We start from the raw sequence: 72089 nt of genomic DNA on the forward strand, positions 1-72089 counted from the left end.
TTCACGAATCGAATGAGAACTCCGAGTCATAAACTAGTACCTAAAAACAAGAAAACAAAACAAGGTCAGAATCTGGAATTCATTAAAACAAACTGAAATAAAACAATCCAAGGGATTAGCAATGTTGCTAATCCCCGGCAACGGCGCCAAAAATTTGATGCGAAATATATAAGCACACAAATTAAACCCTTTTTTTATCAATTGTAGCAAAGTACGTAAGTAGGGATCGTTCTAGGCCGGGGATTAGGAGGGATTGCCAAATCACTTGAAACTGACTCAAAACGTAAAAACAAAGTTTAAAACACTAAACTAGACTCAAAGAATGCAAAACTAAACTATAAAACACCAAAACAAACCAAAAGACTCAAAACTGCCTTAAAAACACTTTCTGGGCAGTTTTGAACACCTAACACTAAATTGGACGAAATTGGGTTATGACTTGACTCAAGACACTTAAAAACACAAACTAAATTGATTTCTAACTAATCTAACACTTCAAAATAAATGGGGATTGAGTTTTGACGAAAATTGAAAACAAGAACAAACTTTGTAAATTGAACAGATTCTAAAACGAATTTGATAAAAGTGAATGGATGGAAAGCTAGCTAAGGGGTTCTTCTCCACACATGTCACATTTGCATACAAAACGATTTCCAATTGCTTCTCAATAAACCATGAATTCCCAACGCCCCAAATTAACCGTGAATTGCACTAATTAACCCTCAGATTTTCATAAAGTTATCGAATTGGATGATTTGCATACGACAACCCAAAGCATTCCTCACAAGTTCCCTGCATGAATTGCATAACAAAGATACAAGCAAAGATCATTAAGGTCTATGAAAATCATAAGCATTGGTGAGGCACTCGTTACTATGAATTGCACGAAACTTCTGCCAAGAATTTACTTAACACGATTGTGATCAACAACCTTTACTACTTTTGAATATAAGTTCATAATGATTAGGTGAAATTCCCTTATATCCTAGCATCAAACTTATGCATGAAAATTAAGCGTGCACTCTCAACCAACACACACAAATCAGTTTTAATTCATGTAGATAAGTAAATTGAATTCACAACTTATGAAACGCAATTGAAAGTAATCAAATCATATAGCAAGCATAAACATGGTTTCGAATCCCCCCCTAGCCAAGGGGGGGTTTAGTTCCTTATACGTACAAAAGAAAGAGTATAGAATTTAAACATTGAAATCAAAAGAAAGAAAACACCTAAACGCTCCAACGATCCTAACTTGAATGGCATGCACGTCCAAGGCTTCTCCTCCTTCCTCTTTGCTGCAGCACAAGGTTTTGGGGACAGGTTTGGATGGTATTTGTATGGAGGAATGGATGGGAAATGGTATGGTGGTGTTTAGGATGGATGGGGGGGGTGTGGCAAAAGAGAGAAAGATGGCTGAAAATGTGTTTGTGACGTAGTGTATGAATGTGTAGATGGGTTTGGCTAAAAGAATGGATGGAGAATGGGTGGTGTGGCTGATTGTGTTTTTGATGTAGTGTCCTCTGTAGTGTTCTTCCCTTCACTCCCTATTTATAGAAGCTCCAAAGCAAAGAATCATTCAAGTGGCTTCAATAAACAATACAAACAAAGACCAAAATGATGCAAAAATAGCTAGTTTACATGCTCTTTTATCATTGTGTCTTGCCTTTAACAAAAGGCAATCATTCCTCTTTTGCTAATTCAACTCCTTTGTAGCTGTCCATGTGCCTTCATTCTTCAATTTCTGATGCATTTGCCTTGTATTCCATCCCTTTTCCCCATGTATTAGCTGTTAGACAACTTTCACACACATGTTTTGCATCATTTCATCTTGCAAACATCAACTTTCGGCCACTTTATACCTCTACACACATGCTATGCATCATTTCAGCTTGCAATTATGTTTGTAGTTGCTGAAAATGTGAATACATCTTGTAAAGCAATCCAACAAATGGCATCTTTCACTTCTTTTCTTTTCAAATTGTTCCTTAAGTGTATGTATCTGCACACTTCCACACTTCAACTTCATTATTCAGATTTTTGCATGTGTTGAAACCCTTTTTAAAACACCAAAAAACGTCCATCCCACTTGCTCCATATGCATGCAATCCATTTTGGCCCAAAATTGCTCCAAATTGCACCAAAATGCACTTTCTTTCCAACTTTGTTATTAGGACCTACAAACACACGAAAATAGCTTAAAACACTCTTATAAGCAATAACTAACTAAGTAAATGCAAGAAAACATGTTAACTAAGTCGCATAAATATGCTCCTATCAATCCCCGGCCTAGAACGATCCCTACTTACATCTTTACTACAATTGTCAATAAGAGGGTTTAATTTGAGTGCTGTTTTATTCCACATCATGTGCCTCTATTACGTGGCACAATCTCATTCTCTTGGTCACTTAGTGATTAAAGATTCATAATCATCTGACTTTGAATTTAATTAAATTTGATATCAAAGATCGAGATCAAAACCTTAAAAAAGCACATCTATTTAACCTCCACTCTTGATATCAAATCCAAAAATAAGTGACTATTCAATTTTTGATGTTCAGGTGACAGAAGAACATTTATATTATGTGGCATGCCTCATCGCTACAAGGTCTTACCTCTAATTTTATTCAACGTTGTAAAATGATTCACGTCAACTCGACTACCATCTAGTTTTGGCTTGGAAATAAGACTCTAATTCAATTACAATGTATATCAAACTTACAATACTAGCTTCTAACATGCTGGCACACTCTGACCTGGAATGTTCATAAGACTCCGAATCAAGCTATGTTGGCCGACACCTAGAAGGTGACGAAGCCATAAAGTGTGATGGTGTGGAAAATTGTGAATAATTTTAAACCTAAGAGTGCCTAAATACCAGAGTGCACCGGTGAGCGGGAATGGACCCACTTCACAAGTGATGTTAGAGCATAAGCAAGTACAGAAAAAAAAAATTTATATAAGAATCGTACCCTCGAAATAGTCTCCGATACTAAGAATCACCGCGAGTCTTTGGTGATAATAAAACTCAACTAATAATACCTGGAGGGTGAAAACAAGACAAGGGTGAGTGGCCATGTAAGTAAAATACTAATAAACATATAACACATGTAATCCCTCGTTACAACACCTGTATAATTTCCAGAGAAATCATAATGCAACACAACACAGCATCTCATCAATAATATCAAATAATCATACGATTAATAACTCATAATAGTACGCAAGTCATAGTCACCTCTAGTGACCTATACGACATAATCATATGTCATCACATATCTCATCAATCATGGCTAGCATATAAGTCAGAGTCACCTCTAGTGACCTATACGACATAATCATATCTCATCAATCATGACTAGCATATAAGTCGGAGTCACCTCTAGTGACCTATACGACATATTCATATCTCATCACATATCTCATCAATCATGGCTAACATATAAGTCAGACTCACCTGTAGTGACCCATACAACATATTCATATCTCATCAATCATGGCTAGCATATAAGTCGGAGTCACCTCTAGTGACCTATACGACATAATCATATCTCATCACATATCTCATCAATCATGGCTAGCATATAAGTCGGAGTCACCTCTAGTGACCTATACGACATAATCATATCTCATCAATCATGGCTAGCATATAAGTCGGAGTCACCTCTAGTGACATATACGACATATTCATATCTCATCACATATCTCATCAATCATGGCTAGCATATAAGTCGAAGTCACCTCTAGTGACCTATACGACATATTCATATCTCATCACATATCTCATCAATCATCTAATACCATATACTTGCTTGAATTTACTTAAACTTACCTGAACTTACCTGAATGTCCTACGTTCACCTTCGCACTTCAGAGCGCTCACAGCAACACAATTATATATAATACATCATATACCAATTCATATACGAATTATAAACTTATATGCATGGCATTCAAGGCATAATCTCATTTAAATATATTTCTGGGAAAATACCAAGTATATAAATATATACTGAAAACCAAAAGCCCACACACATTGCTCAATTCCTTAAACAAGGCTATGGTCTCGATTATTTAATCTTATTTCTTATATGGCTGCATCTAACGTCTCGTTAGACTGCCTAAGTACCCTAAACAGGGATCAAGTCATTCGTAGTTCGCAAAGATCATTTATAGTGATACGCATATGGATAGATCACGATGAAATCTAACTCAACCATTTCATAGTATTTTATAACATATAAATATATATGTCATGGCATAAATTTCTTAGTTTTATTTAAAAACATTATAGAATTATCAATCATGAAACATATGATGAGCAAGAAAGAATCCACTCACTTGGAGTCCGTGCTACAACTTCCTAGCACAACCATCGGGGAGTCTCGAGTGATCGACGCCTGCGGCCAATTATTAACCATATCTTAGAATCCTCATCAATAGAATACGTAATTCACATAAAACACATCCTCAAGGACATTCTAAAATAGTTTGAGACACATTGACCATAAGTCAATCGTTGATCAAAGATGGATGGTAGGGTCTACAACCCTGTATAACTCGATCTGGAAGATCCGCATATTATATTTTCAATCCGCAACTTCCTAAGATACACATTATGCTTTTAGAATAACATACTAAAATTTCATTGCGATCCAACGGTCGGATCTCCGCCAATTGCCAAAACCAAGTGGCGGTTAACATTTATTTTATAAACTTACACGTCCAATTCGGGAAGATCCGTACGTTGGATTAATGATCTGTAAGTTTCTATAGTCCTCAAATATTATGTACTATAATGTATTAAATTTTGGTGACGATCCAATGGTCGGATTGTCGATTACTATTCTAATCAAATGGTGGACTTAATGGGACTTTCCCTGAAATCTGCAGATTTTGCAGATTTCCTGAACGATCTTTGGAACTCCATATCTCACTTGTTTTTCAACCAAATTCAACCTATAATATACCAAATCGAAGCTAGAGAAATGTAGAACAAAATTATACCATCTTGGAGTCCAAATGATGGCCGGAGGTTGTCGGAAAATGGTTTGAAAGACGGCTGTCCGCGAGAAAACTGGTAACTCGCCGGAATTTCTGGGCAACCTTTCAATGTCCATAATAACTTTGTCAATACTCAACGAAAACAAGTGATTCAAAAACGAAAATCATATTTCTTGACGAGACGAAGAAATTGGTACCTTACAAGATGGCTATCTCGCCGTGCTTTGGCCGAAAAATGCCACGAAAGTGGCGGATGTTGCCAGAAACTGGGCAAACTTTAAATCGTTATAACTTTCTCATTTCTCCACCAAATCACACGATCCAAACATGAAAATTCATCTACACAACATGAGGAATCGATTTATACCTGTGACTAAGGCCAAATAGGCCGGGAAGAGCTCAAATTTCACTCAAACCCGCCGGAACCCTAAGATGGGTGTTCTTCGATTCGACTTCCTCAATGTTCCAACGACCCTACAACTGATTGGGTCTTGTTCTTAGGTTCAGGGGGAGTTGATTAAGGGTGGTGGTGGGTGAAACTCGCCGGAATTTGCTCGTGTGGGTGTGCGGGTGTACAGACGGGAGGGGAGGTTTGTTTCCTCCTTTTCTTTTCCTCTTCTTAATTGGTTGCTTTTTCCCTCCCTTTAAAAATCTGATTGGCCCTCTTTTTAATAAACTAACTTAACATTTAACTCGTATGTGGGAATTAAATAATTTCCACAATCTATAGTTCACAACATATAATGTCCATATCTATACCGTTATAATTCGGATTTGCAAACGGTTTTTGACTATGCGTTCGTACTAACGAATATTACACAATTACGCTAAAAGAAAAAGTCATAAGTTCCTCTAGACGATGGTCGACAGAATTCAAAATCCTCGCCTTTAGAGCATATTTGTAATTTCACATTTTAAAATTTATAAAATAATAAAATTTAGGACGGGTTGTTGATGTGAATTTTAACTTGACACACAAATTAAACCCTATGGATGACAATTGTAGTATATGAGCAAATAGGGATCGTTCTAAACCGGGGATTAACTAGGGATGCTAATCAATGTGAAACTGACTCAATAACATAAAAACATAATGTATAACACTAAATTAGACTCAATTAATACAAAACTAGAGTTTAAAACACTTAAACCAACCAAAAACTCAAAACAGCAACTAAAAGACTCAAAACTGCCTTAAAACCACTTTCTGGGAAGTTTTGAGTACCTAACACTAATTTGGACGAAATTGGACTAAAACTTGACTCAAGACACTTAAAAACACAAACTAAATTGATTTCTAACTAATCTAACACTTTAAAATAAATGGGGGATTGATTTTGACGAAATTAAAACTTTGAAAACAAACTTAAAGCAAAACAGATTGTGATGAAATAGAATGATGAGAAACTAGTTAGAGGGTTCCTTATCCACACATGAACATATGCATAAAATTTGATTCCCAGTTATGACTTCAACAAACAATGAATGACAATGCTTCAAGTTAATTAGGTTCGCTTAAATTAACTTTCAGATTTCCCTAGATTCATTGGATTGAATGGGATACGCATTACAACCAAACTATTCCTCATCAAAGCCCCTAACTATGGAATACGCATGATAGAGACATTCAACAAAGATCATTAAGTTCAACGGAAATCATAAACATCGACTAGGCATTCATAACTATGGAATACGCATGTTAATCCAACCTAGGGTTTACTTAAACACAATCGTGACTAGCGATCTTTACTACTCATGAATATAAGTTCATAACGATTAGGTGAAATTCCCTTATATCCTAGCATCAAGTTTAGGCATGCAAATTAAGTGTCGACCCTCAACCCACATACATAAACAAGTTCTTAATCAAAACAGAAAAGTAAACCACATCTAAAGTTCATGAATTCATAACTGGAGTAAATCAAATCATAACCAACATATGTCCATGGCTTCAAATTCGCCTCTAACTAAAAAGAAATTAGTTCCACATGTTTAACATAATTGAAAAGCAAGTTAAATTAAACATGAAAACAGAAACAAGAGAAGAAAGAACTCCAAACACTCCACTAATGGCAGATTGCATGTGCAAGGTTTCTCCCTCCTTTGGACTACACGGCACTACTTCTTTCTCCTTCAATGGTGGCTGCACGAGGTGGTGATGGTGGTGGAAAGGTGCGGCTAGGGTTGTAGAAGTCTGAAATATGGGAGTTTGGGGGTGGAAGGCTGCGGCAAGAACTTAGAACTAGGGAGAATGATGTTGGTGGTTGCGGCAAAGGGCTTAGGGTAAATTTCTGGAGTGAATGGATGATATGGGAGGTGGTGGTTCGGCCAAAAGGGTTTTAAGGAGTATATATAGGCACTTCAAACCCTAGCAATCAGATTAGGGTTTCTAGAAACCCAAATCCACCAGAAAACAGGTTAAAACAATGAGAATTTTTAGTGGGAAAAGGCCTAGGGTGCGGCTGGTTTGTTAGGGTTAGAGATGGGCCTTCTAGAATGCCTTGCAAGGCAAGGAAATCAGGTATTTAAAACCCTAGGTGCGGCATAGGATTAGGGAGATCAGATTTGGAAATGGGCTAGGGTTTAGGTGCGGCATAGGGTGAATATCCACAAAGAATTAGGGCTTAGGTCCACTTAGTTTTAGACAGGGATTTGTATAACCCAAATCCACAACTAAAGGCCCTAATAAGTGATAGGGGCATATTTATGCGCCTTAGTTAGCTAGTTCTTATGCATCTTTGTTATGTTTTCTTCGTTAAAGTAGTCTTTTAAGCTACTTTCTTGTGTTTTCAGGTTTAGCGGATGTATTACATGAAAGGATGCAATTTGGAGCTTTTGGAACAAAAAGTGAGCTTGAATTGAAAAGGACATGCTTGGAACGCAAGGTTGGGATGGAAGTGAAGAGTTGATGATTTGAGGTTTCCTACTTGAAGTAGGAAAGCTAAGCCTAAAAGTTTCCATTTTGGGTCGATCTTTCCTAAATCGGAATTGGCAACCAAAGTTTCTAAAAGTTGGAAGTTTCTATTCTTGGAGGTTTCCATTTTCGAGAGTTTCTATTCTTGGCGTTGGGCTTTTAGATGACCTAAACCCAAATTTCCTTGTGGACCTTCAACCCATGCCGAACCCTAGGGCCTAATCATCTAAAATCTGCCATGTTAAACCCTAGTCCATTTCTCCTAAACCCAAGCCGCACATTTCCTTCCTAGAAGCCTATTTTACAAACCCTAGCCCATGTTCACTTAAGTGCCGCACAAACCCTAGCCCATTGTTGTCTAATCTGATTTCATTAGGGTTTTAGGCGCTTATATATTTGTGTTTTTACCACCTTGCCGTGGATCTTCTCCCCTCTCCATAAAATCAGAAAATCATCTCCCCCTTTCCCCACCTTGCCGCAGCCACCATCACCAAAACCACATCTTGCCGCAGCCTTTGATCCATTCCAGCCACCATCCTCCACCTTTAGACACCATTCCACACATCCATACATCATTCTCCACCTCCATAAACCATTCCCACACCTTGCCGCACCACCATACTATCCTATCTACCTTTCAAAAACCCAAAAACACATCCAGAAAACTCCATTCACGCCAGAACCTGTCCCTCACCTTTGCCGAGCCCAACCTTCACCCAACTCCATATTTTCTGACCCCAAACCTTCCTAGCCGTGCCCTAAACCCAGCCTAGACATTTTTCCACCATTCTTCCTCGTCCAAAATCATCCAAAACTACCCAAAAATCCCCTAAACCCTCTCTGCCGCAGAAAGGAGAAGAAGAAAGAGGAGCTTGATGTGCAGAATTCAAAGTGGAATTCTTTGGCATTTTAGGTGTAATCTTTCTTATGTCTTCGATGTTTCAATTCAATAAACTTTGTGTTATGAGTATGAGGAACTAAACCCCCTTAGTTGGGGGGTGATTCGAAACCATGTACATGCTTGCAATTTGATTCGATTACATTCAGTTGTTATTTCATGAGTTATGGATTCAATTCGTTCATCTATTTGATTGATAACTTATTTGTGTATGTTGATTGAGAGTGCACGCTTAGTTTTCATGCATGAATATGATGCTAGATTATGAGGGAGTTTCACCTAATAGTTACAATCTTATAATCACAAGTACTGAAGATCGCTTGAAAACGATCGCGTTGAATGAATTCTTAGCATAAGTTTCATGCAATTCATAGTAACAAATGCTTTGTCAATGCTTATGTTTTTCATAGAACGTAATGATTCTTGCTTGTATCTCTATTATGCAATTCATGTAGGGAACTTGTAGGGAATGTTTTGGGTTGTCGTATGCAATCATCCAACTTAATAACTTGTGGAAAAACTGAGGGTTAATTAGTGCAATTCACGGTTAATCTGGGGCGTTGAGTATTTATAATTTATTGGAAGAACAACTGAAAATCGTTTTGTTTGCAAGTGTGACATGTGTGGAGAAGAACCTCCTAACTAGCCTTTTATCCATCTATTTCACCAAAATCGTTTTTACAATCTGTTTAGTTTCAAGTTTCTGTTTTGTGTTAAATTTTCGTCCAAAACAAATCCCCCTTTTATTTGAAGTCTTAGATTAGTTAGAAAGTGTTTTGATTTGTGTTTCTAAGTATTTTGATTCAAGATTTCATCAAATTTCGTCCAAATTAGTGTAGGTGCTCAAAACTTCCCAGAAAGTGGTTTTTAGGCAGTTTTGAGCCTTCTAGTTGCTGTTTTGAGTTTTAGGTTTGTTTAAGTGTTTTAACCTTTACTTTTGCATTCTTTGAGTCTAGTTTAGTGTTTTAAACTTTGTTTTTGAGTTTTAAGTCAGTTTTCCAAGTGTTTAGCAATCCCTCCTAATCCCCGGTCTAGAACGATCCCTACTTACATCTTTGCTACAATTTGACAAAAAGAGGGTTTAATTTGTGTGCTTATCTATTTCGCATCAAATTTTTGGCGCCGTTGCTAATCCCTTGGATTGTTTTTGTTTCTTTTATTTCACTTTGTTTCTGACTTTGTTTCAGTTTCTGACCTAATTTTGTTTCTTGTTTCTTAGGTACTAATGTATGACTAGAAGCTCTCAACCGATTCGTACAAACATCTTGGATTTTGACGACGATTTTGAGAGGAAGTTAAGAAGAGCTAGAAACCAGCAAGAACACCATCCACCCAGTTCCGAATCTGACCTTGAAGAAAACGTACAAGAAGAGGAGGAGGAAGCCACGGCAGGGATATTTGAAGAAGTCCAAGGCATGGCCATGGACAATCGTACACTCAAGGAGCTTTCCGCCTCGGGTTTGGATAATGCCGCACCCTTGTGCATCGAATACCCCGTGGCTGCCCAAGGTAAGACGGATGAGTTTGAATTAAAGTCAAGTTTGCTTCATCATATTCCTAAATACCATGGCTTGTCCATGGAAGATCCTAACAAACATTTGAAAGAATTTGAAGTAGTTTGCTCTAGTATGACTCCCGTCAATGTTGACGGAAATATCTTGAAGATGAAGGCTTTTCCATTCTCTTTGATGGATAAAGCCAAGGATTGGTTATACGAGTTAGCTCCCGGCACTGTCACTTCTTGGGAGAGTATGAAGAGAGCGTTCTTGGAGAAGTTCTTTCCAACTTCTCGCATCATCCTCCTACGCAAAAAGATAAGCGGAATTCAGCAAGAAGAAGGTGAGACTTTTCCTACATATTATGAACGATTTAAATCACTTGTTGCTTCTTGTCCACAGCATCAGATGAAGGAGGAATTGCTCTTGCAATATTTCTACGAGGGCCTCCTACCTCTAGAACGTCAAATGCTTGATGCTTCGGCGGGGGGAGCATTGGTGGATAAAACACCCATGGCTGCCAAGGTCTTGATTGCTAATAGAGCGTTGAACGCTCAACAGTACGAGGGTGTAGGCCAAAGGGGACCCCCACGGCACCAAGTACATGAGGTAAGTACAACTTCCGATCTTCACTCACAATTGGCTAATCTTACTTCTCTTGTGTCTCAGATGGCCGAGGGCATGAAGATGCAAGGACCAATTGTATGTGGCGTATGTTCCATCCAAGGACATGTCTCTGAAAAATGTCCACAGTTGATTGAAAATGGTGGATGGGAAAGCGCCCATGCAATTGGGTTTCAAGGGCAAAACCAACCAAGGAACGATCCATATTCAAACACATATAATCCGGGGTGGCGAGACCACCCAAATTTCAAGTGGAGGGATCCCCAACAACCTCAAAACCAAGGAGGCTTTAGGCAACAACCCCCGGGGTTCTTTCCCAAAACCTACGGCCCACCACAAAATCAAGCCCAATCCGGCCCAAGTGCCTCAGGTACGTCTCTTGACAATGATGCACTTCTTAAGATACTAACTAAGTTGTCTAATGGGCAGGAAGATCAAGCTAGAGCTATGCAAAACCAAGACAAAAGGGTGGATCAACTTGAGAAACAAATTGGGCAGATTGCCGAGTTTGTAGGTAAGTTTCGAGATCCCGGACAACTCCCTAGTTCCACCATTCCAAATCCGAAGGGAGGTTTCGAAAGCGCAAATGCAATCATGCTAAGGAGTGGAAAAGAGATTGGGGCAGGTTCTACACAAACAGGTCCCCAAAGTGATGTAAATGTGCAAATTGAAGAGGAGGAATCAAGCATGCCCACGGCAAAGGAGGTTCCATCTTTGCCGCAAGCTTCTAATGTCCCCAATTTGTCCAAATCAGCCAATAAAGGTAAGAATGTGTCAAATTCGGTTCCTACTAATGTTTTTCCTTTGAATGTCCCCTTTCCTAGCAGATTTTTGCAATCAAAGAACGAAGAGGAGGAAAAAGATGTTCTAGAGACATTTAGAAAGGTGCATGTCAACATTCCCCTCCTTGATGCCATAAAGCAAATCCCGAAGTATGCCAAGTTCTTGAAGAAGCTTTGTACAACGAGGAAGCGGATTCGGGAGAAGGAGGTGGTACATGTAAGCGAGAATGTCTCTGCAATGTTGCAAAGGAAGCTACCACCTAAATGTAAAGATCCAGGTAGTTTCACAATCCCTTGTGTAATTGGTAATACAAGATTTGAACATGCTATGCTAGATCTAGGTGCATCAATTAATGTCATGCCATATTCTGTTTATGCATCTATGAATCTAGGAAAACTTAAAAATGATGGCGTTATAATTCAATTAGCCGATCGATCTAATGCATATCCCAAGGGAGTGTTGGAAGATGTTTTGGTGCAGGTAGACCATTTGATTTTTCCTGCAGATTTCTATGTGCTTGATATGGAGGACTCAACCCACTATCCACCATCACCACTCTTGCTTGGACGACCATTCATGAAAACGGCTCAAACCAAGATTGATGTGGCCAAGGGAGCCATAACTATGGCCTTTGGTGGTGATATGATTAACTTTAAGATTCCTGAATCAATTGAGAATACTAATGATGTTCGTTCTTGTTGTGCCATTAATGTAATTGAAAATATAGGGCAGGAATGTTCAACACTAGTCAAGAAAAATGCACCTCGAACTACCATCGAGGAGGGAATTGGAGTGAGCAACAAAGAATGCACGGCCTCAACCTTGAAATCACCAAATTTGGCCGAGTGCAACCTTTGTGCATCTGTCCATTGTACTCCCACTCCTATGCCGCACCTAGGTAAGCCACCTGATCCAATTTCAATTCCCATTTCAACTAATCGGTTGTTACCTTGTATGGTGCAGGTACCTAATCAAAGTCAATATGGTGGGAGAGTTCGTGTTAATTTAGAGAAGCACAACACGACACTACGAAAGGATCATTATCCCATTCCATTCAAGGACCCAATGCATGAAGTGGTTCGAAGGACAAGGTGTAGAGGAAACACCCCTCCATGCCGTGGGGTTCAATAACCTTCAAAGGAGCATTGTCCGGCTGCAAGACGTTAAAGAAAGCGCTACTTGGGAGGCAACCCATGCAATTCAACAAAGGAAGACCAAGGAATTACTCCAATTCCAGATTTGCGTTCCTAAACTCTTCCCTTTGTTATTTATTTCGAATCTGCCTATTTAGTTGTTTTAGTTGCTGTTTGTGTGTTTCTTTTTGTTTAGTGTGATTTTATGCTTGAAACATTGAGGACAATGTTTGATTTAAGTGTGGGGGGGTAACTAAGTGTTTTAGATGCAAATTCGTGGGATTTTATCACCCTAAACTTGAAGACTTGTTCCTTGCTGTTTTTAAGTGTTTTTGAGCAGTTTTGATGTGTTTTAGTGTGTTTTGAAGTAAAAATCCGAAAATTACATAAAAATTTGAAAAATTTGTTTTAAAAACCCAAAAAGAGTTGTTTTTGTGTGTTTGTTTGTGTCTTAGGGTACCTTCCAACACAATGATGAGGATTCGGTTTGTAATTACATGGCTGTTAAAGAGAGTGATTAACATGGATGAAAGTTTGATTTACTCTTTGTTATGCTTAGTTGTGGTTATAACTTATGAATTCACATGCAATCATAAAAGAAAAAATCAGTTTTTGTAACATGCTTGAAGGAAGGAACTCAAACTAACGCTACAACCTTGTGAGACTTGAGCCTAAACGTTTATGTGGAGAGTTAAAATCTGTGCATTCTTTGTTTTCTAAGTCGTTGCATGATCTCATTATTCCTTGCTTGGTTGCTACTTAGATGGCGTTTCATCATTTAGTTCCAAATGCTAGAACTCATGCCCATTTCATTCAAAGCATGTTATTGATTTGCATAACACATATTCAAGATGAAGTTGTGTAGTGACCACCACCTTAGCCAAAAAGCCGTGTGCCCTATGTCATTGTGATTTGTAGGTTTTAACCCCATTGAGCCTTGTTAGCCTTCGTTATTTGTTAACCCATGTTTTCCTCACCTAGCCTAGTTTAGGACCATCCAAACCCTTGTTCTTAAAGCATAGTAAAGCATGATTCAAATTGAATTCCTTTTGATTTATGTTGGCAGAAAACTAGTGTGGGGGAAGTATTTCTTTTGTGATTTTGTGTGCCATAGGCACGTGTGGAAAGAAAAGAAAAAAAAAAAAAAAAAAGAAAAAAATTCGTGGAAAAAGAAAAAATGAAGAAAAAAATATGAAAAGTGTGAAAAAGAGTTGAAAAGTTGAGAAAAAGAGTTCCAAAGTATTGTTTGTTGAAGTAAGGGTCCAAAACAATGAATTCGGCCCTAAGGAGTTGTTTAAATCTTTCCCTTTTGTTTTAAAGTTAATTTCTGCACTCTAAGTGAATTCTAAGTCTCAATTTCATTGCTTTGCTTACTATTGCTTGAAGAACATTTGTTTTCCTTATCCTTTCCTTGTTAACCAACACCCCAAGCCCCATTACAACCCTTAACTTCTATCTTGAGTGTTATGTGTTTCAATTTGTGGAGTTTGAATTTGGTATGAGCATATGGTGTCACTGGTTCTCGCATCTAAGTAGTAGCATTCCATTCATGAGATCATATCTAAACATGCTTCTTAACTCTAGAAATTGCGTTCTTTGTGATACATATATGTGAGCATTCGTTTTCATTTCTACATCAATCTTCTCACATATGACTAGTGTAGGGTGTGGAGTTAGAAAATCTGAGTGAAAGTAGAGTGTATATCTTGTAAGGAATTGAGGGAATTCTCTAAGGCATGTTACTACATTCAAAGCATTGTTTTGATTGATTACTTGTGAATTAGTAAGTGGTGGCTTTAATTAAGTATGTGCTTGTGTAAAGATGACTCAAATCTGTGGGGATAACAATCTTTAACATGTCATGTGCATTGGAAATCCCTGAGGCAAACGTTGGAAGATTTAGGTTTTGTTTTGGTTAGTTGGTTTCGTTCTGTTTCCTTTCTTTTGTTTGTTTTGCTCGAGGACTAGCAAAAGCTAAGTGTGGGGGAATTTGATAGGGGCATATTTATGCGCCTTAGTTAGCTAGTTCTTATGCATCTTTGTTATGTTTTCTTCGTTAAAGTAGTCTTTTAAGCTACTTTCTTGTGTTTTCAGGTTTAGCGGATGTATTACATGAAAGGATGCAATTTGGAGCTTTTGGAACAAAAAGTGAGCTTGAATTGAAAAGGACATGCTTGGAACGCAAGGTTGGGATGGAAGTGAAGAGTTGATGATTTGAGGTTTCCTACTTGAAGTAGGAAAGCTAAGCCTAAAAGTTTCCATTTTGGGTCGATCTTTCCTAAATCGGAATTGGCAACCAAAGTTTCTAAAAGTTGGAAGTTTCTATTCTTGGAGGTTTCCATTTTCGAGAGTTTCTATTCTTGGCGTTGGGCTTTTAGATGACCTAAACCCAAATTTCCTTGTGGACCTTCAACCCATGCCGAACCCTAGGGCCTAATCATCTAAAATCTGCCATGTTAAACCCTAGTCCATTTCTCCTAAACCCAAGCCGCACATTTCCTTCCTAGAAGCCTATTTTACAAACCCTAGCCCATGTTCACTTAAGTGCCGCACAAACCCTAGCCCATTGTTGTCTAATCTGATTTCATTAGGGTTTTAGGCGCTTATATATTTGTGTTTTTACCACCTTGCCGTGGATCTTCTCCCCTCTCCATAAAATCAGAAAATCATCTCCCCCTTTCCCCACCTTGCCGCAGCCACCATCACCAAAACCACATCTTGCCGCAGCCTTTGATCCATTCCAGCCACCATCCTCCACCTTTAGACACCATTCCACACATCCATACATCATTCTCCACCTCCATAAACCATTCCCACACCTTGCCGCACCACCATACTATCCTATCTACCTTTCAAAAACCCAAAAACACATCCAGAAAACTCCATTCACGCCAGAACCTGTCCCTCACCTTTGCCGAGCCCAACCTTCACCCAACTCCATATTTTCTGACCCCAAACCTTCCTAGCCGTGCCCTAAACCCAGCCTAGACATTTTTCCACCATTCTTCCTCGTCCAAAATCATCCAAAACTACCCAAAAATCCCCTAAACCCTCTCTGCCGCAGCAAGGAGAAGAAGAAAGAGGAGCTTGATGTGCAGAATTCAAAGTGGAATTCTTTGGCATTTTAGGTGTAATCTTTCTTATGTCTTCGATGTTTCAATTCAATAAACTTTGTGTTGTGAGTATGAGGAACTAAACCCCCTTAGTTGGGGGGTGATTCGAAACCATGTACATGCTTGCAATTTGATTCGATTACATTCAGTTGTTATTTCATGAGTTATGGATTCAATTCGTTCATCTATTTGATTGATAACTTATTTGTGTATGTTGATTGAGAGTGCACGCTTAGTTTTCATGCATGAATATGATGCTAGATTATGAGGGAGTTTCACCTAATAGTTACAATCTTATAATCACAAGTACTGAAGATCGCTTGAAAACGATCGCGTTGAATGAATTCTTAGCATAAGTTTCATGCAATTCATAGTAACAAATGCTTTGTCAATGCTTATGTTTTTCATAGAACGTAATGATTCTTGCTTGTATCTCTATTATGCAATTCATGTAGGGAACTTGTAGGGAATGTTTTGGGTTGTCGTATGCAATCATCCAACTTAATAACTTGTGGAAAAACTGAGGTTTAATTAGTGCAATTCACGGTTAATCTGGGGCGTTGAGTATTTATAATTTATTGGAAGAACAACTGAAAATCGTTTTGTTTGCAAGTGTGACATGTGTGGAGAAGAACCTCCTAACTAGCCTTTTATCCATCTATTTCACCAAAATCGTTTTTACAATCTGTTTAGTTTCAAGTTTCTGTTTTGTGTTAAATTTTCGTCCAAAACAAATCCCCCTTTTATTTGAAGTCTTAGATTAGTTAGAAAGTGTTTTGATTTGTGTTTCTAAGTATTTTGATTCAAGATTTCATCAAATTTCGTCCAAATTAGTGTAGGTGCTCAAAACTGCCCAGAAAGTGGTTTTTAGGCAGTTTTGAGCCTTCTAGTTGCTGTTTTGAGTTTTAGGTTTGTTTAAGTGTTTTAACCTTTACTTTTGCATTCTTTGAGTCTAGTTTAGTGTTTTAAACTTTGTTTTTGAGTTTTAAGTCAGTTTTCCAAGTGTTTAGCAATCCCTCCTAATCCCCGGTCTAGAACGATCCCTACTTACATCTTTGCTACAATTTGACAAAAAGAGGGTTTAATTTGTGTGCTTATCTATTTCGCATCAATAAGTCAGAATTTAAGAGAGAATGGGCTAGGAAGTGCGGCTCAAGTCCAAGAGGTAAGGATAGGTTATCCAAAAGCCCAACGCCAAGAATAGAAACTCACAAAAACGGAAACCTCCAAGAATAGAAACTTCCAACATTAGAAACTTTGGTTTCCAATTCCGAATTCTTTGTTCTTCACTTTCATTTCTTCATTTCTTAAGCTTCTTTGACCTTCAAACTCGTCCATTTCTTGTGCTCCATTAGCATACACAACATTCCAGCTCAGTTTTGCTCTAAAATGCACCAAAATGCACTTTCTTGCTTCAATTGCCATATGAACCTACAAACACACGAAACTAGCTTAAATCACTATAATAAACAATAACTAACAACGTAAATGCAAGAAAACAAGATAACAAAGTCGCATAAATATGCTCCTATCAAATTCCCCCACACTTAGCTTTTGCTAGTCCTCGAGCAAAACAAAGAAACAAAACAAATCCTAAACCTTCCAACATTTGCCTCAGGGATTTCCAATGAACATGACATATTAAAAATCATCATTCCCACAGATTTTAGCCATCTTTACACTTAAGCACATACTTAATTATAGTCACCACGTACTATAGTAACATGCTTTTGAGAATTTGCTCAATTCCTCACTAGATATGCACTCAATTTTCACTCAGATTTTCTGACTACACACCCTATACTAGTTATATGTGAGAAGATTGATGTAAATATGAAAACGAATGCTCACATATGTTATAACAAGGAAAGCTTTTTCTGAATTTAATAAGCATGTATATGATCTCATGAAAGGAATGCTACTACTTAGACGCGAGAACCAGTGACACCATATGCTCGTACCAATCCCAAACTCCACAAATTGAAATACACAACACTCAAGATAGAAGTTAAGCGTTGTAACGGGGCTTGGGGTATTGGCTAACAAAGAAAGGTGAAGGGTAAACAAACGTTCTTAAAACAATAGTAAGCAAAGCAATGAAATTGACACTTAGAATTCACTTTTGAATGCAAAAATCAACTTTTAAACTCAAAGGGGAAATTCATGCAACACTTAGGGTCAAATTCACTGTTTTGGACCCCTTCTTCAACAACCAACACCTTAGAGCTCATTTTCATGCTCTTTCAACTCTTTTTCACACTTTTCACATTTTTTTTTCTTTTTTTTTTCTTCTTTTTTCTACGAATTTTTTTCTTTTCTTTTTCTTTTCTACCCCATGCCTCATTTAAGACTTTGGCACACAATACACAAGGCTCACTTTCCCCCACACTTGTTTTCTGCACACCCTTGATCAAAAGGAATTCATTTTAAATCATGCTTACTATGCTTTAAGAACAAGGGTATGAATGGTCCTAATCTAGGCTAGGTAAGGATAATGTGGGTTAACAAACAATATAGGCGAAATAAGGCGCAACGGGGTTAAACCTACAAAAACAAATGTATGGAATGAAGGTTTTTTGGATATGGTGGCAACTACTAAACAACTTCTCCTTGAATATGTGTTATGAAATTCAATAACATGTTTTGAATGAAATTGGCATGAGTTCTAGCATTTGGAACTAAAGTGATAAAACGCATTCTAAGTAACAACCACGCAAAGAATAATGAGATCATGCAACGACTTTAGACAACAAGACTGCACAGATTAATAACTCTCCAAATAAAGTTTAGGCTCAAGTCTCTCAGGGATGTAGCGTTAGTTTGAGTTCCTTTCTTCAAGCATGTTACAAAAACTGATTTTTTTCCTTTTTGATTACATGTGAATTCATAAGTTATAACCACAACCAAGCATAACCCAAAGAGTAAATCAAACTTTCATCCATGTTTATAACGTTCTTTAACAGTCATGCAATTAAAAACCGAATCCTCATCATTGTGTTGGAAGGTACCCTAAGACACAAACACACACACAAAAACAACTTAAAAACGACTCTTTTTGGGCTTTTTTAAAACAAATTTTCAAGTTTTTATGGAATTTTCGGATTTTTGAATCAAAACACATTAAAACACACCGAAACAGCCTAAAAACACCTAAAAACAGCAAGAAACAACATTGGGAAGTATGAGTGAGAAAACCCTACGAATTTGCATCAAAACACTTTGGTTACCCCCCCACACTTAAATCAAACATTGTCCTCAATGTTTCAAAGCATAAACTAACACAAAAACACATAAACAAACAAACAAACACTAACAAACTAAACATGGCAGAAACTAAATAAGTAACAAAGAGAAGGGTTTAGGAACGCAAATCTGGAATTGGAATGCTCTCTAGGTCTTCCTTTGTCGAATGCATGGGTTGCCTCCCACGAAGCGCTTGCTTTAACGTCTTCCAGCCGGACGGTACCTCCGTTTAAGCTTGACTAGGTGCCACGGCATGGAGGGGTACCTCCTCCACGACATGTTCCTCAAACATCTCATAATAAGGCTTCAATCGATGCCCATTCACTTTGAATTCTTGTTGCGTCCTTGCACTCTTGATTTGCACTGCACCATGAGGGAAAACATTAGTGACAATAAAAGGACCAACCCATTTGGAACGCAACTTACCCGGAAACAATCGTAGGCGAGAATTGAACAACAACACTTTCTGCCCCATATAGAACGTCTTGGCACGAATCATCTTGTCATGGAATGCCTTCGTTTTCTCCTTGTAAATCCGGGCATTCTCATATGCTTCATGTCGGATTTCCTCAAGCTCACACAATTGAAGCTTCCTATGTAAACCTGGGGCATCAAGATCCATATTAAACGTTTTGACGGCCCAATGTGCACAATGCTCTAACTCGACGGGAAGATGGCATGGCTTCCCATAGATGAGCCGAAAAGGTGACATCCCAATGGGGGTTTTGTAGGCAGTGCGATACGCCCACAATGCATCGTTTAAGCGCAAACTCCAATCCTTCCTTGTAGGCCCCACGGTCTTCTCAAGAATCTGCTTGATTTCCCTATTCGAAACCTCGGCTTGCCCGCTCGTTTGAGGATGATAAGGTGTGGCCACCTTATGCGTGACATTGTATTTCTTGAGCAACGCCTCGATGGTTCGATTACAAAAATGGGAACCTCCATCACTGATTAGCACTCGTGGCATTCCAAACCTTGCAAAAGTGTTAGTTTTCACAAAATCTGCAACCACTCGAGAATCATTAGTTCGGGTGGATTTTGCTTCCACCCATTTCGACACATAATCCACAGCAAGCAATATATAAAGAAACCCATGTGACGAAGGAAAGGGACCCATAAAATCAATACCCCAAACATCAAAGATTTCAACACTAAAAATGGGGGTTTGCGGCATTTGTTGTTTAGGACCAATATTGCCCGTTCTTTGGCATCTATCACAAGACATGCATAATGTTCTAGCATCCCTAAAGATGGTAGGCCAATAGAAACCACATTCTAACACCTTAAGTGCTGTTCTTTGAGTGCCAAAGTGTCCCCCACAAGCATAAGTGTGACAAAAGGTTAGAATAGCATTAAACTCAGAATCGTGCACACACCTACGTATAACTTGGTCAGGGCAATATTTCCATAAATACGGGTCATCCCACACATAAAACCGTGCCTCTTTCTTCAATTTATCACATTGGTGTTTAAGTAATTCACTAGGAACATGTTTAGACACCAAATAATTCACCAAATCAGCATACCACGGTTCACTTACCTTGACGGACATCAGTTGCTCATCTGGGAATGTCTCTATGATAGGCACAGCATCCTCCTCATGCACCATACGGCTCAAGTGGTCAGCCACCACGTTTTCACTTCCCTTCTTGTCCCGGATTTCGATATCGAACTCTTGGAGAAGAAGCATCCAACGAATGAGTAGTGGTTTGGCCTCCTTCTTGGTGAACAAGTACTTCAATGCTGCATGGTCAGTATAAATAATAACTTTAGTACCAAGCAAATAAGAACGGAATTTATCTAAAGCAAATACAACAGCAAGAAGTTCTTTTTCAGTGGTAGAATAATTCAATTGTGCATCATTTAAAGTCCGAGAGGCATAATAGATAACATGCGGCCTCTTGTCCTTCCTTTGCCCCAAAACAGCTCCTAATGCATAATCGGAAGCATCGCACATAAGCTCAAAAGGAAGGCTCCAATCCGGTGGAACTATGATAGGGGCCGAAGTTAGCATGTCCTTGAGATGATTGAACGCCTTCTCACACTCCTCGTTGAAGTCAAATGCCACATCTTTCTGGAGGAGACGGCAAAGAGGGTTTGAGATCTTGGAGAAGTCCTTGATAAATCGCCTATAAAATCCTGCATGACCAAGAAACGAACGAACCTCTCGAACCAAAGTAGGAGAGGGTAAGTAGCGTACAAGATCTATTTTCGATTTATCCACTTCAATTCCTCTTTCTGAAACAATATGACCTAGAACTATGCCTTGTCTAACCATAAAGTGACATTTTTCCCAATTAAGCACAAGGTTAGTTTCTACACATCGTTTCAGAATTATTGTGAGATTTTCCAAACACACTGAAATCATCCATAAATACCTCAATAATCTTTTCCACAAAATCTGAAAAGATACTTACCATACACCTTTGAAATGTGGCCGGAGCATTGCATAACCCAAAAGGCATGCGACGATAAGCAAAGGTACCAAAGGGGCATGTGAAAGTTGTCTTTTCTTGGTCATCCGGCGCTATGACAATCTGATTATATCCAGAATAACCATCAAGGAAACAATAAAAAGAATGACCGGCTAACCTTTCAAGCATTTGATCAATGAACGACAAAGGGAAGTGGTCCTTCCTTGTGGTAGCATTGAGCTTCCTGTAATCAATGCACACGCGCCAACCTGTTTGGATGCGGGTTGGCACAAGTTCATTCTCGGCATTCTTCACCACGGTCACTCCGGACTTCTTTGGAACACATTGCACCGGTGACACCCAACGACTATCAGAGATCGGATAAATCACTCCACAATCAAGAAGTTTGATAATCTCCTTTTTCACAACTTCCATCATTGGAGGGTTGAGACGGCGCTGAGCCTCTCGAGTTGGTTTAGCCCCCTCCTCTAGAAGTATGCGATGCATGCACGTAGTCGGGCTAATTCCCCTAATATCGGCCAAAGTCCACCCAATGGCCGTCTTGTGCTCTTTCAACACTCGGATCAACTTCTCCTCCTCTAGGGCCGTGAGTGATGAGGAGACAATGACGGGCAATGTCTCGTTGTCTCCCAGAAAGACGTACTTTAAATGATCGGGCAACGGTTTAAGCTCAAGTACAGGTGCCTGAATCACTGAGGGTAACAACTTATTAGTGGAAACTGGAATTGAAATTGGGTTAGAAGGCTTACCATGGTGTTGAGGTAGTGACTCAAGGGCAGCCACTATCTCGGCCTCCTCCTCACTTCTAGGCACGGCAAAACCAGATGTTTGCCCAATTCCTTGTGCAATTGTCGTTTCAAGTGTATCCCTCTCCAAACAATCGAGGAAATCCTGCGCCAAATCATCAATTATATCAATAGAAAAGCAAGAATGATCGTCCTTAGGAAATTTAATACTTTCAGAAAGATTAAAATCAATGACTTCCCCATCAAATTCCATCGTTAAAGTTCCTTTAAACACATCTATCTTGGTGCGGGCTGTTTTCATGAAGGGCCTCCCTAATAGAATCGGCAATGGGGTGGAATGGGGTGAATCCTCCATGTCAACCACGTAGAAATCCGCTGGAAAAATCAAGTTACCAACCTGCACCAAAACATCTTCCAAAACACCCTTTGGATATGCATTAGAACGATCGGCTAATTGAATTATCACACCATCATTTTTAAGCTCACCTAAGTTCATAGATGCATAAATAGAGTATGGCATAACATTAATCGAAGCCCCTAAGTCTAACATGCATTGTTCAAACTTAGTATTACCAATAACGCATGGAATTGTAAAACTACCCGGATCTTTGCATTTAGGGGGTAATTTCCTTTGTAACACAGCAGAGACATTTTCACTTACTTGAACCACCTCTTTGTTCGAAATCCTTCTCCTTGTTGTACAAAGTTCTTTTAAAAACTTAGCATACCTCGGAACTTGCTTAATCGCATCAAGGAGCGGGATATTGACTTGAACTTTCCGAAAGGTCTCTAGAATGTCCTTCTCGGCTTCTTCCTTCTTTGATTGCCTAAACCTGCCAGGAAAGGGCACATTTAGTGGAATAGAACTAGAAAAAGTCGAATTGGGACTTACCTTGGTGGTTGGGGACGGTTTAGGAGGACTAGGTGGTGGCGGCAAGGTTTGGTCCTCCTTGGCCGTGGGCTTTGCTCCCTGTGCTTCCTCTTTCAGCAACTTGTCCTCCTCGTCTTGACTTGATTTGGATGTATTTGAGTCCGCTCCAACCTGTTTACCACTTCTCAACATGATGGCCTTAGCGGTTTCAAATCCTCCCTTCGGGTTTACAACTGTTGAGCTAGGCAATCTGCCTTGTTCTCTAATTTGCCCCATGAATTCGGCAATTTGACCCATTTGCTTCTCCAAATTATCCACCCGTTTGTCTTGGATTTGTCTCTCCTTATTTTGAGTTTGTACTTCCTGCGTTAAAGTAGTAAGTAACTTAACAACTTGATCATTATCCAAAGACATACCTGAGTTTGTTGGGGCAGATTGCACTTGGTTTTGATTGGCAATGAATGGCTTTGTATAAAAACCCGGTGGTTGCTGCCTAAATCCTCCTTGTTGTTGGGGTTGTTGAGGATCCCGCCATTTGAAATTTGGATGGTCCCTCCACCCCGGATTGTAGGAATTAGAGTATGGATCGTGGCGTGGTTGATTTTGGTTCCCAAAACCCACGGCATTGGCAGATTCCCAACCCCCATTCTCAATCAACTGAGGGCATTGATCGTTGGCATGTCCTTGCATAGAGCACACGCCACACACACTTGGTCCATGAATCTTCATTCCCTCGGCCAACTGAGAAACAATAGAAGTAAGGTTAGCTAATTGGGATTGAATTTCGGGCATAGAACTTACCTCATTCACTTGTGGCCGTGGGGAGTCTCTTTGTCCAACACCTTCGTATTGTTGTGCATTATGTGCTCGGTTGGCAATTAGAACTTTTGCAGCCCCCGGAGTTTTATCCACCAACGCACCTCCCGCCGAGGCATCAAGCATTTGGCATTCCATGGGAAGGAGTCCTTCATAGAAGTATTGAATGAGCAGCTCCTCCTTCATTTGATGCTGTGGACAAGAAGCAACAAGTGATTTAAAACGTTCATAATAAGAAGGAAACGATTCACCTTGATTTTGTTGGATGCCACTAATCCGTTTCCTCAAGAGAATGACTCTTGAAGTTGGGAAAAACTTCTCCAAGAAAGCTCTTTTCATACTATCCCAAGATGTAACCGTTCCGGGTGCTAACTCGTAAAGCCAATCCTTCGCCTTTTCCACAAGTGAGAATGGAAAAGCCTTCATCATCAGAATGTTCCCGTCGACATTTATGGGTGTCATGCTCGAACAAACAACCTCGAACTCCTTGAGATGCTTGTTGGGATCTTCCATGGAAAGCCCATGGTATTTTGGAATGTGGTGCAACAAGCTTGACTTCAACTCAAATTCATCGGTCTTGCCTTGGGCAGCCGCGGGGTATTGAATGCATAATGGTGCGGCATTGGTCAACCCTGAGGCCGAAAGCTCTTTAATGGTCCGATTGTCCGCTGCCATAACTTCTTCTTCCACTTCTTCAAACTCAGATTCGGCCTCTGAACTTGAACTAGGTTCACTAGGTTCGGGATGCCTCCTCTGTCTTCTCAAATCACGTTCAAAATCGTCGTTAAAGTCCAAGATATTTGCATGCACAGTTTGAGAACTCCGCGTCATGCACTAGTACCTAAACCAAGAAAACAAAACAACATCAGAAAACTAAGTAAATTATACTAAAACACACGGCAAAAACACAAGGGATTAGCAATTTTGCTAATCCCCGGCAACGGCGCCAAAATTTGATGTGAATTTTAACTTGACACACAAATTAAACCCTATGGATGACAATTGTAGTATATGAGCAAATAGGGATCGTTCTAAACCGGGGATTAACTAGGGATGCTAATGATGTGAAAATTATGTTGACACTCAAATTAACCCTCTTTTTATCAATTGTAGCAAAGTATGTAAGTAGGGATCGTTCTAAACCGGGGATTAGGAGGGATTGCAAAATCACTTGAAAACAGACTCAAATACGTAAAAACAAGTTTAAAACACTAAACTAAACTCAAAGAATGCAAAACTAAACTTTAAAACACCAAAACAAACCAAAAGACTCAAAACAGCCCAAAAACACTCAAAACTGCCTTAAAACCACAATCTGGGCAGTTTTGAACACTAGACTCAATCTTGGACGAAAATTGGTTTTATCTTGACCTAAGACACTTAAAAACATAAACTAAAGTGATTTCTAACTACTATGACTCAACTAAGTAAATGGGGATTGATTTTGGACGAATTTAACTTTTAAAACAAAAACTTTAAAAACAAACTTTAATGAAAACGATTTTGATGAAATAGAATGGGGAAAGGCTAGTTAGAAGGTTCCTTCTCCACACATGAAACATATGCATACGACTCGATCTCCAATTACTCTTTCAACGAACCATGAATGACAATGCCCCAAATTAACTAGATTGACCAATTAACTCTCAGATTTCCCTAGATTCATTGAATTGAATGGGATACGCATTACAACCAAATTATTCTTATCAAGGACCCTAACTATGGAATACGCATGATAGAGACACATATCAAAGATCATTAAGTTCAATGGAAATCATAAGCATTGACGAGGCATTCATAACTATGGGATACGCATGTTACTCTTGCCTAGGATTTACTTAACACAATCGTGACTAGCGACTTTTACTACTTATGAATATAAGTTAATAACGATTAGGTGAAATTCCCTTATACTCTAGCATCAAATTCATGCATGCAACCTAAGTGTCGACCCTCAATTAACGTACATAAACATGTTATCAAACAAATAGATAAGTAAACCACATTCGCGATTCATGAAATCATAATTGGAAGAAATCAAGTCATATAAAACATATGATCATGGCTTTGAATTCCCCTCTAACTATAAAGAAATTAGTTCCTCATGTTCGCAAATACACAAAGACAAATAAATTTAAACATTGACATAAAGATAGAAAACACCTAGAAACGCTCCACAATCCAAGCTCCTTGAATGGCATGCACGGCTCTAAGTTGTCTTCCTTCTTCTCCTTGCAAACTCACGGCACAAGAGGTATGAATGGTGAATGGTGTAGTGAAAATCTGGTAGAGGGTGGTGAATGAATAGGTGCGGCAAGGCCTTGTATTTATAGGCTGAAAATTCACATTCCTAGGTAGCAAAGGACAAGGTTTTAAAGGCCTAAATTGCATAGGATAATAACATCCAATCCTATAAGGAAAACAAGTCAAAAACCCAAAGGGATTGGGAGATAATGTGCAGCAGAAAGAGTGTGAAAAGATAAGGCTTCTAGAAACCAAAAATCCCAAGGGAAATAGGAATTAGGTGCGGCAAGGATCTAGGGTTCTAGAAGGATAATGCAAGGCAGATTTTTAGGCTTCTAGAAAGGTTCTTAGGTGTCATCTTGATAGGATAAGATAAGGTCATCTAGAAATCCCATTTTAAGCATCCTAATCTAATTAGAAACCCTCCTAAGTGGCTGGAATGTGGATAGTTTAGGATAAGGATAAGATAGGATAGGATAAGGTTTGATTGGATAAGATAAGCTAAGATAAGGTTATGGATGAGGTTTTGGATAATACTCCTTATCTTGAGCTGATTCTTTGACTTTAATTCTTCTTCTTCATGTAGGAAACCTTGCTTGAGTAGGAAACTTCATATATCTAGGAATCCATCTTCAATTAGGACTCCTTTAGTGATTAGGAATCCCAATTCATTTAGGAATCCTTCATTCAAGTCATTTCCTTCTTCAACTAAGAAACTTTGTATCTTCAATTCTTCAACTTTGAAACGCCTTCCTAGCTTCACCAATTCCTCAAATTCGTCCATCCCTTGTGCTTCATGTGCATGAACTCCATTTTAGCCCAATTTTTGCTCCAAAATGCTCCAAATTGCATCCTTTTGCTCACTTTGTCTCTAAAACCTGAAAACACATGAAAATAGCTTAAAAGACTAACTTAACTAAGAAAACACAACATAAATGCATAAGAACTAACTAACTAAGGCGCATAAATATGCTCCTATCAGCTAATCAATGTGAAACTGACTCAATAACATAAAAACATAATGTATAACACTAAATTAGACTCAATTAATACAAAACTAGAGTTTAAAACACTTAAACCAACCAAAAACTCAAAACAGCAACTAAAAGACTCAAAACTGCCTTAAAACCACTTTCTGTGAAGTTTTGAGTACCTAACACTAATTTGGACGAAATTGGACTAAAACTTGACTCAAGACACTTAAAAACACAAACTAAATTGATTTCTAACTAATCTAACACTTTAAAATAAATGGGGGATTGATTTTGACGAAATTAAAACTTTGAAAACAAACTTAAAGCAAAACAGATTGTGATGAAATAGAATGATGAGAAACTAGTTAGAGGGTTCCTTATCCACACATGAACATATGCATAAAATTTGATTCCCAGTTATGACTTCAACAAACAATGAATGACAATGCTTCAAGTTAATTAGGTTCGCTTAAATTAACTTTCAGATTTCCCTAGATTCATTGGATTGAATGGGATACGCATTACAACCAAATTATTCCTCATCAAAGCCCCTAACTATGGAATACGCATGATAGAGACATTCAACAAAGATCATTAAGTTCAACGGAAATCATAAACATCGACTAGGCATTCATAACTATGGAATACGCATGTTAATCCAACCTAGGGTTTACTTAAACACAATCGTGACTAGCGATCTTTACTACTCATGAATATAAGTTCATAACGATTAGGTGAAATTCCCTTATATCCTAGCATCAAGTTTAGGCATGCAAATTAAGTGTCGACCCTCAACCCACATACATAAACAAGTTCTTAATCAAAACAGAAAAGTAAACCACATCTAAAGTTCATGAATTCATAACTGGAGTAAATCAAATCATAACCAACATATGTCCATGGCTTCAAATTCGCCTCTAACTAAAAAGAAATTAGTTCCACATGTTTAACATAATTGAAAAGCAAGTTAAATTAAACATGAAAACAGAAACAAGAGAAGAAAGAACTCCAAACACTCCACTAATGGCAGATTGCATGTGCAAGGTTTCTCCCTCCTTTGGACTGCACGGCACTACTTCTTTCTCCTTCAATGGTGGCTGCACGAGGTGGTGATGGTGGTGGAAAGGTGCGGCTAGGGTTGTAGAAGTCTGAAATATGGGAGTTTGGGGGTGGAAGGCTGCGGCAAGAACTTAGAACTAGGGAGAATGATGTTGGTGGTTGTGGCAAAGGGCTTAGGGTAAATTTCTGGAGTGAATGGATGATATGGGAGGTGGTGGTTCGACCAAAAGGGTTTTAAGGAGTATATATAGGCACTTCAAACCCTAGCAATCAGATTAGGGTTTCTAGAAACCCAAATCCACCAGAAAACAGGTTAAAACAATGAGAATTTTTAGTGGGAAAAGGCCTAGGGTGCGGCTGGTTTGTTAGGGTTAGAGATGGGCCTTCTAGAATGCCTTGCAAGGCAAGGAAATCAGGTATTTAAAACCCTAGGTGCGGCATAGGATTAGGGAGATCAGATTTGGAAATGGGCTAGGGTATAGGTGCGGCATAGGGTGAATATCCACAAAGAATTAGGGCTTAGGTCCACTTAGTTTTAGACAGGGATTTGTATAACCCAAATCCACAACTAAAGGCCCTAATAAGTCAGAATTTAAGAGAGAATGGGCTAGGAAGTGCGGCTCAAGTCCAAGAGGTAAGGATAGGTTATCCAAAAGCCCAACGCCAAGAATAGAAACTCACAAAAACGGAAACCTCCAAGAATAGAAACTTCCAACATTAGAAACTTTGGTTTCCAATTCCGAATTCTTTGTTCTTCACTTTCATTTCTTCATTTCTTAAGCTTCTTTGACCTTCAAACTCGTCCATTTCTTGTGCTCCATTAGCATACACAACATTCCAGCTCAGTTTTGCTCTAAAATGCACCAAAATGCACTTTCTTGCTTCAATTGCCATATGAACCTACAAACACACGAAACTAGCTTAAATCACTATAATAAACAATAACTAACAACGTAAATGCAAGAAAACAAGATAACAAAGTCGCATAAATATGCTCCTATCAGTTGTCACACATGCTCTCGTATTTTATAGTAAAACAAAAAAGGAAAGTCGAATTTTGGGCCTCCAACTTTTGTTTCCATAAAACAAATTGTGAGCCAATAATAGTAAAAATGATCCGAATAATGCCGAGTACCAAGTCTAGCAAGAGCATTTCACAACAATAGAATCGAAATCCTCAAATATTATATATGGTGAATTGCCGATTTAGTCCCTGTATTATCTCAATGAAAATTAGGTATTTGAATTATTTTTCGGTAAAATAAGTCCTTAAATTCATTAGAAATTTCTAATTTCATTTTAGAGGATATTGCCATCATTTTCTTACCTATAAGCCCTTAATAGTGCATATAGGTCACACATCTAACGTTTAATTTATCTTTCAAAGTTAATTCCATACACTATTTCTTCAAAGAAAATAAGTCCTTAAACTATGAAAGGCTACCAATATACTCTCTAAAGTGTATCACATGTAAGTCACGTGATTTAAATTGACGAAAAATTGAATAGAATAACTTCAAATCTAATATTAGGTATGTAATTGTCAGATTTTATTAGTTTGATTATTTATGAAATTACAGCATTAGTTTGACGCCCTAAGTGTACATAGTAGCATTAGTCATGAAAACTTTACCTTTTTCTACATCCTTATAATTTTTCCGAAAAAAAAAATATAATTTAAAAACCTAATTTTCACTTGGATAAATCGACATTTCACCCTATTCTATAAACCAATAGTTTAGTTTTACATGCAATTGTAACAATGTGCTCATTTTTCTTCCATCAATAACCTGTAAGGTAATGTTACAGTGAAATTCCAAACACCGACCTCTAGACAACGAAAACAAAATATTGTAACAAAAGAATTACAGAGACACTACAAGCCCTAACTAAAATGATACAAAAGGCTAATATAACATAAAGTACAGTTACCATGAATTTCGATAGCAACCAAAACAAAAAAAGAATGTGCAACTATTATATTCTCAGCAATGCCAGCAGCCACTTCCGGCCACCACGCTTAAGCGATAGCATACTGGAGTGTCTCCGACTCTTTGGGCCGCCAGATGGACTTCTTCACACAGAGCAATCCCTCCTTGTCCTTTGAATAGGTCATGCGAACCTCCCACTGCATCGACCTCACCATGTTCTCCAGCTCATTAATAGTCCCAACCTCGTCTCGCACGATAAGGGTTCCCTCAGGTCGAAGAATTCGATCAACCTCCGCAACTACAGCCACTAAATTGCACCTGCCATTCACAAGCCATTCCAAAGTCAGACGGTGTAAAAAATTGGTGTATCATATAATGAATGCTTTGCAGTGGAGAAAACAAGAAATGGAATAGTGTGCACCTCTTTTTAAGCTTGGAAAACAGATGGTCGGAATGGATAAGATCATAAGACCTTGGATACGTGCTAAATGATTCGCACCAATCATGATACATACCATATAAACCACGCTCGTAAATTATGGGTAGTGTATCTGGAGAGTCTACTGTGACCACATTCATGACCCAAATTTTCAAATCTTTCACAGCGGCAGCAAATCTGCAAGCACAACCAGAAGTCAGAAATAGAGCAATGTCAAGAACAATAACAAAGATAAACAACAAAGCACAATTATAATTGATAGGAGCATATTTATGCGCCTTAGTTAGCTAGTTCTTATGCATTTTCGTTATGTTTTCTTAGTTAAAGTAGTCTTTTGAGCTACTTTCATGTGTTTTCAGGTTCAAAGGGCATATGACATAAAAGATGGCAAAATGGAGCATTTTAGAGCAAAAGTGAGCTTGGATTGAAAAGCACATGCTTGGAACAAGGAATGGATGAGTTTGAAGGTCTAGGGAGCTTAAGAAATGAAGAAATGAAAGTAAAGAACAAAGAAGTCGGAATTGGCAACTAAAGTTTCTAAAGTTGGAAGTTTCTATTCTTGGAGGTTTCCATTTTCGAGAGTTTCTATTCTTGGCTTTGGGCTTTTGGATGGCCCATCTTTGCCTCTTGGACCTATGCCGCACCTAACCCTAACCCTAGCCCACTTAATCAGCCGCACCTAGGCCTTGTTCACATGAAAAAAATCTGATTACTTACCCTAAGCCCATGCCGCACCTAATGTTCTAGAAACCCTAGTTTTTGGTGGATTTCTTAACCCTAGCCGCACCTAAACCCTAGCCCATTTGTCTAACCTGATTTCTTTAGGGTTTGGCTGCCTATATATATGTGTTTTACCTCCCTTGGCCGAAGAACACCCTCTCCATATTCAGAAATTCGTCCAAAACCCTATTTCCCACCTTGCCGCAGCCTTCCATCCCCAAACTCCCAACTTTCTGCCCAAATTCAACCTTGCCGCACCATCCTCTTCCCCAAACCATTCCTACATCCTTCCATAACCATTCATCCACCTTGTGCAGCCACTAAAGGAGGAGAAAGAAGGAGTGCCGTGCAGTCCAAAGGAAGGAGAAGCCTTGCACATGCAATCTGCCATTAGTGGAGTGTTTGGAGTTCTTTCTTTCTTTGTTTCTGTTTTCATGTTTAATTTAAATTGTTGTTCAATTATGTTAGACATGTGGAACTAATTTCTTTTTAGTTAGAGGTGAATTTGAAGCCATGGACATATGTTTTATATGATTTGATTTCTTCCAATTATGATTTCAGAAATTGTGAATGTGATTTACTTATCTATTTGATTGATAACTTGTTTATGTATGTGGGTTGAGGGTCGACACTTAATTTGCATGCTTAAACTTGATGCTAGGGTACAAGGGAATTTCACCTAATCGTTATTAACTTATATTCATAAGTAGTGAAAGTCGCTAGTCACGATTGTGTTAAGTAAATCCTAGGCAAGAGTAACATGCGTATCCCATAGTTATGAATGCCTCGTCAATGCTTATGATGTCCATTGAACTTAATGATCTTTGATATGTGTCTCTATCATGCGTATTCCATAGTTAGGGTCCTTGATAAGAATAATTTGGTTGTAATGCGTATTCCATTCAATTCAATGAATCTAGGTAAATCTGAGAATTAATTGGTGCAATCTAGTTAATTTGGGGCATTGTCATTCATGATTTGTTGAAAGAGTAATTGGAGATTGAGTTGTATGCATATGTTCATGTGTGGATAAGGAACCCTCTAACTAGCTTCTCACCATTCTATTTAATCACAATCTGTTTTGCTTTACATTTGTTTTTAAAGTTTGAGTTTTAAAGTTTTAATTTCGTCAAAATCATTCCCCCATCTATTTTAAAGTGTTAGATTAGTTAGAAATCCATTTAGTTGTGTTTCTAAGTGTTTTGAGTCAAGTCATAGTCCAAATTCGTCCAAAGTAGTGTAGGTGCTCAAAACTGCCCAGAAAGTGGTTTTTAGGCAGTTTTGAGCCTTCTAGTTGCTGTTTTGAGTTTTTAGTTTGTTTAGGTGTTTTAAACCCTAGTTTTGCATTAATTGAGTCTAGTTTAGTGTTCTACATTATATTTTTATGTTCTTGAGTCAGTTTTACATTGATTAGCATCCCTAGTTAATCCCCGGTTAGAACGATCCCTATTTGCTCATATACTACAATTGTCATCCATAGGGTTTAATTTGTGTGTCAAGTTAATTTTCACATCAATAATGAAGATGGTCGATTTTTCCATGCATCAAAAGAATCCATCAAAACACACTATTCAAGATAACCAAGGAACGATTTTTCTTACCCTCCGTACACAGCTCTCATGTCCATAACATTCCGAACAGATGTCCAGTTAATCCCCATTCCATTCAGGTATGACTTTGTCACCACATGTTTCCAGTGCTCATTGTCTGCAGTGAAATCCTCAGGAGCAGGTTTTCCATAAACACCAACTTGGGAACTTAACAACCAGTAAGGTGGCTTGTCCAACCTCAACGGCCATTGTTCAGGCCATTCAGACCCACGTTCTGTTGCATCTACAGGCACTTTGTGCATGCATGCTTGTAATGGCACATTCCTGTACACACAAAATTAAGATTAGGGTAGCTATAGAGCTTAGATTATAGTTATCTCAGGGTTCGCATCAGACAAATTTTGGCAAGAGTAACACCATTGCCAATTGTGAGGAGGTTTAGTTTTGCTTTTCCAAAGCATCATAATTTTTTTTTTCCATGTGGTTTTAGAACTACAGTCTACAGAGAATATCCATTTTCCTCCAAGTTCAGCAATCTCATTAAGCCAGAAACAGAACCTAGTAATTCAACCATGAATGCTTAGGCAACTATATCAAAAGTCTGGATAAAAATGTGTTTCCCTGAAAACATTAAATTAAAGATGAAGGAAAAGGATCGGCTGAATATAATGTGTACCAGGCAGCATTTGGCTCATCAGACGTAGCGCAGATAGGAGGCTCATTCTGTGATCTTTTCTCATAACACTCATTCGAAGTAGGCTTTTTGTATATAGCAATACCAACTCCATTTATTGTATCCTTACTAATTGACACCAGTTCCCAGCATATTGCTTTTGTTAGTTCCTTCATGGCTGCAGACGATTCCCACAAATTTTAGACTTGTTAGTAAGTAGTAAACAACCAACTCCAATTCAAAAGTTCCAAATATACAAGGTTAAAACTTATGTACCTTTCCATATTTCAACATCTTCAGCCAGCTTCTGATATATTGGAGTAGCAGACCACACAAAGAAACCACCAGGTCTCAACACACGATTCAGCTCCAATAGAAGCTTACCACCTGCACCATGTTTATTGGTGAAAGTCCAAATGAAAAGAAATAACCAAATAAGTCTCCTATGTCAGAAAAAACTGACTCAAACATCTAGGGCTTCTTTGATGTGTCAGTTCAGAAACAGCGTTCTATCATACAAATCCTGAAAAGCAGTGCAAAATTTTCAGCACAATTTGAAACTGCTCAAGGAAATAAACAATCTTGAAAACGAAATGCATCATAAATTAAAAATCTGTTTCCAGTTATCAACTTAGAAGTTACAAAATAGAAAACTGAAAATTATTGTTTTCAAGTTATTAACCTAAACCCTAAACTAGGTGTGACAGTTATCGAAAACTCAGCCAAACAACCCCGGATTTCACACATTGGAAACTGCATTTTTAAACAACAATCTAAGCTTGATCTCATGTCACACTGTAAATCAATTCACAAGAACTACCTTCTATATGCCAAGGAACCCTGCAGCGGGCACAGTGAACAACATCAAAAACTTTGCCTGGGAAGGGAAGTCTCTTTGTGCCCATCACAGCAGATATGGCTGGAATTCCTCTTTCAAGTGCAAACTGAACTTGAGCTTCATGCTCATCTTTTGGGGCCAATGACATTGCAAGGACATCTCTGTCAAAGAGAAAGCCTCCAAAGCTTGCAACTCCACATCCAACATCTAATACAACACGTGAGCGTTTTCCCCAGGCAATATCAGGAACAGACTACAACAGAAGAGAACCAAGGTTAGCATAATTTTGATGAGCAGTAACACGAAAGATATATCTTATCTAGTTGTTTTCTACTGATAAATCACATCCAAAACTCTTGAAATTCATAGGTTGCCAAGACATGTCACTCTAGAGATGAAATTCCTGCTCTTAAAAACATATTCCTTAGGACTCTGCATATCCAACCAGAGCGTCAATTAAACTGTAACAAGAATCACAGAAATGCATATACTACATCATAAATGCATAGGCACTAATACGATATAGACGTAGCAAAGACTGGCATATTCTCCAAAGCATGAGCTGATTAAAAATATTAGGGAGGGGGAGAAGACAAGGATTGAATGCACACATTGAGACATCTGAAGAAATGTACGTACATATTTACAGAGAGAATAAACCAGCATGTAAAGTCATACAAGTGGAATGTATTTGAAAAATAACAAATGCATAAAAGTTTCACCTCTTGTATGAAATCTATATAATGAAGAGCACCACGCTTGAATTGTGTTCCACCGCCCGGAAAAGTAAGGTATTCACCAGTAACCTTGACCCAATTCTGATGCCCCTTAACTTGAGCAAGCTTGGCATGGGGAACATTGTAGTACCATATCTACAAAAATGCACCTTATCAACAAAGGAAAGAGGACAATGTGGAAAAAAATGTATACATTGATTCAGTTATATACCTTTTCCCTGCTTGTTGGCCACTCAATTGAGCGTCTATATCCTTCTGGGAGAGGAAGAAGGCAGGTGGGAGCCTCTTCTGGACAGTGCCTCTCCCGGTGCTCGTAATGCTTGGTACTTCGAAGACTATTGATGGCTTGCAAATTGTCAAGGCAGGGGATGAAATCAGGCCCAGCAGTGGAATTGCAGACTTTCCAGTTGTAACTGGCCTTCTGATTAGAAGTACGCTGAGCCTCCTTCTCATTCTTTGACTCTGCCAATTGAGTTGACCACGAACCATTTTGAGTTGTAGTCTCGTTCAACAGCTCTGACTGAGCAATAGAAGGGAATACCTCATTTGAACTCTCGTTTTTGGCCTGCTCATTTTCCTTTTTCTCCCCATCTGCCTCCTTGGTATCAGTTACCTCCAGTTTCTCCTCTATCTGACCATTAACCTTTTCTGTATCGTTTATTTCTTCAGAGCTGCCTAATTTTTTATCACTGTCATCATCCGACTTCTTATCATTATCACTGGAATCAGAATTCTTCTCGCTCTCACCACCATCGCTCTTTTTTCCTGCATCTTCAGAATTCAATTCTCCATTTTCCGCCTTAGAGTCACCGTCTTCAGTTTTCTCCTCACTCTTGTCTTCAGTCTTCTCCACAATCTTGTCAGTCTTCTCCTCAATCTTGTCTTCAGTCTTGTCCTCAATCTTGTCTTCAGTCTTGTCCTCAATCTTGTCTTCAGTCTTCTCCTCAGGCGTCTCCTGAGTCTTTTCCACAAATCTCTCCGCAGTAGAGTCTTCAGACTTCTCTTCTACCTTGTCTTCGCCCTGAGCAGCACCATCACTGTCTCCTTTGGTTGCATCGTCAGGTAAGTCACCCGGGTTATCTTCAAATTGCCTGTCATTGGTGTCACTCACTTGTTCCTTGACACCAACGTCATTGCTGTCCTGCTCGTTGAGGTCACTCTTATTCTCCTGGGGCACATCAACATTTTGAACGGGAACTACAGAGGAGGAGGTCATCATCCAAACAGCGGCCAAGCACAAGGCCACAAACACCACAATGGTGACGGTGGAGCAGTAGCCATTGGAGGAGGGCCTCCTACTATCTACTCTAGTATATTTACCTAAGGCCATGTTTGACCCAGCACCTGAAAATTGAAACAAGATGAAAAGCGAATTACTAGGAGGAAATGAAGTAATGATGGTAGCCCAGATCTGTAGCAATTAACATATCCGGCAATGTGTCTCTAGATCCCTAGCAAGTACCAGGAAAGGAAATGGATATAAAGCAATGAAGGTCTGAAAAATGGAAAATATGGGAAACAGATTACTAAAAACAGCAGCAGGAATCCCAATTGACGCAACAAAAATAACCTAATCTTGGTTAAGAATAACAAACAAACTAACACGGACGGAACTGTAAATTCAAATAAATTGGAGAGCAGATCAAATCTTTTGGAAGGGAGGTAAGTAAGTACCTTGTTTGTTTGATTGTGTGTTTGGGAAGATCTGATATGTGGTGCTGTTGAGGGTTATTCCTCCATTATCCGACCTTCAATAATCTCCAATCAGCAATCTCCAATGAGAAAACGAAAGAAAAGAAAAGAAAAAGAAAAGCATAAGGATTTGGCAGAGGATGGAGGACGCGGAAGAGATTTAATAGCAAACAACTCCACTCCACGAGAGAGAGAAAGAATGAGAGAGGAGAGAGGACTCCCTTTCTAAATTCGAAAAATTCCTGGCCCAATTATTTTTATTTTTATTTTATGAATTACAGTGGGAAGTTGACACACCCCGACCCTAAAATCAGGACGTGCTGGCCGTCACGTAGGCGTGATATAACTAAAAGTGCGACGCGGAAGCAAAAAGGTAAAAGAAATACGAAGGAATAAAAACCAACTACTAGCAATAATATCCAACTAACATGCTAGAGTGAGTTTAAGTGTGAAACACACATAATCAGAACATAAGTACTAGGTGCAGTCAAGTAGGACCATTACTAAATTACAACACCTGAAGGTGAGTCCTACATGTAAGTAGTCTGTCAGAACGCCATGGGAATCCTCGTGAGCCACCAACACTGCTAACTAGAACTAGGAGGGGCGCAAAACAAGATTGAGTGGGTGATGTGAAAAATATAAGCACACAAATTAAACCCTCTTTTTATCAATTGTAGTATGGAATGTAAGTAGGGATCGTTCTAGGCCGGGGATTAGGAGGGATTGCTAAATCACTTAAAACTGACTCAAAAACATAAAAACAAAGTTTAAAACACTAAACTAGACTCAAAGAATGCAAAACTAAACTCTAAAACATCAAAATAAACCAAAAGACTCAAAACAGCAAATAAACACTCCAAACTGCCTTAAAAATACTTACTGGCAGTTTTGAGCACCTAACACTAATTTGGACGAAATTAGACTATAACTTGACTCAAGACACTTAAAAACACAAACTAAATTGATTTCTAACTAATCTAACACTTTAAAATAAATGGGGAATTGATTTTGACGAAAATTAAGACAAAACAGAAACTAAGCAAACCAAACAGATTGTAAAACGAAATTAATAAAACTGAATGGATGGAAAGCTAGCTAAGGGGTTCTTCTCCACACATGTTATACTTGCATACAAAACGATTTTCAATTGCTTTTCAATAACCCACGAACACTCAATACTCCAAGTTAATTAGGTCCACTTAAATTAACTCTCAGATTTCCCTTGTGTCATTGAATTGAATGGAAATAGCGCATCACAACCAAATTATTCTTCAAAGGTTCTTTACATGAAAGCGCATGATAAAGATACAATCAAAGATCATTACGTTCAATGGAAATCATAAGTATTGACGAGGCACTCGTAACTATGAAAGCGCATGAAACTTATGCCAAGAATTTACTTAACACAGTTGTGATCAACAACCTTTACTACTTGTGAATATAAGTTCATAACGATTAGGTGAAATTCCCTTATATCCTAGCATCAAACTTATGCATGAAAATTAAGCGTGCACTCTCAATCAACATACACAAATCAGTTTTAATTCTTGTAGATAAGCAAACTGAATTCACAACTTATGAAACGCAAATAGAAGTAATCAAATCATATAGCAAGCATAAACATGGTTTCGAATCCCCCCTAGCCAAGTGGTGCGAAAATTAACTTAACACACAAATTAAACCCTCTTTTTATCAAATGTAGTAAAGTATGTAAGTAGGGATCGTTCTGAACCGGGGATTAGGAGGGATTGCTAAACACTTGAAAACTGACTTAGAAACGTAAAAACAAAGTTTAAAACACTAAACTAGACTCAAAGAATGCAAAACTAAAATTTAAAACACTAAAACAATGCAAAAGACTCAAAACAGCAACCAAAAGACTCAAAACTGCCTTAAAAACACTTTCTAGGCAGTTTAGAGCACAAACACAAATTTGGACGAAATTGGGTTACAACTTGAATCAAAACACTTAAAAACACAAACTAAATGGATTTCTAACTAATCTAACACTTTAAAATAAAGGGGGATTTGGTTTTGACGAAATTGAAAACAAGACAAAACTTTGTAATTAAAACAGATTGTAGAACGAATTTGAATGAAACTTATGGATGGAAGGCTAACTAGGAGGTTCTTCTCCACACATGTCACACTTGCATACAAAACGATCTCCAATTGCTTTTTGATAAACTATGAATACTAAACACCCTAGATTAACCGTGAATTGCACTAATTAAACCTCAGTTTTTTTTCACAAGTTATTGAGTTGGATGATTGCATACGACAACCCAAAACATTCCCTACAAGTTCCCTACATGAATTGCATAATAGAGATACAAGCAAGAATCATTAAGTTCTATGAAAAACATAAGCATTGACGAGGCACTCGTTACTATGAATTGCATGAAACTTATGCCAAGAATTTACTTAACGCGATTGTGACTAGCAACCTTCACTACTTGCAAATATAAGTTCATAACAATTAGGTGAAACTCCCTTATATTCTAGCATCAAATTCATGCATGAAAATTAAGCGTGCACTCTCAACCAACATACACAAATCAGTTTTTATACGAACGGATAAGTAAATTGAATTCATAGCTTATGAAACGCAATTAGAAGTAATCAAATCATATTGCAAGCATAAACATGGTTTCGAATTCCCCCCTAGCTAAGGGGGGTTTAGTTTCTCATACTCACAAAGCAAAGATAAACAAATTTAGACATTGAAAACAAAAGAAAGAAAACACCTAGACGCTCCAATGATCCACTTTGAACAACAAGCACGCCTATGGACTGTCCTCCTTCCTCTTTGCTGCGGCACAAGACTTGGGGACAGGTTTTGGGTGATATTTTTATGGAGGAATGGATATGAGATGGTATGGTAGTGTTTAGGATAGGTGGAGGGTGCGGCAAAGGTAAGGAATTATGGATGTATGGTGATTTGGGAGTGTAGAATGGTGTGGAATGTGGCTGGACGAATTTCTGAGATGAAAGGGGGTATTTTTCATGTCTCTAGTGTTCTTCCCTTCACTCCCTATTTATAGAAGCTCCAAAGCAAAGAATCACTCAAGTGGCTTCAATAAACAATACAAACAAAGACCAAAATGATGCAAAAACAGCTAGTTTACATGCTCTTTTATCATTGTGTCTTGCCTTTAACAAAAGGCAATCATTCCTCTCTTGCTAATTCAACTCCTTTGTAGCTGTCCATGTGCCTTCATTCTTCAATTTCTGATGCATTTGCCTTGTATTCCATCCCTTTTCCACATGTACTAGCTGTTACACAACTTTCACACACATGTTTTGCATCATTTCATCTTGCAAACATCAACTTTTGGCCACTTTACACCTCTACACACATGCTATTGATAGGAGCATATTTATGCGCCTTAGTTAGTTAGTTCTTATGCATTTATGTTGTGTTTTCTTAGTTAAAGTTAGTCTTTTAAGCTATTTTCATGTGTTTTCAGGTTTTAGAGACAAAGTGAGCAAAAGGATGCAATTTGGAGCATTTTGGAGCAAAATTGGGCTAAAATGGAGTTCATGCACATGAAGCACAAGGGATGGACGAATTTGAGGAATTGGTGAAGCTAGGAAGGCGTTTCAAAGTTGAAGAATTGAAGATACAAAGTTTCCTAGTTGAAGAAGGAAATGACTTGAATGAAGGATTCCTAAATGAATTGTGATTCCTAATCACTAAAGGAGTCCTAATTGAAGATGGATTCCTAGATATATGAAGTTTCCTACTCAAGCAAGATTTCCTACATGAAGAAGAAGAATTAAAGCCAAAGAATCAGCTCAAGATAAGGAGTATTATCCAAAACCTCATCCATAACCTTATCTTAGCTTATCTTATCCAATCAAACCTTATCCTATCCTATCTTATCCTTATCCTAAACTATCCACATTCCAGCCACTTAGGAGGGTTTCTAATTAGATTAGGATGCTTAAAATGGGATTTCTAGAAGACCTTATCTTATCCTACCAAGATGACACCTAGGAACCTTTCTAGAAGCCTAAAAATCTGCCTTGCATTATCTTCTAGAACCCTACATCCTTGCCGCACCTAATACCTATTTCCCTTGGGATTTTTGGTTTCTAGAAGTCTTATCTTTTCACACTCTTTCTGCTGCACATTATCTCCCAATCCCTTTGGGTTTTTGACTTGTTTTCCTTATAGGATTGGATGTTATTATCCTATGCAATTTAGGCCTTTAAAACCTTGTCCTTTGCTACCTAGGAGATGGGATTTTCAGCCTATAAATACAAGGCCTTGCCACACATATCACTCACCACCCTCTACCAGATTTTCACTACACCATTCACCATTCATACCTCTTGTGCCGTGAGTTTGCAAGGAGAAGAAGGAAGACAACTTGGAGCCGTGCATGCCATTCAAGGAGCTTGGATTGTGGAGCGTTTCTAGGTGTTTTCTATCTTTATGTCAATGTTTAAATTTATTTGTCTTTGTGTATTTGCGAACATGAGGAACTAATTTCTTTATAGTTAGAGGGGAATTCAAAGCCATGATCATATGTTTTATATGACTTGATTTCTTCCAATTATGATTTCATGAATCGCGAATGTGGTTTACTTATCTATTTGATTGATAACATGTTTATGTATGTTGATTGAGGGTCGAAGGTTTTTTGGGTTGAAGGTTTTTAATCGTACAAAACCCTATTAAGTTGACACACAAATTAAACCCTATTTATGACAATTGTAGTAATGATGCAAGTAGGGATCGTTCTAGACCGGGGATTAGGAGGGATTGCAAAATCACTTTAAAACTGACTCAAATACGTAAAAACAAGTTTAAAACACTAAACTAGACTCAAAGAATGCAAAACTAAACTTTAAAACACCAAAACAAACCAAAAGACTCAAAACAGCCCAAAAACACTCAAAACTGCCTTAAAACCACAATCTGGGCAGTTTTGAACACTAGACACAAACTTGGACGAAAATTGGTTTTAACTTGACCTAAGACACTTAAAAACACAAACTAAAGTGATTTCTAACTACTATGACTCAACTAAGTAAAGGTGGATTGATTTTGGACGAATTTAACTTTGAAAACAGAAACTTTGAAAACAAACTTTGACAAAAACGTTTTGATGAAAATTAAGATGGTGAAAGGCTAGTTAGAAGGTTCCTTCTCCACACATGAAACATATGCATACGACTTGATTTCCAATTACTCTTTCAATAAACCATGAATGACAATGCCCCAAATTAACTAGATTGACCAATTAATTTTCAGATTTCCCTAGATTCATTCAATTGAATGGGATACGCATTACAACCAAATTATTCTTATCAAGGACCCTAACTATGGAATACGCATGATAGAGACACATATCAAAGATCATTAAGTTCAATGGAAATCATAAGCATTGACGAAGCATTCATACCTATGGGATACGCATGTTACTTTTGCCAAGGATTTACTTAACACAATCGTGACTAGCGACTTTTACTACTTATGAATATAAGTTAATAACGATTAGGTGAAATTCCCTTATACTCTAGCATCAAATTCATGCATGCGAACTAAGTATGCATCCTTAATTAACACACAAGAACAAGTTATCAATCAAATAGATAAGTAAACCACATTCACGATTCATGAAATCATAACTGGAGGTAATCAAGTCATATAAAACATATGATCATGGCTTTGAATTCCCCTCTAACTATAAAGAAATTAGCTCCTCATGTTCGCAAATAAACAAAGATAAATAAATTTAAACATTCTAACAAAGATAGAAAACACCTAGAATCGCTCCACAATCCAAGCTCCTTGAATGGCATGCACGGCTCCAAGAGTTCTTCCTTCTTTTCCTTGCAAACTCACGGCACAATGAGGGATGTTTGGGTGAATGGTGTAGTGAAAATATGGTAGAGGATGGTGACTAAATGGTGCAGCAAAGGATGGTATTTATAGGCTGAAATTCGTAGCCCCTATGTAGCAAAGGAAAAGGATTTAAAAGCCTAATTTGTATAGGATAATAACACACAATCCTTCAAGGAAAAGGCTAAGGCTTTTAGAAACCAAGGGGGAAAGGAATAATCAGGTTTCTAGAAGTTCTAGAAAGGTTTGGGGCGTCACTTTTGTAGGACAAGGGATAAGGCCTTCTAGAAAGGTTGTTTTGTGGCTGATTTCTAGAAAAAACAAGGGATGAGGTGTGGCACCTTTGTAGGAGTGGATAAGGGCTTCTAGAAACCAATTTTAATGTGTCCTAATCTGAAAATAAATCCCCCATGCAGCTGGAATTAAATTAGGATAGGATTAGGATAGGATAAGATAAGATAGGATTGGATAGGATAGGGTTTGGATAATGTTTTGGATAAGGTTTCTTCACTTGAGCTGATTCTTTGGCTTCAACTTCCCTTCTTCAAGTAGGAAACCTTGTTTGAGTAGGAAACTTCAATCTTCTAGGAATCCAACTTCAACTAGGAATCCATCTTCAACTAGGATTTCATCTTCAATTAAGCACTTTCCCACTTCAATTAGGAATCTTTGTATCTTCAATTCTTCAACTTCAAAACACATTCCTAGCTTCATCAATCCTTCAAATTCGTCCATCCCTTGTGCTTCATGTGCATGAACTCCATTCTAGCCCAATTTTGCTCCAAAATGCTCCAAATTGCATCCTTTTGCTCACTTTGTCTCTAAAACCTGAAAACACATGAAAATAGCTTAAAAGACTACTTTAACTAAGAAAACACAACATAAATGCATAAGAACTAGCTAACTAAGGCGCATAAATATGCTCCTATCAAATTCCCTCACACTTAGCTTTTGCTAGTCCTCGAGCAAAACAACGAAACAAAACATGACCTAAACCTTCCAACAATCGCCTCAGGGATTTCCAATGGTACATGACATATTAAAAATCATCATTCCCATAGATTTTAGTCATCTTCACACTTAAGCACATACTTAATCATAGTCACCACGTACTAGTTCACATATAACCATTTAAAACATGATTTTGAATGTAGTAACATGCCTTAGAGAAGTTACTCAAGTCCTTACTAGATATGCACTCAATTTTCACACAGATTTTCTAACTCCACACCCTATACTAGTTATATGTGAGAAGATTGATGTAAATATGAAAACGAACGCTCACATATATGTATAACAAAGAAAGCATTTTCGGGAGTTAATGCATAAGAACTAGCTAACTAAGGCGCATAAATATGCTCCTATCAGGGATCGTTCTGAACCGGGGATTAGGAGGGATTGCTAAACACTTGAAAACTGACTTAGAAACGTAAAAACAAAGTTTAAAACACTAAACTAGACTCAAAGAATGCAAAACTAAAATTTAAAACACGAAAACAATGCAAAAGACTCAAAACAGCAACCAAAAGACTCAAAACTGCCATAAAAACACTTTCTGGGCAGTTTAGAGCACAAACACAAATTTGGACGAAATTGGGTTACAACTTGAATCAAAACACTTAAAAACACAAACTAAATGGATTTCTAACTACTCTAACACTTTAAAATAAAGGGGGATTTGGTTTTGACGAAATTGAAAACAAGACAAAACTTTGTAATTAAAACAGATTGTAGAACGAATTTGAATGAAACTTATGGATGGAAGGCTAGCTAGGAGGTTCTTCTCCACACATGTCACACTTGCATACAAAACGATCTCCAATTGCTTTTCGATAAACTATGAATACTCAACGCCCCAGATTAACCGTGAATTGCACTGCACTAATTAAACCTCAGTTTTTTTTCACAAGTTATTGAGTTGGAGGATTGCATACGACAACCCAAAACATTCCCTACAAGTTCCCTACATGAATTGCATAATAGAGATACAAGCAAGAATCATTAAGTTCTATGAAAAACATAAGCATTGACGAGGCACTCGTTACTATGAATTGCATGAAACTTATGCCAAGAATTTACTTAACGCAATTGTGACTAGCAACCTTCACTACTTGCGAATATAAGTTCATAACAATTAGGTGAAACTCCCTTATATTCTAGCATCAAATTCATGCATGAAAATTAAGCGTGCACTCTCAACCAACATACACAAATCAGTTTTTATACGAACGGATAAGTAAATTGAATTCATAGCTTACGCAATTAGAAGTAATCAAATCATATTGCAAGCATAAACATGGTTTCGAATTCCCCCTAGCTAAGGGGGGTTTAGTTTCTCATACTCACAAAGCAAAGATAAACAAATTTAGACATTGAAAACAAAAGAAAGATGATAGGAGCATATTTATGCGCCTAAGTTAGTTAGTTCTTATGCATTTATGTTGTGTTTTCTTAGTTAAGTTAGTCTTTTAAGCTATTTTCATGTGTTTTCAGGTTTTAGAGACAAAGTGAGCAAAAGGATGCAATTTGGAGCATTTTGGAGCAAAATTGGGCTAAAATGGAGTTCATGCACATGAAGCACAAGGGATGGACGAATTTGAGGAATTGGTGAAGCTAGGAAAGCGTTTCAAAGTTGAAGAATTGAAGATACAAAGTTTCCTAGTTGAAGAAGGAAATGACTTGAATGAAGGATTCCTAAATGAATTGGGATTCCTAATCACTAAAGGAGTCCTAATTGAAGATGGATTCCTAGATATATGAAGTTTCCTACTCAAGCAAGGTTTCCTACATGAAGAAGAAGAATTAAAGCCAAAGAGTCAGCTCAAGATAAGGAGTATTATCCAAAACCTCATCCATAACCTTATCTTAGCTTATCTTATCCAATCAAACCTTATCCTATCCTATCTTATCCTTATCCTAAACTATCCACATTCCAGCCACTTAGGAGGGTTTCTAATTAGATTAGGATGCTTAAAATGGGATTTCTAGAAGACCTTATCTTATCCTACCAAGATGACACCTAGGAACCTTTCTAGAAGCCTAAAAATCTGCCTTGCATTATCTTCTAGAACCCTAGATCCTTGCCGCACCTAATACCTATTTCCCTTGGGATTTTTGGTTTCTAGAAGTCTTATCTTTTCACACTCTTTCTGCTGCACATTATCTCCCAATCCCTTTGGGTTTTTGACTTGTTTTCCTTATAGGATTGGATGTTATTATCCTATGCAATTTAGGCCTTTAAAACCTTGTCCTTTGCTACCTAGGAATGTGAATTTTCAGCCTATAAATACAAGGCCTTGCCGCACCTATTCATTCACCACCCTCTACCAGATTTTCACTACACCATTCACCATTCATACCTCTTGTGCCGTGAGTTTGCAAGGAGTAGAAGGAAGACAACTTAGAGCCGTGCATGCCATTCAAGGAGCTTGGATTGTGGAGCGTTTCTAGGTGTTTTCTATCTTTACGTCAATGTTTAAATTTATTTGTCTTTGTGTATTTGCGAACATGAGGAACTAATTTCTTTTTGAACGCTCAACAATACGAAGGTGTTGGACAAAGAGGCACCCCACGGCAACACCAAGTGAATGAGGTAAGTGCCATAACCGAACTTCAAAATCAAATGGCTAACCTTACTACTTTGCTTTCTCAGGTTGTGGAAGGGCCAAAAGTTCAAAATGTAAGTGCGTGTGGCGTGTGTTCCATGCAAGGACATCCTACGGACAAGTGCCCACAATTGATTGAGAATGGAGGGTGGGAGACCCTCAATGCCGTGGGCTTTGGGCAACAATACCAACAAAGGAATGATCCCTTTTCTAACACCTACAATCCCGGTTGGCGTGATCATCCGAATTTCAAATGGCGAGAACCTCAACAAGGCCAACAACAAAGCACGTTTATGATGCGAAATATATTAAGCACACAAATTAAACCCTCTTTTGACAAATGTAGTAAAGTATGTAAGTAGGGATCGTTCTAGACCGGGGATTAGGAGGGATTGCTAAACACTTGGAAACTGACTTAAAAACTCAAAAACAAAGTTTAAAACACTAAACTAGACTCAAAGAATGCAAAACTAAAGGTTAAAACACTTAAACAAACCTAAAACTCAAAACAGCAACTAGAAGGCTCAAAACTGCCTAAAAACCACTTTCTGGGCAGTTTTGAGCACCTACACTAATTTGGACGAAATTTGATGAAAACTTGAATCAAAATACTTAGAAACACAAATCAAAACACTTTCTAACTAATCTACGACTTCAAATGAAAGGGGGATTTGTTTTGGACGAAAATTTAACACAAAACAGAAACTTTAACTAACACAGATTGTAAAAATGATTTTGGTGAAATAGATGGTTAAAAGGCTAGTTAGGAGGTTCTTCTCCACACATGTCACACTTGCACACAAAACGATTTTCAGTTGTTCTTCCAATAAATTATGAATACTCAACGCCCCAAATTAACCGTGAATTGCACTAATTAACCCTCAGTTTTTCCACAAGTTATTAGGTTGGATGATTGCATACGACAACCCAAAACATTCCCTACAAGTTCCCTACATGAATTGCATAATAGAGATACAAGCACGAATCATTACGTTCTATGAAAAACATAAGCATTGACGAAGCATTTGTTACTATGAATTGCATGAAACTTATGCTAAGAATTCATTCAACGCGATCGTTTTCAAGCGACCTTCACTACTTGTGATTATAAGATTGTAACTATTAGGTGAAACTCCCTCATAATCTAGCATCATATTCATGCATGAAAACTAAACGTGCACTCTCAATCAACATACACAAATAAGTTATCAATCAAATAGATGAACAAATTGAATCCACAACTTATGAAATAACAACTGAATGAAATCGAATCAAATTGCAAGCATGTACATGGTCTCGAATTACCCCCCAACTAAGGGGGTTTAGTTCCTCATACTCACAACATAAAGTTTATTGAATTGAAACATCGAAGACATAAGAAAGATTACACCTAAAACGCCCAAGAATTCCACTTTGAATTTCTGACTTCAAGCTCCTCTTTCTTCTTCTCCTTGCTGCGGCAGAGAGGGTTTAGGGTGTTTTTGGATGTGATTTTGGTTTTAGAATGGAGTTAGGATAGTATGGTGGTGCGGCAAAGGGGTAAGGATGGTGTATGGAAGTGTAGAATGGTGTATGGAGGTGGATGGTAGGTTCGGCAAGGATGGGAAGTGGCTGGAATGGATGAAGGCTGCGGCAAGGTGTGGGAATAGGGTTTAGACGATTTCTGATTTGTAGAATGGGAGATGATGTGCGGCAAGGTGTAGAACACATATATATAGGCACCTAAAACCCTAAAGAAATCAGATTGGGCTAGGGTTAGGTGCGGCTACTTAAGTGGACTAGGGTTAAGGTTTGTAATATAGGGCTTCAAGGATGGAAAGGTGCGGCATGGGCTTAGGGTACATAATCAGATTTTTGCATGTGAACAAGGCCTAGGTGCGGCTGATTAAGTGGCTAGGGTTAGGGTTTAGGTGCGGCATAGGTCCAAGAAGTAAGGATGGGTCATCCAAAAGCCCAAAGCCGAGAATAGAAACTCACGAAAATGGAAACCTCCAAGAATAGAAACTTCCAACTTTAGAAACTTTGGTTGCCAATTCCAATTTAGGAAAGATCAACCCAAAATGGAAACTTTTAGGCTTAGCTTTCCTACTTCAAGTAGGAAACCTCAAATCTTCAACTCTTCAATTCCATCCCAACCTTGTGTCCCAAGCATGTCCTTTTCAATCCAAGCTCATATTTTGCTCCAAAAGCTCCAACTTGCATCATTTCATGTAATATGTCCTTCAAACCTGAAAACACATGAAAGTAGCTTAAAAGACTACTTTAACGAAGAAAACATAACAAAGATGCATAAGAACTAGCTAACTAAGGCGCATAAATATGCTCCTATCAGTTTAGGCAACAACCCCCGGGTTTCTATCAAAAGCCGTTTGCATCAAATCAAACCCAAGCACAACCCGCCCAAAAATCAGGTTCTTCTATTGATAATGATCAAATTTTTAATTTACTAACTTCTATGGCGCAGGGCATGCAGACTAGGGACAAGAAGGTGGACGAGTTGGAGAAGCAAGTGGGGCAAATTGCCGAGTTTATGGGACAGTTTCGAGACCAAGTAAGACTCCCCAGTTCAACCGTTGCAAATCCAAAAGGGGGATTCGAAACCGCCAAAGAAATTACATTGAGAAGTGGCAAACAAGTTGGAACTGAACCCCAAGCATCCCACGCAAGTCATGAAGAGGATGAAAAGTTGCAGTTTGAGGAGCACACACAAGCAAAACCCACGGCAAAGAGGGAACCACCTTTGCCGTAGCCATCTTGCAATTCCAAACCATATAATTCGGCCAAGGTAAGTTCAATTCCAACTTCTCCTAGTTCTATTCCACTAAACGTGCCTTTTCCTGGCAGGTTGAAGCAATCCAAGAAGGAGGAGAATGAGAAAGACATTTTGGAGACGTTTCGGAAAGTGCAAGTCAATATACCTCTTCTTGACGCAATTAAGCAAGTACCTAGGTACGCCAAGTTTTTGAAGGAATTATGCACAACAAGAAGGAGAATTTCGAACAAAGAGGTGGTCCAGGTAAGTGAGAATGTTTCCGCTGTTTTGCAAAGAAAACTACCCCCTAAATGCAAAGATCCGGGAAGTTTTACAATTCCATGCGTTATAGGCAATACTAAATTTGAACATGCTATGTTAGATCTAGGAGCTTCAATTAACGTCATGCCATACTCAATATATGCATCCATGAACTTAGGAGAACTTAAAAACGATGGTGTTATAATTCAATTAGCCGATCGTTCTAATGCATATCCGAAAGGAGTTTTGGAAGATGTGTTGGTGCAGGTGGATAACTTGATATTTCCAGCGGATTTCTATGTCTTAGAGATGGAGGACTCACCAAATGTCACCCCATTGCCGATTCTACTTGGGAGGCCTTTCATGAAAACAGCACGCACCAAGATCGATGTGTTCAAAGGGACGTTGACAATGGAATTTGATGGGGAGATTATTAACTTTAACATTTCTGAAGCTATGAAATTTCCTAAAGATGATCATTCTTGTTTCTCTATTGATATATTGGATGAATTGGCGCAGGATTATCTTGATATGTTGGAAGACGATCCCCTTGAAACGACGATTGCACAAGGACTTGGCATGAAGCCCAATCTGGCCGTACCTAAGGAGGAGCATGCCGAGCTTGTAGCTGCCTTGGAATCATTGCCGAAACATCATGGTAAGCTTTCTAACCCAATTCCAATTCCCGTTTCCACTAATACGTTGTTACCTTCTGTGATTCAGGCCCCCGTTCTTGAGCTTAAACCGTTGCCGGACCATTTAAAGTATGCATTCTTGGGAGAGGAAGAGACTTTGCCCATCATTGTCTCTTCATCGCTCACGGCATTAGAGGAAGAACAGTTGATTCGGGTGTTGAAAGAGCACAAAACAACCATCGGATGGACATTGGCCGATATTAAGGGAATTAGCCCTACAACATGCATGCATCGCATATTTCTAGAGGAGGGGGCTAAACCAACTCGAGAGGCTCAACGCCGGCTCAACCCTCCGATGATGGAAGTCGTGAAAAATGAGATTATAAAGCTTCTCGATTGTGGAGTGATTTATCCAATTTCGGATAGCCGTTGGGTCTCACCGGTTCAAGTTGTCCCGAAGAAGTCCGGAGTTACTGTGGTGAAGAATGCCGAGGATGAGCTTGTGCCAACCCGTATTCAAACAGGTTGGAGAGTGTGCATTGACTATAGGAAGCTCAACAACACCACAAGGAAGGATCATTTTCCACTACCATTCATCGATCAAATGTTAGAAAGGTTAGCCGGTCATTCTTTTTATTGTTTTCTTGACGGTTATTCGGGATACAATCAAATTGTCATAGCTCCGGACGACCAAGAAAAGACCACCTTCACGTGCCCATTTGGTACTTTTGCTTACCGGCGCATGCCATTCGGATTATGCAATGCACCGGCCACGTTCCAAAGATGCATGGTAAGTATCTTTTCCGATTTTATTGAGAAGATTATTGAGGTATTCATGGATGATTTTAGTGTCTTTGGCGATTCGTTTGATGGTTGCTTGGAAAATCTCACATTAATCTTAAAACGATGCGTGGAAACGAACCTTGTTTTAAATTGGGAAAAGTGTAACTTTATGGTAAAACAAGGCATCGTTTTAGGCCACATCGTTTCTGAAAGGGGAATTGAAGTTGATAAATCGAAAATAGATCTTGTACGCTACTTACCCTCTCCAACTTCGGTTAGAGAGGTACGTTCTTTTCTTGGCCACGCAGGATTTTATAGGCGATTCATCAAGGACTTTTCAAAGATTTCCACACCCCTATGCCGACTTCTCCAAAAGGATGTGACCTTCGACTTCAACGAGGAATGTGAAAAGGCGTTCAAACACCTCAAGGAGATGCTAACTTCGGCCCCCATCATTCGGCCACCAGATTGGAGCATTCCCTTCGAGCTTATGTGCGATGCGTCCGATTATGCTCTAGGCGCTGTTTTGGGACAAAGGAAGGACAAACAGCCACACGTCATATATTATGCCTCTCGGACCTTGAACGATGCTCAATTGAACTATTCCACAACGGAAAAAGAACTTCTTGCCGTTGTTTTTGCTTTAGATAAGTTTCGTTCTTATTTACTTGGCACTAAAGTAATAATTTACACTGATCATGCAGCGTTGAAGTACTTGCTTACGAAGAAGGAGGCTAAACCAAGGCTTATTCGATGGATGCTTCTCCTCCAAGAGTTCGATATCGAAATCCGAGACAAGAAAGGAAGTGAGAACGTTGTGGCTGATCACCTGAGCCGTTTGGTGCATGAAGAGGAGGTTGTGCCGATCCCAGAGACATTCCCGGACGAGCAATTGATGTCCATTGAGGTTAGTATGCCATGGTATGCGGATTTAGTTAATTATTTAGCATCTAAAGTCATTCCAAGTGAGTTCAATAAAAACCAACGTGATAAACTTAAGTATGATGCACGAAATTATGTGTGGGATGATCCTTATTTATGGAAATATTGCTCTGATCAAATCATTCGTAGGTGTGTGCATGATTCTAAAATTCAGTCTATTTTAAACTTTTGTCACACTTATGCATGTGGAGGTCACTTTGGCACTCAAAGGACTACACGTAAAGTACTTGAATGTGGTTTTTATTGGCCTACTATTTTTAAGGATGCTAGAACTTTTTGCATTGCATGTGATCGTTGTCAACAAACTGGAAATATAGGACCAAAAGACCAAATGCCGCAAAGTCCCATCTTTAATGTTGAAATTTTTGATGTGTGGGGCATAGATTTCATGGGTCCCTTTCCTTCATCTCATGGTTTTGTTTATATTCTACTTGCGGTTGATTATGTTTCGAAATGGGTGGAAGCAAGAGCCACCCGTACTAATGATTCTAAAGTGGTTGCATATTTTGTTAAGACTAACATTTTTGCAAGGTTTGGAATGCCGCGGGTACTTATAAGTGATGGGGGCTCTCATTTCTGCAATCGTACCATTGAAGCGCTACTCAAGAAATATGGTGTCACGCATAAGGTGGCAACACCTTATCATCCTCAAACAAGTGGGCAAGCGGAGGTGTTAAATAGAGAAATCAAGCAGATTTTGGAGAAGACCGTAGGGCCAAACCGGAAAGATTGGAGCTTGCGCTTGAATGATGCATTATGGGCGTATCGTACGGCCTACAAAACACCAATTGGAATGTCCCCATTTCGGCTCATTTATGGGAAACCATGCCATCTTCCGGTTGAATTGGAGCATAAAGCACACTGGGCCATCAAAACCTTTAATATGGACATTGATGCCGCAGGTCTTCTGATGCGAAATAGATAAGCACACAAATTAAACCCTCTTTTTGTCAAATTGTAGCAAAGATGTAAGTAGGGATCGTTCTAAACCGGGGATTAGGAGGGATTGCTAAACACTTGGAAACTGACTTAAAACTCAAAAACAAAGTTTAAAAACACTAACTTAGACTCAAAGAATGCAAAAGTAAAGGTTAAAACACTTAAACAAACCTAAAACTCAAAACAGCAACTAGAAGGCTCAAAACTGCCTAAAAACCACTTTCTGGGCAGTTTTGAGCACCTACACTAATTTGGACGAAATTTGATGAAAACTTGAATCAAAATACTTAGAAACACAAATCAAAACACTTTCTAACTAATCTAAGACTTCAAATTAAAGGGGGATTTGTTTTGGACGAAAATTTAACACAAAACAGAAACTTGAAACTAAACAGATTGTAAAAACGATTTTGGTGAAATAGATGGATAAAAGGCTAGTTAGGAGGTTCTTCTCCACACATGTCACACTTGCAAACAAAACTATTTTCAGTTGTTCTTCCAATAAATTATAAATACTCAACGCCCCAGATTAACCGTGAATTGCACTAATTAACCCTCAGTTTTTCCACAAGTTATTAAGTTGGATGATTGCATACGACAACCCAAAACATTCCCTACAAGTTCCCTACATGAATTGCATAATAGAGATACAAGCAAGAATCATTACGTTCTATGAAAAACATAAGCATTGACGAAGCATTTGTTACTATGAATTGCATGAAACTTATGCTAAGAATTCATTCAACGCGATCGTTTTCAAGCGATCTTCACTACTTGTGATTATAAGATTGTAACTATTAGGTGAAACTCCCTCATAATCTAGCATCATATTCATGCATGAAAACTAAGCGTGCACTCTCAATCAACATACACAAATAAGTTATCAATCAAATAGATGAACGAATTGAATCCATAACTCATGAAATAACAACTGAATGTAATCGAATCAAATTGCAAGCATGTACATGGTTTCGAATCACCCCCCAACTAAGGGGGTTTAGTTCCTCATACTCACAACACAAAGTTTATTGAATTGAAACATCGAAGACATAAGAAAGATTACACCTAAAATGCCAAAGAAGTCCACTTTGAAATCTGCACAGAAAGCTCCTCTTTCTTCTTCTCCTTGCTGCGGCAGTGAGGGTTTAGGGGCTGTTTGGATGTGATTTCGGTTTAGGGATGGATTTGGGATGATATGGTGGTTCGGAAAAGGGTAAGGGAGGTGTATGGTGGTGCGGCAAAGTGGGGTAGGTTGCTGGAATGGATGAGTGGTGGCTGGAATGGATGGATTTTGGGTGATGGTGGCTGCGGCAAAAGGTGGGGAGAAGGAGAGATGATTTTCTGATTTTGTGGAGAGGGGAAGATCTATGCGGCTAGGGTGTAAGGGTGGTATATATAGGCACTTAGAAACCCTAATGAAATCAGATTTTTAACAATGGGCTAGGGTTAGGTGCGGCTTGGGTTTAGGAGAAATGGACTAGGGTTTAACATGGCAGATTTTAGATGATTAGGCCCTAGGGTTCGGCATGGGTTGAAGGTCCACAAGGAAATTTTGGGTTTAGGTCATCTAAAAGCCCAACGCCAAGAATAGAAACTTCCAACTTTTAGAAACTTTAGTTGCCAATTCCGATTTAGGAAAGATCGACCCAAAATGGAAACTTTTAGGCTTAGCTTTCCTACTTCAAGTAGGAAACCTCAAATCATCAACTCTTCAATTCCATCCCAACCTTGCGTTCCAAGCATGTCCTTTTCAATTCAAGCTCACTTTTTGCTCCAAAAGCTCCAAATTGCATCCTTTCATGTAATACATCCGCTAAACCTGAAAACACAAGAAAGTAGCTTAAAAGACTACTTTAACGAAGAAAACATAACAAAGATGCATAAGAACTAGCTAACTAAGGCGCATAAATATGCCCCTATCATCTTCATAGGAAACTTCAATTGAACGAGCTTGAGGAAGTTAGGAATGAAGCTTACGAGAACTCTCGTATTTACAAGGAGAAAACGAAGGCCTTCCATGACAGGATGATTCGGAGCAAGACGTTCTCTATCGGGCAGCAAGTGCTACTTTTCAATTCTCGCCTTTGGTTATTTCCAGGTAAGTTGCATTCTAAATGGATTGGACCTTTTATTGTTACTAATGTTTTTCCGCATGGTGTAGTTCAAATTCAAAGTTTGAAGACGCAACAAGAGTTCAAAGTCAATGGCCATCGTTTGAAGCCATATTTCACACCTTTTGAGGAGGAGACCGTGGAGGCAGTCAATCTACAACCCGTGGGCCCTATTCAAGCTTGATTGGAAGCATCGTCCGGCTGGAAGACGTTAAAGCAAGCGCTTCTTGGGAGGCAACCCATGCAAATAAAGAAGACCTAGGCAGCTCCGGCATCATAATCAGATTTGCGTTTCTACACCCTACTCTTTATTGCTTTTACTTTGCCATATTTGTCTTGTTTGCTAGTTGTGTATTTGCTTGTTTTTGTGTGAGTCTATGTTTGAAACATTGAGGACAATGTTTGGTTTAAGTGTGGGGGGGGTAAACCAAGTGTTTTTGTGTCAAATTCGTAGGATTTTATCACCTAACATTTCAAAGGTTGTTTTTCATCGTTTTTAAGTGTTTTTAGAAAGTTTTGATGTGTTTTTATGTGGCTTTACCCGAAAATCCGAAAATTCAAGAAAAAAAATAGAAAAAGTTTTGAAAAAAAAACCCAAAAAGAGTCGTTTTAAAAGTTGTTTTTGTGTGTTTGTGTCGTAGAGTACCTTCCAACACAATGATGAGGATTTGGTTTTTAATTGCATGACCGTTAAAGAAAGTTACAAACATGGATGGAAGTTTGATATGCTCTTTTGTTTATGCTTGGTCATCGTTGTTGTTTACGAATTCACATATAATCACAAAGAAAGAAAAAATCAGTTTTTGTAACATGCTTGAAGGAAGTAACTCAAACTAACGCTACAACCTTGTGAGACTTGAGCCTAAACGTTTATTTGGAGAGTTAATAATCTTTGAATTTGTTGTTTTCTAAAGTCGTTGCATGATCTCATCAGTCTTTGCTTGGTTGCTACTTAGAAGGCGTGTCATCATTATAGATCCAAATATTAGAACTCATACCCATTTCATTCAAAACTTAAAATTGAGTGCATAACATATAACAAGATGAAGTTGTTTAGTAGTTATCACCAGAGCCAAAAAGCCTTCAACCCATGCATTTGTTTTTGTAGGATTAACCCCTTTGAGCCTTATTTAGCCTATTTTTGTTGTTAGCCACATTATCCGTACCTAGCCTAGAGTAGGACTATCCATACCCTTGTTCTTAAAGGATAATAAAGCATGACTTAGAGGGAATTCCTTTTGATCAATGTGTGCAGAAAACTAAGTGTGGGGGAAGGGAAAGTTTGTGTGCCAAAAGAAGTAAGGAGGGCACGGGTTAGACAAAGAAAAACAAAAGAAAATTCGTAGAAAAAGAAAGAAAAAAAGAAAAAAATGTGAAAAGTATGAAAAGGAGTTGAAAGAGCATAAAATGAGCTCCTAAGTTGTTGGTTGTTGAAGCAAGGGTCCAAAAAGTTGAATTAGACCCTAAGTGTTGCATGAATCTTCCCCTTGAGTTTAAACATTGATTTTCGCATACAAAAGTGAATTCTAAGTATCAATTTCATTACTTTGCTTATTATTCTTTAAGAATGTTTGTTTATCCTTACCTTTCTTTGTTAGCCAATACCTTAGCCCCGTTACAACCCTTTGCTTCTATCTTGATTGTTATGTGTTTCAATATGTGGAGTTTGGAATTGATATGAGCATATGATATCCCTGGATCTCGCATCTAAGTAGTAGCATTCCATTCATGAGATCGTATACATACATTCATAATTCCAGAAAATGCTTTTATTGTCATAACATATGTGAGCATTAGTTTTCATATTTACATCAATCTTCTCACATATAACTAGTGTAGGGTGTGTAGTCAGAAAATCTAAGTGAAAAATGAGTGCATATCTAGTAAGAAATTGAGGGATTCTCTAAGGCATGTTACTACATTCAAAACATTGTTGTAATTGATTAAATGTGAGCTAGTAAGTGATGACTATGATTAAGTATGTGCTTAAGTGTAAAGATGGCTAAAATCTATGTGAGTAGTAATCTTTGGCGTGTCATGTACCATTGGGAATCCCTGAGGCGATTGTTGGAAGGTTTAGGTTATGTTTTGTTTCATTGTTTTGCTCGAGGACTAGCAAAAGCTAAGTGTGGGGGAATTTGATAGGAGCATATTTATGCGCCTAAGTTAGTTAGTTCTTATGCATTTATGTTGTGTTTTCTTAGTTAAGTTAGTCTTTTCAGCTATTTTCATGTGTTTTCAGGTTTTAGAGACAAAGTGAGCAAAAGGATGCAATTTGGAGCATTTTGGAGCAAAATTGGGCTAAAATGGAGTTCATGCACATGAAGCACAAGGGATGGACGAATTTGAGGAATTGGTGAAGCTAGGAAGGCGTTTCAAAGTTGAAGAATTGAAGATACAAAGTTTCCTAGTTGAAGAAGGAAATGACTTGAATGAAGGATTCCTAAATGAATTGGGATTCCTAATCACTAAAGGAGTCCTAATTGAAGATGGATTCCTAGATATATGAAGTTTCCTACTCAAGCAAGGTTTCCTACATGAAGAAGAAGAATTAAAGCCAAAGAATCAGCTCAAGATAAGGAGTATTATCCAAAACCTCATCCATAACCTTATCTTAGCTTATCTAATCCAATCAAACCTTATCCTATCCTATCTTATCCTTATCCTAAACTATCCACATTCCAGCCACTTAGGAGGGTTTCTAATTAGATTAGGATGCTTAAAATGGGATTTCTAGAAGACCTTATCTTATCCTACCAAGATGACACCTAGGAACCTTTCTAGAAGCCTAAAAATCTGCCTTGCATTATCTTCTAGAACCCTAGATCCTTGCCGCACCTAATACCTATTTCCCTTGGGATTTTTGGTTTCTAGAAGTCTTATCTTTTCACACTCTTTCTGCTGCACATTATCTCCCAATCCCTTTGGGTTTTTGACTTGTTTTCCTTATAGGATTGGATGTTATTATCCTATGCAATTTAGGCCTTTAAAACCTTGTCCTTTGCTACCTAGGAATGTGAATTTTCAGCCTATAAATACAAGGCCTTGCCGCACCTATTCATTCACCACCCTCTACCAGATTTTCACTACACCATTCACCATTCATACCTCTTGTGCCGTGAGTTTGCAAGGAGAAGAAGGAAGACAACTTAGAGCCGTGCATGCCATTCAAGGAGCTTGGATTGTGGAGCGTTTCTAGGTGTTTTCTATCTTTACGTCAATGTTTAAATTTATTTGTCTTTGTGTATTTGCGAACATGAGGAACTAATTTCTTTTTAGTTAGAAGGGAATTCAAAGCCATGATCATATGTTTTATATGACTTGATTTCTTCCAATTATGATTTCATGAATCGCGAATGTGGTTTACTTATCTATTTGATTGATAACATGTTTATGTATGTTGATTGAGGGTCGACACTTAGTTTGCATGCATGAATTTGATGCTAGAGTATAAGGGAATTTCACCTAATCGTTATTAACTTATATTCATAAGTAGTAAAAGTCGCTAGTCACGATTGTGTTAAGTAAATCCTAGGCAAGAGTAACATGCGTATCCCATAGTGATGAATGCCTCGTCAATGCTTATGATTTCCATTGAACTTAATGATCTTTGATATGTGTCTCTATCATGCGTATTCCATAGTTAGGGTCCTTGATAAGAATAATTTGGTTGTAATGCGTATCCCATTCAATTCAATGAATCTAGGGAAATCTGAGAGTTAATTGGTCAATCTAGTTAATTTGGGGCATTGTCATTCATGGTTCGTTGAAAGAGTAATTGGAGATCGAGTCGTATGCATATGTTTCATGTGTGGAGAAGGAACCTTCTAACTAGCCTTTCCCCATTCTATTTCATCAAAATCGTTTTCATTAAAGTTTGTTTTTAAAGTTTTTGTTTTAAAAGTTAAATTCGTCCAAAATCAATCCCCATTTACTTAGTTGAGTCATAGTAGTTAGAAATCACTTTAGTTTATGTTTTTAAGTGTCTTAGGTCAAGATAAAACCAATTTTCGTCCAAGATTGAGTCTAGTGTTCAAAACTGCCCAGATTGTGGTTTTAAGGCAGTTTTGAGTGTTTTTGGGCTGTTTTGAGTCTTTTGGTTTGTTTTGGTGTTTTAAAGTTTAGTTTTGCATTCTTTGAGTTTAGTTTAGTGTTTTAAACTTGTTTTTACGTATTTGAGTCCGTTTTCAAGTGATTTTGCAATCCCTCCTAATCCCCGGTTTAGAACGATCCCTACTTACATACTTTGCTACAATTGATAAAAAGAGGGTTAATTTGAGTGTCAACATAATTTTCACATCAAATTTTGGCGCCGTTGCCGGGGATTAGCAAAGTTCCTAATCCCTTGGATTGTTTTATTTCAATTTGTTTTAATTGAGTCCAGATTTTTACTTTGTTTTTGTTTGTTATTTTTAGGTACTAGTTTATGACTCGGAGCTCTCATCCGGTTCGTGAACACATCTTGGACTTTGACGACGATTTTGAACGAGAGTTGAGACGAAAGAGGAAGAATCCAGAACCTAGTGAATCAAGTTCAAATTCGGAAGCCGAAGTTGAGATTGAGGAAGAGGAACCCACGGTTCAAGTGGGTGAAGTTGAGACAGTCATGGCACAAGACAATCGTACAATGAAGGAGCTTTCGGCCTCGGGATTGGACAATGCCGCACCTCTATGTATTCAATATCCGGCGGCTGCCCAAGGAAAGACCGAGGAATTCGAGTTAAAGTCGAGTTTGCTCCACCATATTCCGAAGTACCATGGGTTGTCCATGGAGGATCCTAACAAGCACTTGAAAGAATTCGAGGTGGTGTGTTCAAGCATGACTCCAATCAATGTCGACGGGAGTATATTGAAGATGAAGGCCTTTCCCTTTTCTCTTATGGATAAGGCGAAAGATTGGTTATATGAATTAGCTCCCGGAACGGTCACATCTTGGGAGAGCATGAAGCGAGCTTTCTTGGAGAAGTTTTTCCCAACTTCTCGAGTCATCCTCCTACGAAAAAGGATAAGTGGAATTCAACAAGAAGAAGGTGAGTCTTTTCCTACATATTATGAACGTTTTAAATCTCTTGTTGCTTCTTGTCCACAGCATCAAATGAAGGAGGAGCTTCTTCTACAATACTTCTACGAGGGAGTTCTACCAATCGAACGACAAATGCTAGATGCTTCGGCGGGAGGAGCCTTGGTGGACAAGACCCCCACGGCAGCAAAGACTTTGATTGCTAATCGAGCGTTGAACGCTCAACAATACGAAGGTGTTGGACAAAGAGGCACCCCACGGCAACACCAAGTGAATGAGGTAAGTGCCATAACCGAACTTCAAAATCAAATGGCTAACCTTACTACTTTGCTTTCTCAGGTTGTGGAAGGACCAAAAGTTCAAAATGTAAGTGCGTGTGGCGTGTGTTCCATGCAAGGACATCCTACGGACAAGTGCCCACAATTGATTGAGAATGGAGGGTGGGAGACCCTCAATGCCGTGGGCTTTGGGCAACAATACCAACAAAGGAATGATCCCTTTTCTAACACCTACAATCCCGGTTGGCGTGATCATCCGAATTTCAAATGGCGAGAACCTCAACAAGGCCAACAACAAAGCACGTTTATGATGCGAAATATATTAAGCACACAAATTAAACCCTCTTTTGACAAATGTAGTAAAGTATGTAAGTAGGGATCGTTCTAGACCGGGGATTAGGAGGGATTGCTAAACACTTGGAAACTGACTTAAAAACTCAAAAACAAAGTTTAAAACACTAAACTAGACTCAAAGAATGCAAAACTAAAGGTTAAAACACTTAAACAAACCTAAAACTCAAAACAGCAACTAGAAGGCTCAAAACTGCCTAAAAACCACTTTCTGGGCAGTTTTGAGCACCTACACTAATTTGGACGAAATTTGATGAAAACTTGAATCAAAATACTTAGAAACACAAATCAAAACACTTTCTAACTAATCTACGACTTCAAATGAAAGGGGGATTTGTTTTGGACGAAAATTTAACACAAAACAGAAACTTTAACTAACACAGATTGTAAAAATGATTTTGGTGAAATAGATGGTTAAAAGGCTAGTTAGGAGGTTCTTCTCCACACATGTCACACTTGCACACAAAACGATTTTCAGTTGTTCTTCCAATAAATTATGAATACTCAACGCCCCAAATTAACCGTGAATTGCACTAATTAACCCTCAGTTTTTCCACAAGTTATTAGGTTGGATGATTGCATACGACAACCCAAAACATTCCCTACAAGTTCCCTACATGAATTGCATAATAGAGATACAAGCACGAATCATTACGTTCTATGAAAAACATAAGCATTGACGAAGCATTTGTTACTATGAATTGCATGAAACTTATGCTAAGAATTCATTCAACGCGATCGTTTTCAAGCGACCTTCACTACTTGTGATTATAAGATTGTAACTATTAGGTGAAACTCCCTCATAATCTAGCATCATATTCATGCATGAAAACTAAGCGTGCACTCTCAATCAACATACACAAATAAGTTATCAATCAAATAGATGAACAAATTGAATCCACAACTTATGAAATAACAACTGAATGAAATCGAATCAAATTGCAAGCATGTACATGGTCTCGAATTACCCCCCAACTAAGGGGGTTTAGTTCCTCATACTCACAACATAAAGTTTATTGAATTGAAACATCGAAGACATAAGAAAGATTACACCTAAAACGCCCAAGAATTCCACTTTGAATTTCTGACTTCAAGCTCCTCTTTCTTCTTCTCCTTGCTGCGGCAGAGAGGGTTTAGGGTGTTTTTGGATGTGATTTTGGTTTTAGAATGGAGTTAGGATAGTATGGTGGTGCGGCAAAGGGGTAAGGATGGTGTATGGAAGTGTAGAATGGTGTATGGAGGTGGATGGTAGGTTCGGCAAGGATGGGAAGTGGCTGGAATGGATGAAGGCTGCGGCAAGGTGTGGGAATAGGGTTTAGACGATTTCTGATTTGTAGAATGGGAGATGATGTGCGGCAAGGTGTAGAACACATATATATAGGCACCTAAAACCCTAAAGAAATCAGATTGGGCTAGGGTTAGGTGCGGCTACTTAAGTGGACTAGGGTTAAGGTTTGTAATATAGGGCTTCAAGGATGGAAAGGTGCGGCATGGGCTTAGGGTACATAATCAGATTTTTGCATGTGAACAAGGCCTAGGTGCGGCTGATTAAGTGGCTAGGGTTAGGGTTTAGGTGCGGCATAGGTCCAAGAAGTAAGGATGGGTCATCCAAAAGCCCAAAGCCGAGAATAGAAACTCACGAAAATGGAAACCTCCAAGAATAGAAACTTCCAACTTTAGAAACTTTGGTTGCCAATTCCAATTTAGGAAAGATCAACCCAAAATGGAAACTTTTAGGCTTAGCTTTCCTACTTCAAGTAGGAAACCTCAAATCTTCAACTCTTCAATTCCATCCCAACCTTGTGTCCCAAGCATGTCCTTTTCAATCCAAGCTCATATTTTGCTCCAAAAGCTCCAACTTGCATCATTTCATGTAATATGTCCTTCAAACCTGAAAACACATGAAAGTAGCTTAAAAGACTACTTTAACGAAGAAAACATAACAAAGATGCATAAGAACTAGCTAACTAAGGCGCATAAATATGCTCCTATCAGTTTAGGCAACAACCCCCGGGTTTCTATCAAAAGCCGTTTGCATCAAATCAAACCCAAGCACAACCCGCCCAAAAATCAGGTTCTTCTATTGATAATGATCAAATTTTTAATTTACTAACTTCTATGGCGCAGGGCATGCAGACTAGGGACAAGAAGGTGGACGAGTTGGAGAAGCAAGTGGGGCAAATTGCCGAGTTTATGGGACAGTTTCGAGACCAAGTAAGACTCCCCAGTTCAACCGTTGCAAATCCAAAAGGGGGATTCGAAACCGCCAAAGAAATTACATTGAGAAGTGGCAAACAAGTTGGAACTGAACCCCAAGCATCCCACGCAAGTCATGAAGAGGATGAAAAGTTGCAGTTTGAGGAGCACACACAAGCAAAACCCACGGCAAAGAGGGAACCACCTTTGCCGTAGCCATCTTGCAATTCCAAACCATATAATTCGGCCAAGGTAAGTTCAATTCCAACTTCTCCTAGTTCTATTCCACTAAACGTGCCTTTTCCTGGCAGGTTGAAGCAATCCAAGAAGGAGGAGAATGAGAAAGACATTTTGGAGACGTTTCGGAAAGTGCAAGTCAATATACCTCTTCTTGACGCAATTAAGCAAGTACCTAGGTACGCCAAGTTTTTGAAGGAATTATGCACAACAAGAAGGAGAATTTCGAACAAAGAGGTGGTCCAGGTAAGTGAGAATGTTTCCGCTGTTTTGCAAAGAAAACTACCCCCTAAATGCAAAGATCCGGGAAGTTTTACAATTCCATGCGTTATAGGCAATACTAAATTTGAACATGCTATGTTAGATCTAGGAGCTTCAATTAACGTCATGCCATACTCAATATATGCATCCATGAACTTAGGAGAACTTAAAAACGATGGTGTTATAATTCAATTAGCCGATCGTTCTAATGCATATCCGAAAGGAGTTTTGGAAGATGTGTTGGTGCAGGTGGATAACTTGATATTTCCAGCGGATTTCTATGTCTTAGAGATGGAGGACTCACCAAATGTCACCCCATTGCCGATTCTACTTGGGAGGCCTTTCATGAAAACAGCACGCACCAAGATCGATGTGTTCAAAGGGACGTTGACAATGGAATTTGATGGGGAGATTATTAACTTTAACATTTCTGAAGCTATGAAATTTCCTAAAGATGATCATTCTTGTTTCTCTATTGATATATTGGATGAATTGGCGCAGGATTATCTTGATATGTTGGAAGACGATCCCCTTGAAACGACGATTGCACAAGGACTTGGCATGAAGCCCAATCTGGCCGTACCTAAGGAGGAGCATGCCGAGCTTGTAGCTGCCTTGGAATCATTGCCGAAACATCATGGTAAGCTTTCTAACCCAATTCCAATTCCCGTTTCCACTAATACGTTGTTACCTTCTGTGATTCAGGCCCCCGTTCTTGAGCTTAAACCGTTGCCGGACCATTTAAAGTATGCATTCTTGGGAGAGGAAGAGACTTTGCCCATCATTGTCTCTTCATCGCTCACGGCATTAGAGGAAGAACAGTTGATTCGGGTGTTGAAAGAGCACAAAACAACCATCGGATGGACATTGGCCGATATTAAGGGAATTAGCCCTACAACATGCATGCATCGCATATTTCTAGAGGAGGGGGCTAAACCAACTCGAGAGGCTCAACGCCGGCTCAACCCTCCGATGATGGAAGTCGTGAAAAATGAGATTATAAAGCTTCTCGATTGTGGAGTGATTTATCCAATTTCGGATAGCCGTTGGGTCTCACCGGTTCAAGTTGTCCCGAAGAAGTCCGGAGTTACTGTGGTGAAGAATGCCGAGGATGAGCTTGTGCCAACCCGTATTCAAACAGGTTGGAGAGTGTGCATTGACTATAGGAAGCTCAACAACACCACAAGGAAGGATCATTTTCCACTACCATTCATCGATCAAATGTTAGAAAGGTTAGCCGGTCATTCTTTTTATTGTTTTCTTGACGGTTATTCGGGATACAATCAAATTGTCATAGCTCCGGACGACCAAGAAAAGACCACCTTCACGTGCCCATTTGGTACTTTTGCTTACCGGCGCATGCCATTCGGATTATGCAATGCACCGGCCACGTTCCAAAGATGCATGGTAAGTATCTTTTCCGATTTTATTGAGAAGATTATTGAGGTATTCATGGATGATTTTAGTGTCTTTGGCGATTCGTTTGATGGTTGCTTGGAAAATCTCACATTAATCTTAAAACGATGCGTGGAAACGAACCTTGTTTTAAATTGGGAAAAGTGTAACTTTATGGTAAAACAAGGCATCGTTTTAGGCCACATCGTTTCTGAAAGGGGAATTGAAGTTGATAAATCGAAAATAGATCTTGTACGCTACTTACCCTCTCCAACTTCGGTTAGAGAGGTACGTTCTTTTCTTGGCCACGCAGGATTTTATAGGCGATTCATCAAGGACTTTTCAAAGATTTCCACACCCCTATGCCGACTTCTCCAAAAGGATGTGACCTTCGACTTCAACGAGGAATGTGAAAAGGCGTTCAAACACCTCAAGGAGATGCTAACTTCGGCCCCCATCATTCGGCCACCAGATTGGAGCATTCCCTTCGAGCTTATGTGCGATGCGTCCGATTATGCTCTAGGCGCTGTTTTGGGACAAAGGAAGGACAAACAGCCACACGTCATATATTATGCCTCTCGGACCTTGAACGATGCTCAATTGAACTATTCCACAACGGAAAAAGAACTTCTTGCCGTTGTTTTTGCTTTAGATAAGTTTCGTTCTTATTTACTTGGCACTAAAGTAATAATTTACACTGATCATGCAGCGTTGAAGTACTTGCTTACGAAGAAGGAGGCTAAACCAAGGCTTATTCGATGGATGCTTCTCCTCCAAGAGTTCGATATCGAAATCCGAGACAAGAAAGGAAGTGAGAACGTTGTGGCTGATCACCTGAGCCGTTTGGTGCATGAAGAGGAGGTTGTGCCGATCCCAGAGACATTCCCGGACGAGCAATTGATGTCCATTGAGGTTAGTATGCCATGGTATGCGGATTTAGTTAATTATTTAGCATCTAAAGTCATTCCAAGTGAGTTCAATAAAAACCAACGTGATAAACTTAAGTATGATGCACGAATTATGTGTGGGATGATCCTTATTTATGGAAATATTGCTCTGATCAAATCATTCGTAGGTGTGTGCATGATTCTAAAATTCAGTCTATTTTAAACTTTTGTCACACTTATGCATGTGGAGGTCACTTTGGCACTCAAAGGACTACACGTAAAGTACTTGAATGTGGTTTTTATTGGCCTACTATTTTTAAGGATGCTAGAACTTTTTGCATTGCATGTGATCGTTGTCAACGAACTGGAAATATAGGACCAAAAGACCAAATGCCGCAAAGTCCCATCTTTAATGTTGAAATTTTTGATGTGTGGGGCATAGATTTCATGGGTCCCTTTCCTTCATCTCATGGTTTTGTTTATATTCTACTTGCGGTTGATTATGTTTCGAAATGGGTGGAAGCAAGAGCCACCCGTACTAATGATTCTAAAGTGGTTGCATATTTTGTTAAGACTAACATTTTTGCAAGGTTTGGAATGCCGCGGGTACTTATAAGTGATGGGGGCTCTCATTTCTGCAATCGTACCATTGAAGCGCTACTCAAGAAATATGGTGTCACGCATAAGGTGGCAACACCTTATCATCCTCAAACAAGTGGGCAAGCGGAGGTGTTAAATAGAGAAATCAAGCAGATTTTGGAGAAGACCGTAGGGCCAAACCGGAAAGATTGGAGCTTGCGCTTGAATGATGCATTATGGGCGTATCGTACGGCCTACAAAACACCAATTGGAATGTCCCCATTTCGGCTCATTTATGGGAAACCATGCCATCTTCCGGTTGAATTGGAGCATAAAGCACACTGGGCCATCAAAACCTTTAATATGGACATTGATGCCGCAGGTCTTCTGATGCGAAATAGATAAGCACACAAATTAAACCCTCTTTTTGTCAAATTGTAGCAAAGATGTAAGTAGGGATCGTTCTAAACCGGGGATTAGGAGGGATTGCTAAACACTTGGAAACTGACTTAAAACTCAAAAACAAAGTTTAAAAACACTAACTTAGACTCAAAGAATGCAAAAGTAAAGGTTAAAACACTTAAACAAACCTAAAACTCAAAACAGCAACTAGAAGGCTCAAAACTGCCTAAAAACCACTTTCTGGGCAGTTTTGAGCACCTACACTAATTTGGACGAAATTTGATGAAAACTTGAATCAAAATACTTAGAAACACAAATCAAAACACTTTCTAACTAATCTAAGACTTCAAATTAAAGGGGGATTTGTTTTGGACGAAAATTTAACACAAAACAGAAACTTGAAACTAAACAGATTGTAAAAACGATTTTGGTGAAATAGATGGATAAAAGGCTAGTTAGGAGGTTCTTCTCCACACATGTCACACTTGCAAACAAAACTATTTTCAGTTGTTCTTCCAATAAATTATAAATACTCAACGCCCCAGATTAACCGTGAATTGCACTAATTAACCCTCAGTTTTTCCACAAGTTATTAAGTTGGATGATTGCATACGACAACCCAAAACATTCCCTACAAGTTCCCTACATGAATTGCATAATAGAGATACAAGCAAGAATCATTACGTTCTATGAAAAACATAAGCATTGACGAAGCATTTGTTACTATGAATTGCATGAAACTTATGCTAAGAATTCATTCAACGCGATCGTTTTCAAGCGATCTTCACTACTTGTGATTATAAGATTGTAACTATTAGGTGAAACTCCCTCATAATCTAGCATCATATTCATGCATGAAAACTAAGCGTGCACTCTCAATCAACATACACAAATAAGTTATCAATCAAATAGATGAACGAATTGAATCCATAACTCATGAAATAACAACTGAATGTAATCGAATCAAATTGCAAGCATGTACATGGTTTCGAATCACCCCCCAACTAAGGGGGTTTAGTTCCTCATACTCACAACACAAAGTTTATTGAATTGAAACATCGAAGACATAAGAAAGATTACACCTAAAATGCCAAAGAAGTCCACTTTGAAATCTGCACAGAAAGCTCCTCTTTCTTCTTCTCCTTGCTGCGGCAGTGAGGGTTTAGGGGCTGTTTGGATGTGATTTCGGTTTAGGGATGGATTTGGGATGATATGGTGGTTCGGAAAAGGGTAAGGGAGGTGTATGGTGGTGCGGCAAAGTGGGGTAGGTTGCTGGAATGGATGAGTGGTGGCTGGAATGGATGGATTTTGGGTGATGGTGGCTGCGGCAAAAGGTGGGGAGAAGGAGAGATGATTTTCTGATTTTGTGGAGAGGGGAAGATCTATGCGGCTAGGGTGTAAGGGTGGTATATATAGGCACTTAGAAACCCTAATGAAATCAGATTTTTAACAATGGGCTAGGGTTAGGTGCGGCTTGGGTTTAGGAGAAATGGACTAGGGTTTAACATGGCAGATTTTAGATGATTAGGCCCTAGGGTTCGGCATGGGTTGAAGGTCCACAAGGAAATTTTGGGTTTAGGTCATCTAAAAGCCCAACGCCAAGAATAGAAACTTCCAACTTTTAGAAACTTTAGTTGCCAATTCCGATTTAGGAAAGATCGACCCAAAATGGAAACTTTTAGGCTTAGCTTTCCTACTTCAAGTAGGAAACCTCAAATCATCAACTCTTCAATTCCATCCCAACCTTGCGTTCCAAGCATGTCCTTTTCAATTCAAGCTCACTTTTTGCTCCAAAAGCTCCAAATTGCATCCTTTCATGTAATACATCCGCTAAACCTGAAAACACAAGAAAGTAGCTTAAAAGACTACTTTAACGAAGAAAACATAACAAAGATGCATAAGAACTAGCTAACTAAGGCGCATAAATATGCCCCTATCATCTTCATAGGAAACTTCAATTGAACGAGCTTGAGGAAGTTAGGAATGAAGCTTACGAGAACTCTCGTATTTACAAGGAGAAAACGAAGGCCTTCCATGACAGGATGATTCGGAGCAAGACGTTCTCTATCGGGCAGCAAGTGCTACTTTTCAATTCTCGCCTTTGGTTATTTCCAGGTAAGTTGCATTCTAAATGGATTGGACCTTTTATTGTTACTAATGTTTTTCCGCATGGTGTAGTTCAAATTCAAAGTTTGAAGACGCAACAAGAGTTCAAAGTCAATGGCCATCGTTTGAAGCCATATTTCACACCTTTTGAGGAGGAGACCGTGGAGGCAGTCAATCTACAACCCGTGGGCCCTATTCAAGCTTGATTGGAAGCATCGTCCGGCTGGAAGACGTTAAAGCAAGCGCTTCTTGGGAGGCAACCCATGCAAATAAAGAAGACCTAGGCAGCTCCGGCATCATAATCAGATTTGCGTTTCTACACCCTACTCTTTATTGCTTTTACTTTGCCATATTTGTCTTGTTTGCTAGTTGTGTATTTGCTTGTTTTTGTGTGAGTCTATGTTTGAAACATTGAGGACAATGTTTGGTTTAAGTGTGGGGGGGGTAAACCAAGTGTTTTTGTGTCAAATTCGTAGGATTTTATCACCTAACATTTCAAAGGTTGTTTTTCATCGTTTTTAAGTGTTTTTAGAAAGTTTTGATGTGTTTTTATGTGGCTTTACCCGAAAATCCGAAAATTCAAGAAAAAAAATAGAAAAAGTTTTGAAAAAAAAACCCAAAAAGAGTCGTTTTAAAAGTTGTTTTTGTGTGTTTGTGTCGTAGAGTACCTTCCAACACAATGATGAGGATTTGGTTTTTAATTGCATGACCGTTAAAGAAAGTTACAAACATGGATGGAAGTTTGATATGCTCTTTTGTTTATGCTTGGTCATCGTTGTTGTTTACGAATTCACATATAATCACAAAGAAAGAAAAAATCAGTTTTTGTAACATGCTTGAAGGAAGTAACTCAAACTAACGCTACAACCTTGTGAGACTTGAGCCTAAACGTTTATTTGGAGAGTTAATAATCTTTGAATTTGTTGTTTTCTAAAGTCGTTGCATGATCTCATCAGTCTTTGCTTGGTTGCTACTTAGAAGGCGTGTCATCATTATAGATCCAAATATTAGAACTCATACCCATTTCATTCAAAACTTAAAATTGAGTGCATAACATATAACAAGATGAAGTTGTTTAGTAGTTATCACCAGAGCCAAAAAGCCTTCAACCCATGCATTTGTTTTTGTAGGATTAACCCCTTTGAGCCTTATTTAGCCTATTTTTGTTGTTAGCCACATTATCCGTACCTAGCCTAGAGTAGGACTATCCATACCCTTGTTCTTAAAGGATAATAAAGCATGACTTAGAGGGAATTCCTTTTGATCAATGTGTGCAGAAAACTAAGTGTGGGGGAAGGGAAAGTTTGTGTGCCAAAAGAAGTAAGGAGGGCACGGGTTAGACAAAGAAAAACAAAAGAAAATTCGTAGAAAAAGAAAGAAAAAAAGAAAAAAATGTGAAAAGTATGAAAAGGAGTTGAAAGAGCATAAAATGAGCTCCTAAGTTGTTGGTTGTTGAAGCAAGGGTCCAAAAAGTTGAATTAGACCCTAAGTGTTGCATGAATCTTCCCCTTGAGTTTAAACATTGATTTTCGCATACAAAAGTGAATTCTAAGTATCAATTTCATTACTTTGCTTATTATTCTTTAAGAATGTTTGTTTATCCTTACCTTTCTTTGTTAGCCAATACCTTAGCCCCGTTACAACCCTTTGCTTCTATCTTGATTGTTATGTGTTTCAATATGTGGAGTTTGGAATTGATATGAGCATATGATATCCCTGGATCTCGCATCTAAGTAGTAGCATTCCATTCATGAGATCGTATACATACATTCATAATTCCAGAAAATGCTTTTATTGTCATAACATATGTGAGCATTAGTTTTCATATTTACATCAATCTTCTCACATATAACTAGTGTAGGGTGTGTAGTCAGAAAATCTAAGTGAAAAATGAGTGCATATCTAGTAAGAAATTGAGGGATTCTCTAAGGCATGTTACTACATTCAAAACATTGTTGTAATTGATTAAATGTGAGCTAGTAAGTGATGACTATGATTAAGTATGTGCTTAAGTGTAAAGATGGCTAAAATCTATGTGAGTAGTAATCTTTGGCGTGTCATGTACCATTGGGAATCCCTGAGGCGATTGTTGGAAGGTTTAGGTTATGTTTTGTTTCATTGTTTTGCTCGAGGACTAGCAAAAGCTAAGTGTGGGGGAATTTGATAGGAGCATATTTATGCGCCTAAGTTAGTTAGTTCTTATGCATTTATGTTGTGTTTTCTTAGTTAAGTTAGTCTTTTCAGCTATTTTCATGTGTTTTCAGGTTTTAGAGACAAAGTGAGCAAAAGGATGCAATTTGGAGCATTTTGGAGCAAAATTGGGCTAAAATGGAGTTCATGCACATGAAGCACAAGGGATGGACGAATTTGAGGAATTGGTGAAGCTAGGAAGGCGTTTCAAAGTTGAAGAATTGAAGATACAAAGTTTCCTAGTTGAAGAAGGAAATGACTTGAATGAAGGATTCCTAAATGAATTGGGATTCCTAATCACTAAAGGAGTCCTAATTGAAGATGGATTCCTAGATATATGAAGTTTCCTACTCAAGCAAGGTTTCCTACATGAAGAAGAAGAATTAAAGCCAAAGAATCAGCTCAAGATAAGGAGTATTATCCAAAACCTCATCCATAACCTTATCTTAGCTTATCTAATCCAATCAAACCTTATCCTATCCTATCTTATCCTTATCCTAAACTATCCACATTCCAGCCACTTAGGAGGGTTTCTAATTAGATTAGGATGCTTAAAATGGGATTTCTAGAAGACCTTATCTTATCCTACCAAGATGACACCTAGGAACCTTTCTAGAAGCCTAAAAATCTGCCTTGCATTATCTTCTAGAACCCTAGATCCTTGCCGCACCTAATACCTATTTCCCTTGGGATTTTTGGTTTCTAGAAGTCTTATCTTTTCACACTCTTTCTGCTGCACATTATCTCCCAATCCCTTTGGGTTTTTGACTTGTTTTCCTTATAGGATTGGATGTTATTATCCTATGCAATTTAGGCCTTTAAAACCTTGTCCTTTGCTACCTAGGAATGTGAATTTTCAGCCTATAAATACAAGGCCTTGCCGCACCTATTCATTCACCACCCTCTACCAGATTTTCACTACACCATTCACCATTCATACCTCTTGTGCCGTGAGTTTGCAAGGAGAAGAAGGAAGACAACTTAGAGCCGTGCATGCCATTCAAGGAGCTTGGATTGTGGAGCGTTTCTAGGTGTTTTCTATCTTTACGTCAATGTTTAAATTTATTTGTCTTTGTGTATTTGCGAACATGAGGAACTAATTTCTTTTTAGTTAGAAGGGAATTCAAAGCCATGATCATATGTTTTATATGACTTGATTTCTTCCAATTATGATTTCATGAATCGCGAATGTGGTTTACTTATCTATTTGATTGATAACATGTTTATGTATGTTGATTGAGGGTCGACACTTAGTTTGCATGCATGAATTTGATGCTAGAGTATAAGGGAATTTCACCTAATCGTTATTAACTTATATTCATAAGTAGTAAAAGTCGCTAGTCACGATTGTGTTAAGTAAATCCTAGG

The 72089-nt window shown here is 38.5% G+C and overlaps 1 protein-coding gene and 1 long non-coding RNA gene across 2 annotated transcripts; both read right to left on the reverse strand.

Annotated features, from left to right (window-relative positions):
- Positions 1–1096: 1096 nt before the first annotated feature.
- LOC139196429 (uncharacterized) lies at positions 1097–5611 on the reverse strand. The gene is made up of 6 exons (XR_011581339.1): positions 5373–5611; positions 5203–5271; positions 5009–5107; positions 4343–4401; positions 2974–3043; positions 1097–2177 (listed from the first exon to the last, which is right to left on the reverse strand). It is a non-coding gene; the product is annotated as an uncharacterized lncRNA (long non-coding RNA).
- A 24497-nt stretch (positions 5612–30108) lies between these two features.
- On the reverse strand, positions 30109–37184 carry LOC139196430 (probable methyltransferase PMT26). Its single transcript, XM_070822370.1, has 9 exons — positions 36917–37184; positions 35454–36586; positions 35228–35377; positions 34488–34758; positions 33944–34054; positions 33671–33845; positions 33046–33318; positions 30707–30901; positions 30109–30603 (listed from the first exon to the last, which is right to left on the reverse strand). Exons 2-9 carry the CDS (start codon positions 36570–36572, stop codon positions 30375–30377), a joined length of 2523 nt encoding a protein of 840 aa, XP_070678471.1. The 5' UTR covers positions 36573–36586; positions 36917–37184; the 3' UTR covers positions 30109–30374.
- Positions 37185–72089: the final 34905 nt, after the last annotated feature.

The sequence above is a fragment of the Malus domestica genome, chromosome 01, assembly GCF_042453785.1.
Source record: "Malus domestica chromosome 01, GDT2T_hap1".
In the NCBI taxonomy this organism is placed as follows: domain Eukaryota; kingdom Viridiplantae; phylum Streptophyta; class Magnoliopsida; order Rosales; family Rosaceae; genus Malus; species Malus domestica.

What these genes read in the sequence shown, in the direction of transcription:
- LOC139196430 (XM_070822370.1), bottom strand. Translation starts at nt 36,572, where the DNA reads ATGGCCTTAGGTAAATATACTAGAGTAGATAGTAGGAGGCCCTCCTCC. An exon ending in GGCCAACAAGCAGGGAAAAG is followed by an intron (nt 35,378 to 35,453) that starts GTATATAACTGA and finishes GCATTTTTGTAG; the next exon opens with ATATGGTACTACAATGTTCC. An exon ending in AGATGTTGAAATATGGAAAG is followed by an intron (nt 33,846 to 33,943) that starts GTACATAAGTTT and finishes AATCGTCTGCAG; the next exon opens with CCATGAAGGAACTAACAAAA.